At 34.1% G+C, this 72,089-nt stretch overlaps 1 protein-coding gene across 1 annotated transcript; it reads right to left on the reverse strand.

The window, feature by feature from the left end:
* Positions 1-44,870: 44,870 nt before the first annotated feature.
* LOC139860416 (uncharacterized) lies at positions 44,871-45,314 on the reverse strand. The gene has a single exon (XM_071849176.1). It carries the CDS (start codon positions 45,312-45,314, stop codon positions 44,871-44,873), a length of 444 nt encoding a protein of 147 aa, XP_071705277.1.
* Between the last annotated feature and the right edge of the window lie 26,775 nt (positions 45,315-72,089).

A 72,089-nucleotide genomic window follows, 5' to 3' on the forward strand; every position in this document is an offset into this window, starting at 1 on the left:
TATGACTAATCAATTTTAACTTCTACCATGAGCTAGTCAACTAACTAGAACTCCTTTTAACCCCACTCACCACTCACCAATTACCACTCATCATTCACTCCATTTCACTTACAATTCTCTTTCTAATTCTCTCTCAACACACACACACACACACACACACTATTATGAACGTATTTTTCCAGTAGTTAATCATCATCTTCATCAAAAATCACTTCAAGAATCAAGCTATAATCATCATAGGAAGAACACTTCAAGAACACTTCAAAAATCCCTTCAAGTTTACTAATTTACTTCCAAGCTTTCTAATCCATTCCAAGTAATCATCAAAGATCAAGAAACCTTTGTTATATACAGTAGGTTATCTTTCTTATTCAAGGTAATATTCATATTCAAACTTTGATTCAATTTCTATAACTATAAACTATCTTAATTCGAGTAAAAATCTTACTTGAACTTGTTTTTGTGTCATGATCCTACTTCAAGAACTTTCAAGTCATCCAAGATCCTTTGAAGCTAGATCATTTCTTGTCACTTCCAGTAGGTTTACCTACTAAACTTGAGGTAGTAATGATGTTCATAACATCATTCAATTCATATATATAAAACTATCTTATTCGAAGGTTTAAACTCGTAATCACTAGAACATAGTTTAGTTAATTCTAAACTTGTTCGCAAACAAAAGTTAATCCTTCTAACTTGACTTTTAAAATTAACTACACACATGTTCTATATCTATATGAGATGCTAACTTAATGATTTAAAACCTGGAAACATGAAAAACACCGTAAAACCGGATTTACGCCGTCGTAGTAACACCGCGGGCTGTTTTGGGTTAGTTAATTAAAAACTATGATAAACTTTGATTTAAAAGTTGTTATTCTGAGAAAATGATTTTTATTATGAACATGAAACTATATCCAAAAATTATGGTTAAACTCAAAGTGAAAGTATGTTTTCTAAAATGGTCATCTAGACGTCGTTCTTTCGACTGAAATGACTACCTTTACAAAAACGACTTGTAACTTATTTTTCCAACTATAAACCTATACTTTTTCTATTTAGATTCATAAAATAGAGTTTAATATGAAACCATAGCAATTTGATTCACTCCAAACGGATTTAAAATGAAGAAGTTATGGGTAAAACAAGATTGGATAATTTTTCTCATTTTAGCTACGTGAAAATTGGTAACAAATCTATTCCAACCATAACTTAATCAACTTGTATTGTATATTATGTAATCTTGAGATACCATAGACACGTATACAATGATTCGACCTATCATGTCGACACATCTATATATATTTCGGAACAACCATAGACACTCTATATGTGAATGTTGGAGTTAGCTATACAGGGTTGAGGTTGATTCCAAAATATATATAGTTTGAGTTGTGATCAATACTGAAATACGTATACACTAGGTCGTGGATTGATTCAAGATAATATTTATCGATTTATTTCTGTACATCTAACTGTGGACAACTAGTTATAGGTTACTAACGAGGACAACTGACTTAATAAACTTAAAACATCAAAATATATTAAAAGTGTTGTAAATATATTTTAAACATACTTTGATATATATGTATATATTGTTATAGGTTCGTGAATCAACCAGTGGCCAAGTCTTACTTCCCGATGAAGTAAAAATCTGTGAAAGTGAGTTATAGTCCCACTTTTAAAATCTAATATTTTTGGGATGAGAATACATGCAGGTTTTATAAATGATTTACAAAATAGACACAAGTACGTGAAACTACATTCTATGGTTGAATTATCAAAATCGAATATGCCCCTTTTTATTAAGTCTGGTAATCTAAGAATTAGGGAACAGACACCCTAATTGACGCGAATCCTAAAGATAGATCTATTGGGCCTAACAAACCCCATCCAAAGTACCGGATGCTTTAGTACTTCGAAATTTATATCATATCCGAAGGGTGTCCCGGAATGATGGGGATATTCTTATATATGCATCTTGTTAATGTCGGTTACCAGGTGTTCACCATATGAATGATTTTTATCTCTATGTATGGTATGTGTATTGAAATATGAAATCTTGTGGTCTATTGTTACGATTTGATATATATAGGTTAAACCTATAACTCACCAACATTTTTGTTGACGTTTAAAGCATGTTTATTCTCAGGTGAATACTAAGAGCTTCCGCTGTTGCATACTAAAATAAGGACAAGATTTGGAGTCCATGTTTGTATGATATTGTGTAAAAACTGCATTCAAGAAACTGATTTCGATGTAACATATTTGTATTGTAAACCATTATGTAATGGTCGTGTGTAAACAGGATATTTTAGATTATCATTATTTGATAATCTACGTAAAGCTTTTTAAACCTTTATTTATGAAATAAAGGTTATGGTTTGTTTTAAAATGAATGCAGTCTTTGAAAAACGTCTCATATAGAGGTCAAAACCTCGCAACGAAATCAATTAATATGGAACGTTTTTAATCAATAAGAACGGGACATTTCAGTTTGTCCCAAATATTTTTCAAAACGAGTCCTCGAAAGCCTTCAATTTTACCTTTTTCGATTTTGACAGTTTTGAATTTCATTCATATTATTCCTTTTGTGTATGCATGACTTAACATGGTACATATTTTTTTAAGGCCTATTATTTCACTCGCAATATAATTATGTATAATGCATATAATTTGAATCTAATGTCACTTCATTAAACACGCTTTTTTAAATCATTAATATGCGCTGCCAGATGGAGTACCATTTGGCGGCGCATAACCTTCAGTTTCAGATTGTGCTGAAATTCTAGAGATCACCCTAAAACGACTCTAACATCAAGACTCCCGGATAGTGTCTTGACATTCGAGGTCGTCAGGATGACGAAAAAGACATTTTACTCATTTTTAATGTTCTCTTTGAACATTTTCAATTTATATCTTATAATTAGTTTTGTGTATGCATGACCTAGTATGCTATATATCGTTTTAAGGCTTGTTATTTCACTCGCAATGTAATTATGTATAACGGGTATAAATATGAATCTAATGTCACTTCATTAAACACATTTTTTTAAACCATTAGTATGCGCTGCCAGATGGAGTATCATTTGGCGGCGCATAACCTCCGGTTTCAGATTGTGCTGAAATTCTCAAGATTACCCTAAAACTGCCGAACGAGCAAGTCTCTCTGAACATGCGTGCTATTCGAGGTCGTCTAGATTCTAAAAAAGACATCTTTCCTCGCAAAATCGCACCATGCATCAAACATCACCGATGGTTCGTGGCGCTTGGTGTTTTGTGTCTTTGGCCAAAATGTTTGATCTATCGTATCTTTTGACTCGTAGCTTCGATTTAGTCACCATTTGTTTTTTTCAAATCGTGTATTTTTCGGGATCTATCCGTTGGAAAACTGTCATAGGCGGTTTGTCCCAAATATTTTTCAAAACGAGTCCTCGAAAGCCTTCAATTTTGCCTTTTTCAATTTTGACCGTTTTGAATTTCATTCATATTATTCCTTTTGTGTATGCATGACTTAGCATGGTACATATTGTTTTAAGGCCTATTATTTCACTTGCAATGTAATTATGTATAACACATATAACTTTGAATCTAATGTCACTTCAATAAACACGTTTTTTTAAATCATTAATATGCACCGCCAGATGGAGTACCATTTGGCGGCACATAACCTTCGGTTTCAGATTGTGCTGAAATTCTCGAGATCACCCTATAACGACTCTAACATCAAGACTCCAGGATAGTGTCTTGACATTCAAAAAAAGATATTTTACTCATTTTTAATGTTTTCTTTGAACGTTTTCAATTTATATCTTATTATTAGTTTTGTGTATGCATGACTTAGCATGGTATGTATCGTTTTGAGGCCTATTATTTGAATCGTAATGTAATTATGTATAACGGGTATAAATGTGAATCCAATGTCACTTCATTAAACACGTTTTTTTTAAATCATTAGTACGCGCCGCCAGATGGAGTACCATGTGGCAGCGCATAACCTTTGGTTTCAGATTGTGCTGAAATTCTCAAGATCACACTATAACGGCCGAACGAGCAAGACTCTCTGAACGTGATTGCCATTCGAGGTCATCTAGATTCCAAAAAAGACATCTTTCCTCGCAAAATTGCACAACACATTAAACACCACCGTTGGTTCATGGCGCTTGGTGTTATGTGTCTTTGGCCAAAATGTTCGATCTATCGTATCTTTTGACTCGTAGCTCTGATTTAGTCACCGTTTTTTATCAGATCGTGTATTTTTTTCAGATCGTGTATTTTGACTAGTAATAGATTGGAGAGCCAACTGAGGGCTGCCAAGGAGGAGCTTGTCCGGGTGACGACGGAGAAGGACAAGGAGGTTTCTTCTACTGTTTCTGCCAAGGAGGCGGCCCTGGCAGAGTGTAAGCGGTTTCAGGGTGGTTTGCCTTCGCTATTGCAGAGGGCTCTCAACTCTGGCACCGCGAAGATGCCTATTGAGAATTATTTGAATAGCTTTGGGGCGACCAACTTTGCTCACGTTGTGAGGTTGATGCAAAACCATCACACTGGTGGGGCCGTTCCCTTGCACCCGGACATCGCCGAGAAGGTGAACATAGGTGCCGTGCAGGAGCTTCAGGCCGCGCAGCAGGCATTGAAACATATACGTTTTTGTAGCTTTGAGGATCTCTGCTCTGATGGGGTGACAACCGTGTAGAGCTGTTAGATTTTGAATTTTAGTTTGTTGTTGTGCACATTGTTTGCATATTTTTTGAAGTAACTTGTAATGAAATCATATGTAATTAATCAAATTTTAATTTCAAGTATTTTGTGTCGAATTTTCTGTAGTGACCCGAACTTTTCCATGTTTATATATATTAATTGAGATTGATATTTACATGATTAAATGTTTCCAACATGTTAAGCAATCAAACTTGTTAAGACTTGATTAATTGAAATATGTTTCATATAGACAATTGACCACCCAAGTTGACCGGTGATTCACGAACGTTAAAACTTGTAAAAACTATATGATGACATATATATGGATATATATATAGTTAACATGATACTATGATAAGTAAACATATCATTAAGTATATTAACAATGAACTACATATGTAAAAACAAGACTACTAACTTAATGATTTTTAAACGAGACATATATGTAACGATTATCGTTGTAAAGACATTTAATGTATATATATCATATTAAGAGATATTCATACATGATAATATCATGATAATATAATAATTTAAAATCTCATTTGATATTATAAACATTGGGTTAACAACATTTAACAAGATCGTTAACCTAAAGGTTTCAAAACAACACTTACATGTAACGACTAACGATGACTTAACGACTCAGTTAAAATGTATATACATGTAGTGTTTTAATATGTATTTATACATTTTTGAAAGACTTCAATACAATTATCAAAATACTTCTACTTAACAAAAATGCTTACAATTACATCCTCGTTCAGTTTCATCAATAATTCTACTCGTATGCACCCGTATTCGTACTCGTACAATACACAGCTTTTAGATGTATGTACTATTGGTATATACACTCCAATGATCAGCTCTTAGCAGCCTATGTGAGTCACCTAACACATGTGGGAACCATCATTTGGCAACTAGCATGAAATATCTCATAAAATTACAAAAATATGAGTAATCATTCATGACTTATTTACATGAAAACAAAATTACATATCCTTTATATCTAATCCATAAACCAACGACCAAAAACACCTACAAACACTTTCATTCTTCAATTTTCTTCATCTAATTGATCTCTCTCAAGTTCTATCTTCAAGTTCTAAGTGTTCTTCATATATTCTCCAAGTTCTAGTTACATATAATCAAGAATACTTTCAAGTTTGCTAGCTCACTTACAATCTTGTAAGGTGATCATCCAACCTCAAGAAATCTTTGTTTCTTACAGTAGGTTATCATTCTAATACAAGGTAATAATCATATTCAAACTTTGGTTCAATTTCTATAACTATAACAATCTTATTTCAAGTGATGATCTTACTTGAACTTGTTTTCGTGTCATGATTCTGCTTCAAGAACTTCGAGCCATCCAAGGATCCGTTGAAGCTAGATCCATTTTTCTCTTTTCCAGTAGGTTTATCCAAGGAACTTAAGGTAGTAATGATGTTCATAACATCATTCGATTCATACATATAAAGCTATCTTATTCGAAGGTTTAAACTTGTAATCACTAGAACATAGTTTAGTTAATTCTAAACTTGTTGGCAAACAAAAGTTAATCCTTCTAACTTGACTTTTAAAATCAACTAAACACATGTTCTATATCTATATGATATGCTAACTTAATGATTTAAAACCTGGAAACACGAAAAACACCGTAAAACCGGATTTACGCCGTCGTAGTAACACCGCGGGCTGTTTTGGGTTAGTTAATTAAAAACTATGATAAACTTTGATTTAAAAGTTGTTATTCTGAGAAAATGATTTTTATTATGAACATGAAACTATATCCAAAAATTATGGTTAAACTCAAAGTGGAAGTATGTTTTCTAAAATGGTCATCTAGACGTCGTTCTTTCGACTGAAATGACTACCTTTACAAAAACGACTTGTAACTTATTTTTCCGACTATAAACCTATACTTTTTTCTGTTTAGATTCATAAAATAGAGTTCAATATGAAACCATAGCAATTTGATTCACTCAAAACGGATTTAAAATGAAGAAGTTATGGGTAAAACAAGATTGGATAATTTTTCTCATTTTAGCTACGTGAAAATTGGTAACAAATCTATTCCAACCATAACTTAATCAACTTGTATTGTATATTATGTAATCTTGAGATACCATAGACACGTATACAATGTTTCGACCTATCATGTCGACACATCTATATATATTTCGGAACAACCATAGACACTCTATATGTGAATGTTGGAGTTAGCTATACAGGGTTGAGGTTGATTCCAAAATATATATAGTTTGAGTTGTGATCAATACTGAGATATGTATACACTGGGTCGTGGATTGATTCAAGATAATATTTATCGATTTATTTCTGTACATCTAACTGTGGACAACTAGTTGTAGGTTACTAACGAGGACAGCTGACTTAATAAACTTAAGACATCAAAATATATTAAAAGTGTTGTAAATATATTTTGAACATACTTTGATATATATGTATATATTGTTATAGGTTCGTGAATCAACCAGTGGCCAAGTCTTACTTCCCGACGAAGTAAAAATCTGTGAAAGTGAGTTATAGTCCCACTTTTAAAATCTAATATTTTTTGGATGAGAATACATGCAGGTTTTATAAATGATTTACAAAATAGACACAAGTACGTGAAACTACATTCTATGGTTGAATTATCGAAATCGAATATGCCCCTTTTTATTAAGTCTGGTAATCTAAGAATTAGGGAACAGACACCCTAATTGACGCGAATCCTAAAGATAGATCTATTGGGCCTAACAAACCCCATCCAAAGTACCGGATGCTTTAGTACTTCGAAATTTATATCATATCCGAAGGGTGTCCCGGAATGATGGGGATATTCTTATATATGCATCTTGTTAATGTCGGTTACCAGGTGTTCACCATATGAATGATTTTTATCTCTATGTATGGGATGTGTATTGAAATATGAAATCTTGTGGTCTATTATTATGATTTGATATATATATAGGTTAAACCTATAACTCACCAACATTTTTGTTGACGTTTTAAGCATGTTTATTCTCAGGTGATTATTAAGAGCTTTCGCTGTCGCATACTTAAATAAGGACGAGATTTGGAGTCCATGCTTGTATGATATTGTGTAAAAACTGCATTCAAGAAACTTATTTTGTTGTAACATATTTGTATTGTAAACCATTATGTAATGGTCGTGTGTAAACATAATATTTTAGATTATCATTATTTGATAATCTACGTAAAGCTTTTTAAAACCTTTATCTATGAAATAAAGGTTATGGTTTGTTTTAAAAATGAATGCAGTCTTTGAAAAACGTCTCATATAGAGGTCAAAACCTCGCAACGAAATCAATTAATATGGAACGTTTTTAATCAATAAGAACGGGACATTTCAGTTGGTATCCGAGCGTTGGTCTTAGAGAACCAGAAAATTTGCATTAGTGTGTCTTATCGAGTTTGTTAGGATGCATTAGTGAGTCTGGACTTCGACCGTATTTTCTTTAAAAATGATTGCTTAACATTTTTGTTGGAAACTATATATTTTTAACATATGAATATTATGTGATATATTAATCTCTTAACGTGTTTGATATTATGTGATAGATGTCTACCTCTAGAACAAGTCCCATTGACTCACCTAATAATAATGAAGAGTCAAATGTAAATTGGAATGATTCGTGGACTGATTCACAAGTTTCCGAAGAGGAACCGGAAGAAGAGTCGGAACCGGAAGAAGAATCGGAACCGGAAAAAGAATCGGAACCGGAAGAAGAAATAGAACCGGTGGGGGAAATAATAAAACGGTTAAGTAAAAGAGAATCCTCAACCAACCGACCAAGGTTAATTATGGTCAATGGTGTTTCCGCCAAGGAAGCAAAATATTGGGAGGATTACCAATTCTCCGATGAATCGGATTCCGACGAGAATTCCGATCATGTTATAGAAATTACCCCAACTGAATTTAAAAAGGCAAAAGAAAATAATAAGGGAAAGGGCATAAAAATAGAGAAATCTAATTCCAACCCCGATGAACTTTATATGTATCGTCAACCCCCGAAGTCCTTAAGTTGTAACAATGACCCGGGAACCTCTAAACCACCAGGTTTTTCTAAACCAATGTGGACAACGACGGCTCGTATTAGGGGAACATCATATATCCCTAGAAACTTGGCAAAACGAACTAAAACCGAACAAGAAGAAATGAGCGAGTCGGAATAAGATAGTTATATTCGTGTGGTGTAATATATGTAATATAGTGTGCTTATGCTTTATGATATATGTAAAAATTGCTTGTATTAATAAGTATTTTTTTATGAATCTAACTCTTGTCTATTTTACAGTATAAAAACACAAAATGGATAGACAACCCAATATTTTAAGAGACCTACCCGGAGACATGATTGATGAAATCTTGTCTAGAGTCGGTCAGAATTCCTCGGCACAACTATTTAAGGCGAGATCAGTTTGTAAGACATTCGAAGAACGTTCCAAGAATGATTTGGTTTATAAAAGGCTTTCGTTCGGAAGATGGGGGATATCACATTGGGAAATCCATAAGTTACGATGTGTTTACTTTGACGCATATATTGCGGGGAACCCAAATGCTATTTTACGCAACGGGTTAAGAAATTATTTTGACTCAGTATATCCGAATATAGGACTTCGTGATTTAGAAAAAGCAGCTAACATGCAACATAAAGAAGCATGTTATGCTTACGGGTTAGTAATGTTCGCTTCTCACCAAAGTGAGAACAAGAACATCGGGCTACAACTATTAAACAAAACGTTCTCACAAGTGACGGAGTCGGTAATTGGGGTAAGAAATGAGGTTTTTAGGTTATTACGAGACTGTTGGTCATTACGTAACCCTCGTCCCTTTGACGATGTTACAACACGCTGTCTTATCAACGGCCATAACGGTTATGTTCCACAAGACCAAGGATGGGAAGTAGTCCTAGTAAAACCAGAATGCATGACTTGTTTCTGGACGTATGAATTACGTGTCTTTATTGCCTTTGCTGAACGACTTGTGTACTAGCTAGAATTATCTTCACAACTATCTTGTATCAAAGTTATTGTGTGCTATATTTCATGCTTTATGTAAAATAAGCGGTATTGTAAGTTTGTAAAATATTGTATAAAAGTTTGAACGCGAAATATTATTATAATCAGTTTTTCATATAGAATTGTAGTAGTTGAATTGTATAATAGCTACTAAGTATGAACTTAACGGGTAGGTACTACCCGAATTTAAACTTATAAAACGCTAATATGAAGAAAAAGCTTTTATAAATGAGTTCATATTATGCTACGAAATACTATTAACTACTCTTAATATTCTGTATGATTAACTTGTTCCATTTGACTATTTTGAAGGAAATGGCACCGACTACTCGACACACCGTGAATATGAATGAAGAGGAATTCCGTACTTTTCTAGCTTCAAACATAGCCGCAGTACAGGCTGCGCTACATACCAACAATAACCTTGGATCTAGCAGTACAGGAAATCGTGTAGGATGCACCTACAAAGAATTCACTGCCTGCAAACCTTTGGAATTTGATGGAACCGAAGGACCGATCGGATTGAAACGGTGGACCGAGAAGGTCGAATCGGTGTTTGCCATAAGTAAGTGTACTGAAGAGGACAAAGTGAAGTACGCTACGCATACCTTCACAGGTTCTGCGTTAACATGGTGGAATACCTATCTAGAGCAAGTGGGACAAGACGATGCGTACGCACTACCGTGGTCAGCATTCAAGCACTTGATGAACGAGAAGTACCGTCCCAGAACCGAGGTCAATAAGCTCAAGACAGAACTTAGAGGGTTACGAATCCAAGGATTTGATATTACCACGTACGAAAGACGATTCACAGAATTGTGCCTATTGTGTCCGGGAGCATTCGAAGATGAGGAAGAGAAGATCGACGCGTTTGTGAAAGGATTACCGGAAAGAATCCAAGAAGATATAAGTTCACACGAGCCCGCCTCTATACAACAGGCATGTAGAATGGCTCACAAACTAGTGAACCAGATTGAAGAAAGAATTAAAGAACAGACTGCTGAAGAGGCCAATGTGAAGCAAGTCAAAAGAAAGTGGGAGGAAAACGGTGATAAGAATCACCAATACAACAACAACAGCAATTACAACAATAATCGCAACAATTATCCCAACAATCGCAACATCAATCGCAACTACAACAAACGGCCCAACAACAACAACAACAACAACAACAACAACAACAACAGCAACTACAACAATCATCCCAACAACAATAATAACCGCAACAACAACAACAATCAGAAGCAGCTATGCCAAAGGTGTGAAAAGTATCACTCGGGGTTCTGCACCAAATTTTGCAACAAGTGTAAAAGAAATGGTCATAGCGCGGCAAAGTGTGAGGTCTACGGACCAGGGGTTAATAGAACGAAAGGAACAAATGGTGTCGGAACGAGTAATGGCGGAGCAAGTAGTGTCGGAGCAAGTTATGCCAATGTAGTTTGTTATAAATGTGGAAAACCGGGCCACATTATTAGAAATTGCCTGAACCAGGAGAACACGAATGGACAAGGCCGCGGAAGAGTTTTCAATATTAATGCGGCAGAGGCACAGGAAGACCCAGAGCTTGTTACGGGTACGTTTCTTATTGACAATAAATCTGCTTACGTTTTATTTGATTCGGGTGCGGATAGAAGCTATATGAGTAGAGATTTTTGTGCTAAATTAAATTGTCCATTGACGCCTTTGGATAGTAAATTTTTACTCGAATTAGCAAATGGTAAATTAATTTCAGCAGATAATATATGTCGGAATCGAGAAATTAAACTGGTTAGCGAAACATTTAAGATTGATTTGATACCAGTAGAGTTAGGGAGTTTTGATGTGATAATCGGTATGGACTGGTTGAAAGAAGTGAAAGCAGAGATCGTTTGTTACAAAAATGCAATTCGCATTATACGAGAAAAAGGAAAACCCTTAATGGTGTACGGAGAAAAGGGCAACACGAAGCTACATCTTATTAGTAATTTGAAGGCACAAAAACTAATAAGAAAAGGTTGCTATGCTGTTCTAGCACACGTCGAGAAAGTACAAACTAAAGAAAAGAGCATCAATGATGTTCCCGTCGCAAAAGAATTTCCCGATGTATTTCCGAAAGAATTACCGGGATTACCCCCACATCGATCCGTTGAATTTCAAATAGATCTTGTACCAGGAGCTGCACCAATAGCTCGTGCTCCTTACAGACTCGCACCCAGCGAGATGAAAGAACTGCAAAGCCAATTACAAGAACTTTTAGAGTGTGGTTTCATTCGACCAAGCACATCACCGTGGGGAGCTCCTGTTTTGTTTGTCAAGAAGAAAGATGGTACATTCAGGTTGTGTATCGACTACCGAGAGTTGAACAAACTTACCATCAAGAACCGCTACCCACTACCGAGAATCGACGACTTATTTGATCAACTACAAGGCTCGTCTGTTTATTCAAAGATTGACTTACGTTCTGGGTATCATCAAATGCGGGTGAAAGAAGATGATATTCCAAAGACTGCTTTTAGAACACGTTACGGTCATTACGAGTTTATGGTCATGCCGTTTGGTTTAACTAATGCACCAGCTATGTTCATGGACCTTATGAACCGAGTGTGTGGACCATACCTTGACAAGTTTGTCATTGTTTTCATTGATGACATACTTATTTACTCAAAGAATGACCAAGAACACGGTGAACATTTGAGAAAGGTGTTAGAAGTATTGAGGAAGGAAGAATTGTACGCTAAGTTTTCAAAGTGTGCATTTTGGTTGGAAGAAGTTCAATTCCTCGGTCACATAGTGAACAAAGAAGGTATTAAGGTGGATCCGGCAAAGATAGAAACTGTTGAAAAGTGGGAAACCCCGAAAACTCCGAAACACATACGCCAGTTTTTAGGACTAGCTGGTTACTACAGAAGGTTCATCCAAGACTTTTCCAGAATAGCAAAACCCTTGACTGTATTAACGCATAAAGGGAAGAAATTTGAATGGAATGATGAACAAGAGAAAGCGTTTCAGTTATTGAAGAAAAAGCTAACTACGGCACCTATATTGTCATTGCCTGAAGGGAATGATGATTTTGTGATTTATTGTGACGCATCAAAGCAAGGTCTCGGTTGTGTATTAATGCAACGAACGAAGGTGATTGCTTATGCGTCTAGACAATTAAAGATTCACGAACAAAATTATACGACGCATGATTTGGAATTAGGCGCGGTTGTTTTTGCATTAAAGACTTGGAGGCACTACTTATATGGGGTCAAAAGTATTATATATACCGACCACAAAAGTCTTCAACACATATTTAATCAGAAACAACTGAATATGAGGCAGCGTAGGTGGATTGAATTATTGAATGATTACGACTTTGAGATTCGTTACCACCCGGGGAAGGCAAATGTGGTAGCCGATGCCTTGAGCAGGAAGGACAGAGAACCCATTCGAGTAAAATCTATGAATATAATGATTCATAATAACCTTACTACTCAAATAAAGGAGGCGCAACAAGGAGTTTTAAAAGAGGGAAATTTAAAGGATGAAATACCCAAAGGATCGGAGAAACATCTTAATATTCGGGAAGACGGAACCCGGTATAGGGCTGAAAGGATTTGGGTACCAAAATTTGGAGATATGAGAGAAATGGTACTTAGAGAAGCTCATAAAACCAGATACTCAATGCATCCTGGAACGGGGAAGATGTACAAGGATCTCAGGAAATATTTTTGGTGGCCGGGTATGAAAGCCGATGTTGCTAAATACGTAGGAGAATGTTTGACGTGTTCTAAGGTCAAAGCTGAGCATCAGAAACCATCAGGTCTACTTCAACAACTCGAAATCTCGGAATGGAAATGGGAAAACATTACCATGGATTTCATCACTAAATTGCCAAGGACTGCAAGTGGTTTTGATACTATTTGGGTAATAGTTGATCGTCTCACCAAATCAGCACACTTCCTGCCAATAAGAGAAGATGACAAGATGGAGAAGTTAGCACGACTGTATTTGAAGAAAGTCATCTCCAGACATGGAATACCAATCTCTATTATCTCTGATAGGGATGGCAGATTTATTTCAAGATTCTGGCAGACATTACAGCAAGCATTAGGAACTCGTCTAGACATGAGTACTGCCTATCATCCACAAACTGATGGGCAGAGCGAAAGGACGATACAAATGCTTGAAGACATGCTACGAGCATGTGTTATTGATTTCGGAAACAGTTGGGATCGACATCTACCGTTAGCAGAATTTTCCTACAACAACAGCTACCATTCAAGCATTGAGATGGCGCCGTTTGAAGCACTTTATGGTAGAAAGTGCAGGTCTCCGATTTGTTGGAGTGAAGTGGGGGATAGTGTAACGACCCGCACTTTTTCGATCGTTCTATACTTATAAGATTAATATTTACATAAATTAAACCTTACCAACTTGATAAGCAATCCAAATTGTCGAGATTTATATTTCCGAAAAGAGTTTTACACAACGTTTGACCGTCTAGTTTGACCGATGATATCACGAACTATACAATATATGATAATTATACGTTTGTGTATATATATGTATATATACATATTTAACATGATTAATGAATGTTTTAATATCTTATTTTGTATCTATAACAATAAGTTATAAGTATATTTTGAAACTACTAACTTAAGTTTTCAAAATGATAACAGTACGTAACGTTATTTGACTTAAATACTTATAACCTATAATGTTTATACATATATCGTATAGGTAATGTATTTAATCACTTTTAAAGACTTAAATACATAAAACCATATAAGTGTATTCACAAAAGATAGCTATATTTGAATCCTCATTCCATTTTTCACAAAATTTCTATACGTATATCTAGGGTATTTGTACTCGTATCATACCTAACTTCTATACGTATTTACTATTGGTATATACACATCAAATCACCACCTAACCAGCCCTTATTCATGCCTTATGTATAAGGTAATTACTTTTGAATCATTGCAAGACTAATTACAAAAATACAAACTAAAATTTTGTCCATATACCCTTAAGAATCACGTTTTTAGGAGTATATATGTATCATCATTTTTGATTCATTTACTACTTCAATCTCCTAGCTAAAACACACACTCTTATAACCCTTAAACACCTTCAACAATCCAGCAAAGTTCCATAAAGATCTAGCTTCAAAAACCTTACTTAAACACCATAAGAAAACCATACAAAAACACTTCAAGAATCCTTTCCAAGAACACAAACTTACTTCCAATCTTTCATCCACTTCCATCACCCTTTTGGTTCTAGCTTTTTACTTCTCTTTTACAGCAACCTAGTCCAAGGAACTTGAGGTAGAATCTATGTTCATAACCTTATTCGATTCATATATATATAGCTATCTTATTTTGTGGTATAAAATTTTAACAACAAGAACATAGTTTGAATGTTTTCAAACTTGTTTGCAAACTAAATAGATCCTTCTAACTTAACTTTTAAAATACTTCAAGACCTGTAATATAACTTATGTATATGCTAATTTAACAAGGTATAACTTGGTTTTTCAAAGAATATCTTAAAAACTGTTTTTACGACGTCGGAGTGCAAGCGGGGACTGTTTTGGGTTGGATAATTAAAAACCATCTTAAACTTTGAATTGAAGGTTTATGTTCTGGAAAAATGATTTTTACTATGAATATGATAACACATAAAAATTTCATGATTTAATTCAAAGTATAAGTATTTTTAGAAAAATGGTCATTAAATGATATTTTTGTAACAAAAATGTTTAACTTCATAAGTTTCACTAAAGTTTCACCTATGCCGTGTGATTTTGAATACAAACAAAGGTATTTTCAGTTCATAGTCTTAAAGAGGGACTCGATCCAAGGAGATGGCAAGTTGAATCAACGAAAACGGATTTGTAACGAAGAAACTATGACCGAAACAAAATTGGTTATCCAAGACTTGTTTAACTTCGGGATTAATTGGGAAAAATTAAATAAAATCACATCTTTCTAAGATAACATGATATTTTATATATATGTACTTATAATTCAATTTTATATGGTTCAGGATCACCCGTAAACAACACGAGAAGGTTAATCATAAGATCCCATGTTTGTACGCAACACGTCATTTGACAACACCGGTACCGTGGGTCAAGATTAATCTCGAACAATACATATACGATGGGGTTTTATTTATTTCGTTGGGGGTTTTATTTATTTCATTGCGGGTATATTAAACATCTAAAAATGAACCATTAAAATTGAATTACTAACAACGAACTGCTAACTATGGACTAAGGAATTATTCAAAGTATTAAAAGTATAACAAGTATATATATATGAGACGTTTGTTTAAAAAGAAAAGGTATTGATATATTATATATGGATAGGTTCGTGATATCAACCGGAAGACCGAGTCAAAATATATATATCTTCAAGACGAAAGTGAGTATATAGTCCCACTTTTAAACTCTAAATATTTCGGGATGAGAATACATGTATTTTATGTTTTACATTATGGACACAAGTAACTGAAAAATATATTCTACGTTGAGTTGTACCACTGGCATACTTCCCTGTAGCTTGGTAACTAATATTTACAGCGGTATTGTAAACGCGAATCCTGTTGATAGATCTATCGGGCCTGACAACCCCAACCGGACTGGACGACCAGTATTCAACGGTTGCACAGTACTTCGTTTTGTGACTACACTTGGTACGGTGTAGTAAGATTTCATATTAAAGGGAATATGCGACGTGATTGAATGTTAAGTATGGTTACCAAGTGCTCAACCACTTAGAATATTTTTATTAAACTGTTTATATACGAAATCTTGTGGTCTATATATATATATTGCTGCCGGCATTAAACCTATATCTCACCAACTTTATGTTGACCTTTTAAAACATGTCTATTCTCAGGTGATTACTAAAGCTTCCGCTGCATTATGTTGAATTTGAGCAAGATCTTGCGTACGCATATATGTGTTAAAAACAAAACTGCATATCCAAGAACTTGTGTTGTAAAATATGCTAGAAATCGGGTTGTTATTATCATTTGTAAAGTTTGTAAGTCGAAGATTATCGCTAAACGATAATCATCTTTATTTTGTCCAAAGCTTGTATCAAAAATAAGGATCATGGTTTGTAATGTATAATATATGCAGTTTTCTTTTAAAAATGTCGCATATAGAGGTCAATACCTCGCAATGAAATCATACGTTATCTAACACGTTCTTATGATTAAGGACGGGTTATGACATGTGGTATCAGAGCGGTGGTCTTAGCGAACCAGGTTTGCATTAGTGTGTCTAACTGATAAGTCGTTAGGATACATTAGTAAGTCTGGACTTTGACCGGGTCTGATTTAAAAACCATTGCTTATCATTGTTGGTTAAAATTTATATGTAAATATTATGTAGTACTAATGGGTTAGTTGTTGTGTGATATATGTCGGGCTCAAAACTTGTTATCACATTCAGCGACTCCGAACCAGAATCTTCAGATGGTGTTCCAGTCATTAACCTATCCGATGACGAAAATAATATCTTTGGGGAAGACTCACAAATTCCGGATGAACCGACTATAGAGAACCCGGAAAGTGAACCCGAGGAGGAAAGTGAACCCGAGGAGGAAAGTGAACCCGAGGAGGAAAGTGAACCCGAGGAGGAAAGTGAACCCGAGGAAGAAATACAGGAAATTACAAAAGAAGAGTTCGAACTAGGAAAGAAACGAAAGGCTAATGAATTAGAAAATTCAAATCCTGAGTTTAATAAGGATGATGTGGCACCAACTCCACTAGACACTACCACCCCTATTTCCGCTATTCCTATTCGTTCTATCCCGGCATCCAGTTCTTCAGTTCCACAGCCAAAATATAGGCAGACAGCCAGGATAACCGTTAAGCGATTCTTTGAACCTAAACGTCCTAGAAAATAGACCAAACGATGCGCTGACGTATTAAACCATGGGATCATATAATGTTTTGTATAATATTATTAGTGTGGTTTGCTTAATGTTCGATGTAAGATATGCATATGTAAAATAGTGAAGTGTGAAATGCAATAATTTTCCATGGTTAAGTATTATTTAGATGGTAGTAATTGATTCTGTACTAAGCTATTAAGTATGGACATTAACGGGTAGGTACTACCCTAGATATAATTATAAAACGCTAATAAGAAGAAAAGGCTTTTATAATAATACCTGGTTCATATTATTAATAAGCTATAATGTACTGTAAATATACACTACATCTATAATATTCCATGTGAATAATTATTTTCTTTTCATTCTTATAGAAGAATATGGCGCGATTGAACCGAATGACGGAACAAGAAATCCAGGAACTCATCAATCAGCGAGTGAACGACAGAATGTTATGGGTCGAGGCTGCAAGAGGTGCTGCAGTTAACCCAAATCCTCGTGTGGGGTGCACTTACAAAACTTTTCAAGCTTGCAAGCCCTCATCATTCAGTGGAACAGAAGGACCGATCGGTTTAACCCGGTGGATAGAAAAGATGGAGACTGTGTTTAAAATCAGTGGTTGTGTTGAAAAGGACATGACCAAGTATGCATCGTGCACTTTACAAGATAGTGCACTCACGTGGTGGAAAAATTATGTGAAGGCTGTAGGAGGAGATGTAGCTTATGATACTCCATGGGAAGAATTCAAAATAATGTTAATCAACGAGTATTGTCCAAGGAACGAGGTTAGAAAGTTGGAAGATGAATTACGAAGCCTGAAGGTTGTTGGTACTGAAATCACCAACTACAATCAGCGATTCATGGAATTAGTTTTGCTATGTCCTGAATTGGTTCCAACCGAAGAATGGAAGATTGAAATGTACAAAGATGGTTTGCCCAAAAAGGTCAAGGCAAATGTTACAGCATCGAAACCTAAGACAATTCATGAAGCTATAACCATGGCAAACGAGCTAATGGATCAGGTCATCATGGATAAGAAAGCATCCAATACTGATGTGAAGGTATCAGGTAACAAAAGAAAGTGGAATGGAAATTATGATCGAGGTAACCAACAACAATCTTTTAAGAAACAAGAAACCACGCAAGGTGCAGGTAGTGGTTCAAGCTTTGGTTACAAAGGACAAAATCCTTTATGCAACCGTTGTCACAAACATCACTTTGGTTACTGTAGTGTGTTATGCACCAAGTGTAATCGACAGGGTCATCTTGCTGAAGATTGTAGGGCTCTCGTTACAAATACAAATGGTACCAAGACTCCTGCCACCAATGCAAATAGAACTGCTTTGGCTACCGTTACTTGTTTTGGGTGTGGAAAACAAGGTCACTATAAGAGTCAGTGCCCGAATTCAGAGAAGAATGTCAGACCTGCACGTGGGAGAGCATTTGTTATTAATGCTAGAGAGGCACGCGAAGATCCGGAGCTTGTTACGGGTACGTTTACCATTAATAACTTATCCGCATCTATTATATTTGATACTGGTGCTGATAGAAGTTACGTGTGTAGAGACTTTCACGCTAAATTGAATTGTTCATCATTACCTCTAGATGCTAAGTACATGATTGAGTTAGCTAATGGTAAACTAATTAAAGCCGATAAAATTTGCCGTGATTGTAAAATAAATTTAGCCGGAGAAACATTTAAGATTGATTTGATACCCGTAGAATTAGGAAGTTTTGATGTAATAATCGGCATGGACTGGATGTCCAAAATAGGAGCTGAAGTTGTGTGCGCCAAGAAGGCAATTCGCATTCCTCGTAAGGATAAAACGCCAGTAATGATTTATGGAGAGAAGGGTAACTCAAAGCTAAAACTCATTAGTTATTTGAAAGCTCAAAAGTACTTGAAGAAAGGGTGCTATGCTATCTTAGCACATGTTAATAAAGTCGAAAAGAAAGAAAAAGAGAAGTGCATCAATGACGTGCCTGTGGCAAGAGATTTTCCTGAAGTATTTCCGGAAGAGTTGCCGGGATTACCTCCATTTAGATCTGTAGAATTTCAAATAGATCTTGTACCAGGAGCTGCACCGGTTGCCCGTGCTCCATATAGACTTGCACCGTCCGAGTTAAAAGAACTTCAGAGTCAGTTAAAAGAATTACTGGATCGTGGATTCATACGACCAAGTACTTCACCGTGGGGAGCTCCAATTTTATTCGTCAAGAAGAAAGACGGATCTTTCCGAATGTGTATAGATTATCGTGAATTAAATAAGTTAACTATCAAGAATCGGTATCCACTACCGAGAATTGACGACTTATTTGATCAACTCCAAGGATCATGTGTTTATTCGAAAATCGACCTAAGATCGGGTTATCATCAATTACGTGTCAAAGAAGAAGATATACCGAAAACTGCTTTTCGGACACGTTACGGTCATTACGAATTTTTGGTCATGCCGTTTGGATTGACGAATGCGCCAGCTGTATTCATGGACCTCATGAATCGAGTTTGTAGTCCATATTTAGATAAGTTTGTTATTGTTTTCATTGATGACATTCTTATCTATTTCAAGAGTGAGCAAGAGCATGAGCAGCATTTAAGTTTAATATTAGAGTTGTTAAGAAAAGAACAGCTATATGCTAAATTTTCTAAATGTGCTTTCTGGTTGAAAGAAGTGCAATTTCTTGGCCACGTTGTTAGTAGCAAAGGAATTCAGGTTGATCCAGCAAAAATTGAAGCCATTGAAAAATGGGAGACTCCTAAGACAGCAATGCAGATACGCCAATTTTTGGGTTTAGCCGGTTATTATAGAAGGTTTATTCAAGATTTTTCCCGAATAGCTAAGCCGTTGACAGCGTTAACACAAAAAGGGAAGAAATATGAATGGACTTCTGAGCAGGAGAGTGCATTTCAATTACTAAAGAAGAAGTTAACTACGGCGCCTATTTTATCGTTACCAGAAGGGAACGATGATTTTGAAATATATTGTGACGCTTCGCGACAAGGTTTTGGTTGCGTTCTTATGCAACAAAAGAAAGTTATTGCATACGCATCCCGACAATTAAAGATTCACGAGCGGAATTATACGACGCATGATCTAGAACTGGGAGCAGTCGTGTTTGCATTGAAGATATGGAGACACTACTTGTATGGGGTTAAATGCACTGTGTTTACTGATCATAAAAGCCTTCAACATATTTTTGATCAGAAACAGTTGAACATGAGGCAACGTAGGTGGGTCGAGTTAATAAATGACTATGATTGTGAAATTCGTTATCATCCCGGGAAAGCGAACGTAGTGGCCGATGCTCTAAGCAGAAAGGAACGAGAACCAATCCGAGTTCGAGCAATGAACATAAAAATTTGCATGAATCTCAACTCACAAATCAAAGAAGTTCAACAAGAAGCACTCAATAAAGAAAACATAAGAAATGAAATAATGAAGAAGTATGAGAAGCAACTCGTTATACGGGAAGACGGAATTCGATATTTTGCAAATCGTATTTGGGTACCGAAGTTGGGTGGATTAAGGAAGTTGATATTGAATGAGGCACATAAGACAAGATACTCGATACATCCTGGAGTTGGAAAGATGTATCAAGATCTTAAGACACGTTATTGGTGGCCTAATTTAAAGACAGACGTAGCAACATATGTTGGGGAGTGTTTAACTTGTTCCAAGGTCAAAGCAGAACACCAAAAGCCGTCAGGGTTACTTCAACAACCAGAAATCCCAGAATGGAAATGGGATGGTATTACCATGGATTTCATCACGAAGTTACCAAAGACTGCCTGGGGTTACGACACCATTTGGGTGATTGTTGATCGTCTCACCAAGTCTGCACATTTCTTGCCTATAAAGGAAACGGATAGAATGGAGAAACTATTACGATTTTATATAAAGGAAGTTGTTTCAAGGCATGGAATACCTATTTCCATTATATCTGATCGTGATAGTAGATTTACCTCAAAGTTCTGGCAAGCACTACAGGAGGCACTAGGAACTCGTTTAGATATGAGTACCGCATATCTTCCGCAAACGGACGGGCAGAGTGAAAGAACAATTCAGACTCTTGAAGATATGCTCAGGGCATGTGTGATCGATTTTGGAAACGGATGGGATAAGTATTTACCGTTAGCAGAATTCTCGTATAATAATAGTTATCATGCGAGCATTGGAGCTGCGCCATTCGAAGCATTGTATGGAAGGAAGTGTAGATATCCTATCTGTTGGAATGAAGTAGGAGATCAACAATTAACTGGTCCCGAGATCATACACGAAACGACTGAGAAGATAGTACAAATCAAGGAGAGATTGAAAACAGCCCGTAGTCGCCAAAAGAGCTACGCCGATGTCTGAAGGAAACCATTAGAGTTTCAGGTCGGGGACATGGTTATGTTAAAGGTGTCACCTTGGAAAGGTGTAATACGTTTCGGCAAAAGGGGTAAGCTGAACCCAAGATATGTAGGCCCGTTCAAGATTATTGAACGCATTGGACCGGTAGCTTATCGACTTGAGTTACCGCAACAACTCGCCGGGGTACATAATACCTTTCACGTCTCAAACCTTAAGAAGTGTCTTGCAAAGGAAGACCTCACTATTCCTCTTGAAGAAATCCATATCGACGAGAAACTACAATTCGTCGAAGAACCAATCGAAATCATGGACCGTGAAGTTAAACAGCTCAAACAGAGCAACATACCGATTGTTAAGGTTCGTTGGAATGCTAGAAGAGGTCCCGAGTTTACTTGGGAACGAGAGGAACAGATGAAGCAAAAGTATCCGCACTTATTTCTCGATGACGCAAAATAGGTACAATTTTAAAATTTCGGGACGAAATTTATTTAACGGGGAGGTAATGTAACGACCCGCACTTTTTCGATCGTTCTATACTTATAAGATTAATATTTACATAAATTAAACCTTACCAACTTGATAAGCAATCCAAATTGTCGAGATTTATATTTCCGAAAAGAGTTTTACACAACGTTTGACCGTCTAGTTTGACCGATGATATCACGAACTATACAATATATGATAATTATACGTTTGTGTATATATATGTATATATACATATTTAACATGATTAATGAATGTTTTAATATCTTATTTTGTATCTATAACAATAAGTTATAAGTATATTTTGAAACTACTAACTTAAGTTTTCAAAATGATAACAGTACGTAACGTTATTTGACTTAAATACTTATAACCTATAATGTTTATACATATATCGTATAGGTAATGTATTTAATCACTTTTAAAGACTTAAATACATAAAACCATATAAGTGTATTCACAAAAGATAGCTATATTTGAATCCTCATTCCATTTTTCACAAAATTTCTATACGTATATCTAGGGTATTTGTACTCGTATCATACCTAACTTCTATACGTATTTACTATTGGTATATACACATCAAATCACCACCTAACCAGCCCTTATTCATGCCTTATGTATAAGGTAATTACTTTTGAATCATTGCAAGACTAATTACAAAAATACAAACTAAAATTTTGTCCATATACCCTTAAGAATCACGTTTTTAGGAGTATATATGTATCATCATTTTTGATTCATTTACTACTTCAATCTCCTAGCTAAAACACACACTCTTATAACCCTTAAACACCTTCAACAATCCAGCAAAGTTCCATAAAGATCTAGCTTCAAAAACCTTACTTAAACACCATAAGAAAACCATACAAAAACACTTCAAGAATCCTTTCCAAGAACACAAACTTACTTCCAATCTTTCATCCACTTCCATCACCCTTTTGGTTCTAGCTTTTTACTTCTCTTTTACAGCAACCTAGTCCAAGGAACTTGAGGTAGAATCTATGTTCATAACCTTATTCGATTCATATATATATAGCTATCTTATTTTGTGGTATAAAATTTTAACAACAAGAACATAGTTTGAATGTTTTCAAACTTGTTTGCAAACTAAATAGATCCTTCTAACTTAACTTTTAAAATACTTCAAGACCTGTAATATAACTTATGTATATGCTAATTTAACAAGGTATAACTTGGTTTTTCAAAGAATATCTTAAAAACTGTTTTTACGACGTCGGAGTGCAAGCGGGGACTGTTTTGGGTTGGATAATTAAAAACCATCTTAAACTTTGAATTGAAGGTTTATGTTCTGGAAAAATGATTTTTACTATGAATATGATAACACATAAAAATTTCATGATTTAATTCAAAGTATAAGTATTTTTAGAAAAATGGTCATTAAATGATATTTTTGTAACAAAAATGTTTAACTTCATAAGTTTCACTAAAGTTTCACCTATGCCGTGTGATTTTGAATACAAACAAAGGTATTTTCAGTTCATAGTCTTAAAGAGGGACTCGATCCAAGGAGATGGCAAGTTGAATCAACGAAAACGGATTTGTAACGAAGAAACTATGACCGAAACAAAATTGGTTATCCAAGACTTGTTTAACTTCGGGATTAATTGGGAAAAATTAAATAAAATCACATCTTTCTAAGATAACATGATATTTTATATATATGTACTTATAATTCAATTTTATATGGTTCAGGATCACCCGTAAACAACACGAGAAGGTTAATCATAAGATCCCATGTTTGTACGCAACACGTCATTTGACAACACCGGTACCGTGGGTCAAGATTAATCTCGAACAATACATATACGATGGGGTTTTATTTATTTCGTTGGGGGTTTTATTTATTTCATTGCGGGTATATTAAACATCTAAAAATGAACCATTAAAATTGAATTACTAACAACGAACTGCTAACTATGGACTAAGGAATTATTCAAAGTATTAAAAGTATAACAAGTATATATATATGAGACGTTTGTTTAAAAAGAAAAGGTATTGATATATTATATATGGATAGGTTCGTGATATCAACCGGAAGACCGAGTCAAAATATATATATCTTCAAGACGAAAGTGAGTATATAGTCCCACTTTTAAACTCTAAATATTTCGGGATGAGAATACATGTATTTTATGTTTTACATTATGGACACAAGTAACTGAAAAATATATTCTACGTTGAGTTGTACCACTGGCATACTTCCCTGTAGCTTGGTAACTAATATTTACAGCGGTATTGTAAACGCGAATCCTGTTGATAGATCTATCGGGCCTGACAACCCCAACCGGACTGGACGACCAGTATTCAACGGTTGCACAGTACTTCGTTTTGTGACTACACTTGGTACGGTGTAGTAAGATTTCATATTAAAGGGAATATGCGACGTGATTGAATGTTAAGTATGGTTACCAAGTGCTCAACCACTTAGAATATTTTTATTAAACTGTTTATATACGAAATCTTGTGGTCTATATATATATATTGCTGCCGGCATTAAACCTATATCTCACCAACTTTATGTTGACCTTTTAAAACATGTCTATTCTCAGGTGATTACTAAAGCTTCCGCTGCATTATGTTGAATTTGAGCAAGATCTTGCGTACGCATATATGTGTTAAAAACAAAACTGCATATCCAAGAACTTGTGTTGTAAAATATGCTAGAAATCGGGTTGTTATTATCATTTGTAAAGTTTGTAAGTCGAAGATTATCGCTAAACGATAATCATCTTTATTTTGTCCAAAGCTTGTATCAAAAATAAGGATCATGGTTTGTAATGTATAATATATGCAGTTTTCTTTTAAAAATGTCGCATATAGAGGTCAATACCTCGCAATGAAATCATACGTTATCTAACACGTTCTTATGATTAAGGACGGGTTATGACATGTGGTATCAGAGCGGTGGTCTTAGCGAACCAGGTTTGCATTAGTGTGTCTAACTGATAAGTCGTTAGGATACATTAGTAAGTCTGGACTTTGACCGGGTCTGATTTAAAAACCATTGCTTATCATTGTTGGTTAAAATTTATATGTAAATATTATGTAGTACTAATGGGTTAGTTGTTGTGTGATATATGTCGGGCTCAAAACTTGTTATCACATTCAGCGACTCCGAACCAGAATCTTCAGATGGTGTTCCAGTCATTAACCTATCCGATGACGAAAATAATATCTTTGGGGAAGACTCACAAATTCCGGATGAACCGACTATAGAGAACCCGGAAAGTGAACCCGAGGAGGAAAGTGAACCCGAGGAGGAAAGTGAACCCGAGGAGGAAAGTGAACCCGAGGAAGAAATACAGGAAATTACAAAAGAAGAGTTCGAACTAGGAAAGAAACGAAAGGCTAATGAATTAGAAAATTCAAATCCTGAGTTTAATAAGGATGATGTGGCACCAACTCCACTAGACACTACCACCCCTATTTCCGCTATTCCTATTCGTTCTATCCCGGCATCCAGTTCTTCAGTTCCACAGCCAAAATATAGGCAGACAGCCAGGATAACCGTTAAGCGATTCTTTGAACCTAAACGTCCTAGAAAATAGACCAAACGATGCGCTGACGTATTAAACCATGGGATCATATAATGTTTTGTATAATATTATTAGTGTGGTTTGCTTAATGTTCGATGTAAGATATGCATATGTAAAATAGTGAAGTGTGAAATGCAATAATTTTCCATGGTTAAGTATTATTTAGATGGTAGTAATTGATTCTGTACTAAGCTATTAAGTATGGACATTAACGGGTAGGTACTACCCTAGATATAATTATAAAACGCTAATAAGAAGAAAAGGCTTTTATAATAATACCTGGTTCATATTATTAATAAGCTATAATGTACTGTAAATATACACTACATCTATAATATTCCATGTGAATAATTATTTTCTTTTCATTCTTATAGAAGAATATGGCGCGATTGAACCGAATGACGGAACAAGAAATCCAGGAACTCATCAATCAGCGAGTGAACGACAGAATGTTATGGGTCGAGGCTGCAAGAGGTGCTGCAGTTAACCCAAATCCTCGTGTGGGGTGCACTTACAAAACTTTTCAAGCTTGCAAGCCCTCATCATTCAGTGGAACAGAAGGACCGATCGGTTTAACCCGGTGGATAGAAAAGATGGAGACTGTGTTTAAAATCAGTGGTTGTGTTGAAAAGGACATGACCAAGTATGCATCGTGCACTTTACAAGATAGTGCACTCACGTGGTGGAAAAATTATGTGAAGGCTGTAGGAGGAGATGTAGCTTATGATACTCCATGGGAAGAATTCAAAATAATGTTAATCAACGAGTATTGTCCAAGGAACGAGGTTAGAAAGTTGGAAGATGAATTACGAAGCCTGAAGGTTGTTGGTACTGAAATCACCAACTACAATCAGCGATTCATGGAATTAGTTTTGCTATGTCCTGAATTGGTTCCAACCGAAGAATGGAAGATTGAAATGTACAAAGATGGTTTGCCCAAAAAGGTCAAGGCAAATGTTACAGCATCGAAACCTAAGACAATTCATGAAGCTATAACCATGGCAAACGAGCTAATGGATCAGGTCATCATGGATAAGAAAGCATCCAATACTGATGTGAAGGTATCAGGTAACAAAAGAAAGTGGAATGGAAATTATGATCGAGGTAACCAACAACAATCTTTTAAGAAACAAGAAACCACGCAAGGTGCAGGTAGTGGTTCAAGCTTTGGTTACAAAGGACAAAATCCTTTATGCAACCGTTGTCACAAACATCACTTTGGTTACTGTAGTGTGTTATGCACCAAGTGTAATCGACAGGGTCATCTTGCTGAAGATTGTAGGGCTCTCGTTACAAATACAAATGGTACCAAGACTCCTGCCACCAATGCAAATAGAACTGCTTTGGCTACCGTTACTTGTTTTGGGTGTGGAAAACAAGGTCACTATAAGAGTCAGTGCCCGAATTCAGAGAAGAATGTCAGACCTGCACGTGGGAGAGCATTTGTTATTAATGCTAGAGAGGCACGCGAAGATCCGGAGCTTGTTACGGGTACGTTTACCATTAATAACTTATCCGCATCTATTATATTTGATACTGGTGCTGATAGAAGTTACGTGTGTAGAGACTTTCACGCTAAATTGAATTGTTCATCATTACCTCTAGATGCTAAGTACATGATTGAGTTAGCTAATGGTAAACTAATTAAAGCCGATAAAATTTGCCGTGATTGTAAAATAAATTTAGCCGGAGAAACATTTAAGATTGATTTGATACCCGTAGAATTAGGAAGTTTTGATGTAATAATCGGCATGGACTGGATGTCCAAAATAGGAGCTGAAGTTGTGTGCGCCAAGAAGGCAATTCGCATTCCTCGTAAGGATAAAACGCCAGTAATGATTTATGGAGAGAAGGGTAACTCAAAGCTAAAACTCATTAGTTATTTGAAAGCTCAAAAGTACTTGAAGAAAGGGTGCTATGCTATCTTAGCACATGTTAATAAAGTCGAAAAGAAAGAAAAAGAGAAGTGCATCAATGACGTGCCTGTGGCAAGAGATTTTCCTGAAGTATTTCCGGAAGAGTTGCCGGGATTACCTCCATTTAGATCTGTAGAATTTCAAATAGATCTTGTACCAGGAGCTGCACCGGTTGCCCGTGCTCCATATAGACTTGCACCGTCCGAGTTAAAAGAACTTCAGAGTCAGTTAAAAGAATTACTGGATCGTGGATTCATACGACCAAGTACTTCACCGTGGGGAGCTCCAATTTTATTCGTCAAGAAGAAAGACGGATCTTTCTGAATGTGTATAGATTATCGTGAATTAAATAAGTTAACTATCAAGAATCGGTATCCACTACCGAGAATTGACGACTTATTTGATCAACTCCAAGGATCATGTGTTTATTCGAAAATCGACCTAAGATCGGGTTATCATCAATTACGTGTCAAAGAAGAAGATATACCGAAAACTGCTTTTCGGACACGTTACGGTCATTACGAATTTTTGGTCATGCCGTTTGGATTGACGAATGCGCCAGCTGTATTCATGGACCTCATGAATCGAGTTTGTAGTCCATATTTAGATAAGTTTGTTATTGTTTTCATTGATGACATTCTTATCTATTTCAAGAGTGAGCAAGAGCATGAGCAGCATTTAAGTTTAATATTAGAGTTGTTAAGAAAAGAACAGCTATATGCTAAATTTTCTAAATGTGCTTTCTGGTTGAAAGAAGTGCAATTTCTTGGCCACGTTGTTAGTAGCAAAGGAATTCAGGTTGATCCAGCAAAAATTGAAGCCATTGAAAAATGGGAGACTCCTAAGACAGCAATGCAGATACGCCAATTTTTGGGTTTAGCCGGTTATTATAGAAGGTTTATTCAAGATTTTTCCCGAATAGCTAAGCCGTTGACAGCGTTAACACAAAAAGGGAAGAAATATGAATGGACTTCTGAGCAGGAGAGTGCATTTCAATTACTAAAGAAGAAGTTAACTACGGCGCCTATTTTATCGTTACCAGAAGGGAACGATGATTTTGAAATATATTGTGACGCTTCGCGACAAGGTTTTGGTTGCGTTCTTATGCAACAAAAGAAAGTTATTGCATACGCATCCCGACAATTAAAGATTCACGAGCGGAATTATACGACGCATGATCTAGAACTGGGAGCAGTCGTGTTTGCATTGAAGATATGGAGACACTACTTGTATGGGGTTAAATGCACTGTGTTTACTGATCATAAAAGCCTTCAACATATTTTTGATCAGAAACAGTTGAACATGAGGCAACGTAGGTGGGTCGAGTTAATAAATGACTATGATTGTGAAATTCGTTATCATCCCGGGAAAGCGAACGTAGTGGCCGATGCTCTAAGCAGAAAGGAACGAGAACCAATCCGAGTTCGAGCAATGAACATAAAAATTTGCATGAATCTCAACTCACAAATCAAAGAAGTTCAACAAGAAGCACTCAATAAAGAAAACATAAGAAATGAAATAATGAAGAAGTATGAGAAGCAACTCGTTATACGGGAAGACGGAATTCGATATTTTGCAAATCGTATTTGGGTACCGAAGTTGGGTGGATTAAGGAAGTTGATATTGAATGAGGCACATAAGACAAGATACTCGATACATCCTGGAGTTGGAAAGATGTATCAAGATCTTAAGACACGTTATTGGTGGCCTAATTTAAAGACAGACGTAGCAACATATGTTGGGGAGTGTTTAACTTGTTCCAAGGTCAAAGCAGAACACCAAAAGCCGTCAGGGTTACTTCAACAACCAGAAATCCCAGAATGGAAATGGGATGGTATTACCATGGATTTCATCACGAAGTTACCAAAGACTGCCTGGGGTTACGACACCATTTGGGTGATTGTTGATCGTCTCACCAAGTCTGCACATTTCTTGCCTATAAAGGAAACGGATAGAATGGAGAAACTATTACGATTTTATATAAAGGAAGTTGTTTCAAGGCATGGAATACCTATTTCCATTATATCTGATCGTGATAGTAGATTTACCTCAAAGTTCTGGCAAGCACTACAGGAGGCACTAGGAACTCGTTTAGATATGAGTACCGCATATCTTCCGCAAACGGACGGGCAGAGTGAAAGAACAATTCAGACTCTTGAAGATATGCTCAGGGCATGTGTGATCGATTTTGGAAACGGATGGGATAAGTATTTACCGTTAGCAGAATTCTCGTATAATAATAGTTATCATGCGAGCATTGGAGCTGCGCCATTCGAAGTATTGTATGGAAGGAAGTGTAGATATCCTATCTGTTGGAATGAAGTAGGAGATCAACAATTAACTGGTCCCGAGATCATACACGAAACGACTGAGAAGATAGTACAAATCAAGGAGAGATTGAAAACAGCCCGTAGTCGCCAAAAGAGCTACGCCGATGTCTGAAGGAAACCATTAGAGTTTCAGGTCGGGGACATGGTTATGTTAAAGGTGTCACCTTGGAAAGGTCTAATACGTTTCGGCAAAAGGGGTAAGCTGAACCCAAGATATGTAGGCCCGTTCAAGATTATTGAACGCATTGGACCGGTAGCTTATCGACTTGAGTTACCGCAACAACTCGCCGGGGTACATAATACCTTTCACGTCTCAAACCTTAAGAAGTGTCTTGCAAAGGAAGACCTCACTATTCCTCTTGAAGAAATCCATATCGACGAGAAACTACAATTCGTCGAAGAACCAATCGAAATCATGGACCGTGAAGTTAAACAGCTCAAACAGAGCAACATACCGATTGTTAAGGTTCGTTGGAATGCTAGAAGAGGTCCCGAGTTTACTTGGGAACGAGAGGAACAGATGAAGCAAAAGTATCCGCACTTATTTCTCGATGACGCAAAATAGGTACAATTTTAAAATTTCGGGACGAAATTTATTTAACGGGGAGGTAATGTAACGACCCGCACTTTTTCGATCGTTCTATACTTATAAGATTAATATTTACATAAATTAAACCTTACCAACTTGATAAGCAATCCAAATTGTCGAGATTTATATTTCCGAAAAGAGTTTTACACAACGTTTGACCGTCTAGTTTGACCGATGATATCACGAACTATACAATATATGATAATTATACGTTTGTGTATATATATGTATATATACATATTTAACATGATTAATGAATGTTTTAATATCTTATTTTGTATCTATAGCAATAAGTTATAAGTATATTTTGAAACTACTAACTTAAGTTTTCAAAATGATAACAGTACGTAACGTTATTTGACTTAAATACTTATAACCTATAATGTTTATACATATATCGTATAGGTAATGTATTTAATCACTTTTAAAGACTTAAATACATAAAACCATATAAGTGTATTCACAAAAGATAGCTATATTTGAATCCTCATTCCATTTTTCACAAAATTTCTATACGTATATCTAGGGTATTTGTACTCGTATCATACCTAACTTCTATACGTATTTACTATTGGTATATACACATCAAATCACCACCTAACCAGCCCTTATTCATGCCTTATGTATAAGGTAATTACTTTTGAATCATTGCAAGACTAATTACAAAAATACAAACTAAAATTTTGTCCATATACCCTTAAGAATCACGTTTTTAGGAGTATATATGTATCATCATTTTTGATTCATTTACTACTTCAATCTCCTAGCTAAAACACACACTCTTATAACCCTTAAACACCTTCAACAATCCAGCAAAGTTCCATAAAGATCTAGCTTCAAAAACCTTACTTAAACACCATAAGAAAACCATACAAAAACACTTCAAGAATCCTTTCCAAGAACACAAACTTACTTCCAATCTTTCATCCACTTCCATCACCCTTTTGGTTCTAGATTTTTACTTCTCTTTTACAGCAACCTAGTCCAAGGAACTTGAGGTAGAATCTATGTTCATAACCTTATTCGATTCATATATATATATAGCTATCTTATTTTGTGGTATAAAATTTTAACAACAAGAACGTAGTTTGAATGTTTTCAAACTTGTTTGCAAACTAAATAGATCCTTCTAACTTAACTTTTAAAATACTTCAAGACCTGTAATATAACTTATGTATATGCTAATTTAACAAGGTATAACTTGGTTTTTCAAAGAATATCTTAAAAACTGTTTTTACGACGTCGGAGTGCAACCGGGGACTGTTTTGGGTTGGATAATTAAAAACCATCTTAAACTTTGAATTGAAGGTTTATGTTCTGGAAAAATGATTTTTACTATGAATATGATAACACATAAAAATTTCATGATTTAATTCAAAGTATAAGTATTTTTAGAAAAATGGTCATTAAATGATATTTTTGTAACAAAAATGTTTAACTTCATAAGTTTCACTAAAGTTTCACCTATGCCGTGTGATTTTGAATACAAACCAAGGTATTTTCAGTTCATAGTCTTAAAGAGGGACTCGATCCAAGGAGATGGCAAGTTGAATCAACGAAAACGGATTTGTAACGAAGAAACTATGACCGAAACAAAATTGGTTATCCAAGACTTGTTTAACTTCGGGATTAATTGGGAAAAATTAAATAAAATCACATCTTTCTAAGATAACATGATATTTTATATATATGTACTTATAATTCAATTTTATATGGTTCAGGATCACCCGTAAACAACACGAGAAGGTTAATCATAAGATCCCATGTTTGTACGCAACACGTCATTTGACAACACCGGTACTTTATGTACGCAACACGTCATTTGACAACACCGGTACCGTGGGTCAAGATTAATCTCGACCAATACATATACGATGGGGTTTTATTTATTTCGTTGGGGGTTTTATTTATTTCATTGCGGGTATATTAAACATCTAAAAATGAACCATTAAAATTGAATTACTAACAACGAACTGCTAACTATGGACTAAGGAATTATTCAAAGTATTAAAAGTATAACAAGTATATATATATGAGACGTTTGTTTAAAAAGAAAAGGTATTGATATATTATATATGGATAGGTTCGTGATATCAACCGGAAGACCGAGTCAAAATATATATATCTTCAAGACGAAAGTGAGTATATAGTCCCACTTTTAAACTCTAAATATTTCGGGATGAGAATACATGTATTTTATGTTTTACATTATGGACACAAGTAACTGAAAAATATATTCTACGTTGAGTTGTACCACTGGCATACTTCCCTGTAGCTTGGTAACTAATATTTACAGCGGTATTGTAAATGCGAATCCTGTTGATAGATCTATCGGGCCTGACAACCCCAACCGGACTGGACGACCAGTATTCAACGGTTGCACAGTACTTCGTTTTGTGACTACACTTGGTACGGTGTAGTAAGATTTCATATTAAAGGGAATATGCGACGTGATTGAATGTTAAGTATGGTTACCAAGTGCTCAACCACTTAGAATATTTTTATTAAACTGTTTATATACGAAATCTTGTGGTCTATATATATATATTGCTGCCGGCATTAAACCTATATCTCACCAACTTTATGTTGACCTTTTAAAACATGTCTATTCTCAGGTGATTACTAAAGCTTCCGCTGCATTATGTTGAATTTGAGCAAGATCTTGCGTACGCATATATGTGTCAAAAACAAAACTGCATATCCAAGAACTTGTGTTGTAAAATATGCTAGAAATCGGGTTGTTATTATCATTTGTAAAGTTTGTAAGTCGAAGATTATCGCTAAACGATAATCATCTTTATTTTGTCCAAAGCTTGTATCAAAAATAAGGATCATGGTTTGTAATGTATAATATATGCAGTTTTCTTTTAAAAATGTCGCATATAGAGGTCAATACCTCGCAATGAAATCATACGTTATCTAACACGTTCTTATGATTAAGGACGGGTTATGACAGATAGACAGATTACGGGTCCGGAGATTATACAAGAAACTACCGAGAAGATCATCCAAATCCAACAACGGTTGAAAACCGCCCAAAGTCGACAAAAGAGCTACGCTGACATTAAAAGAAAAGATATAGAATTTGAAATTGGAGAGATGGTCATGCTTAAAGTTGCACCTTGGAAAGGCGTTGTTCGATTTGGTAAATGAGGGAAATTAAATCCAAGGTATATTGGACCATTCAAGATTATTGATCGTGTCGGACCAGTAGTTTACCGACTTGAGTTACCTCAACAACTCGCAGCTGTACATAACACTTTCCACGTCTCAAATTTGAAGAAATGTATTGCTAAAGAAGATCTCACTATTCCGTTAGATGAAATCCAAATCAACAAAAAACTCCAATTCATCGAAGAACCCGTCGAAATAATGGATCGTGAGGTTAAAAGACTTAAGCAAAACAAGATACCAAATGTTAAGGTTCGATGGAATGCTTGTAGAGGACCCGAGTTCACCTGGGAGCGTGAAGATCAGATGAAGAAGAAATACCCGCATCTATTTCCAGAAGATTCGTCAACACCTTCAACAGCTTAAAATTTCGGGACGAAATTTATTTAACGGGTAGGTACTGTAGTGACCCGAACTTTTCCATGTTTATATATATTAATTGAGATTTATATTTACATGATTAAATGTTTCCAACATGTTAAGCAATCAAACTTGTTAAGACTTGATTAATTGAAATATGTTTCATATAGACAATTGACCACCCAAGTTGACCGGTGATTCACGAACGTTAAAACTTGTAAAAACTATATGATGACATATATATGGATATATATATAGTTAACATGATCCTATGATAAGTAAACATATCAATAAGTATATTAACAATGAACTACATATGTAAAAACAAGACTACTAACTTAATGATTTTTAAACGAGACATATATGTAACGATTATCGTTGTAAAGACATTTAATGTATATATATTATATTAAGAGATATTCATACATGATAATATCATGATAATATAATAATTTAAAATCTCATTTGATATTATAAACATTGGGTTAACAACATTTAACAAGATCGTTAACCTAAAGGTTTCAAAACAACACTTACATGTAACGACTAACGATGACTTAACGACTCAGTTAAAATGTATATACATGTAGTGTTTTGATATGTATTTATACACTTTTGAAAGACTTCAATACACTTATCAAAATACTTCTACTTAACAAAAATGCTTACAATTACATCCTCGTTCAGTTTCATCAACAATTCTACTCGTATGCACCCGTATTCGTACTCGTACAATACACAGCTTTTAGATGTATGTACTATTGGTATATACACTCCAATAATCAGCTCTTAGCAGCCTATGTGAGTCACCTAACACATGTGGGAACCATCATTTGGCAACTAGCATGAAATATCTCATAAAATTACAAAAATATGAGTAATCATTCATGACTTATTTACATGAAAACAAAATTACATATCCTTTATATCTAATCCATACACCAACGACCAAAAACACCTACAAACACTTTCATTCTTCAATTTTCTTCATCTAATTGATCTCTCTCAAGTTCTATCTTCAAGTTCTAAGTGTTCTTCATATATTCTCCAAGTTCTAGTTACATATAATCAAGAATACTTTCAAGTTTGCTAGCTCACTTACAATCTTGTAAGGTGATCATCCAACCTCAAGAAATCTTTGTTTCTTACAGTAGGTTATCATTCTAATACAAGGTAATAATCATATTCAAACTTTGGTTCAATTTCTATAACTATAACAATCTTATTTCAAGTGATGATCTTACTTGAACTTGTTTTCGTGTCATGATTCTGCTTCAAGAACTTCGAGCCATCCAAGGATCCGTTGAAGCTAGATCCATTTTTCTCTTTTCCAGTAGGTTTATCCAAGGAACTTAAGGTAGTAATGATGTTCATAACATCATTCGATTCATACATATAAAGCTATCTTATTCGAAGGTTTAAACTTGTAATCACTAGAACATAGTTTAGTTAATTCTAAACTTGTTCGCAAACAAAAGTTAATCCTTCTAACTTGACTTTTAAAATCAACTAAACACATGTTCTATATCTATATGATATGCTAACTTAATGATTTAAAACCTGGAAACACGAAAAACTCCGTAAAACCGGATTTACGCCGTCGTAGTAACACCGCGGGCTGTTTTGGGTTAGTTAATTAAAAACTATGATAAACTTTGATTTAAAAGTTGTTATTCTGAGAAAATGATTTTTATTATGAACATGAAACTATATCCAAAAATTATGGTTAAACTCAAAGTGGAAGTATGTTTTCTAAAATGGTCATCTAGACGTCGTTCTTTCGACTGAAATGACTACCTTTACAAAAACGACTTGTAACTTATTTTTCCGACTATAAACCTATACTTTTTCTGTTTAGATTCATAAAATAGAGTTCAATATGAAACCATAGCAATTTGATTCACTCAAAACGGATTTAAAATGAAGAAGTTATGGGTAAAACAAGATTGGATAATTTTTCTCATTTTAGCTACGTGAAAATTGGTAACAAATCTATTCCAACCATAACTTAATCAACTTGTATTGTATATTATGTAATCTTGAGATACCATAGACACGTATACAATGTTTCGACCTATCATGTCGACACATCTATATATATTTCGGAACAACCATAGACACTCTATATGTGAATGTTGGAGTTAGCTATACAGGGTTGAGGTTGATTCCAAAATATATATAGTTTGAGTTGTGATCAATACTGAGATACGTATACACTGGGTCGTGGATTGATTCAAGATAATATTTATCGATTTATTTCTGTACATCTAACTGTGGACAACTAGTTGTAGGTTACTAACGAGGACAGCTGACTTAATAAACTTAAAACATCAAAATATATTAAAAGTGTTGTAAATATATTTTGAACATACTTTGATATATATGTATATATTGTTATAGGTTCGTGAATCAACCAGTGGCCAAGTCTTACTTCCCGACGAAGTAAAAATCTGTGAAAGTGAGTTATAGTCCCACTTTTAAAATCTAATATTTTTGGGATGAGAATACATGCAGGTTTTATAAATGATTTACAAAATAGACACAAGTACGTGAAACTACATTCTATGGTTGAATTATCGAAATCGAATATGCCCCTTTTTATTAAGTCTGGTAATCTAAGAATTAGGGAACAGACACCCTAATTGACGCGAATCCTAAAGATAGATCTATTGGGCCTAACAAACCCCATCCAAAGTACCGGATGCTTTAGTACTTCGAAATTTATATCATATCCGAAGGGTGTCCCGGAATGATGGGGATATTCTTATATATGCATCTTGTTAATGTCGGTTACCAGGTGTTCACCATATGAATGATTTTTATCTCTATGTATGGGATGTGTATTGAAATATGAAATCTTGTGGTCTATTATTATGATTTGATATATATATAGGTTAAACCTATAACTCACCAACATTTTTGTAGACGTTTTAAGCATGTTTATTCTCAGGTGATTATTAAGAGCTTCCGCTGTCGCATACTTAAATAAGGACGAGATTTGGAGTCCATGCTTGTATGATATTGTGTAAAAACTGCATTCAAGAAACTTATTTTGTTGTAACATATTTGTATTGTAAACCATTATGTAATGGTCGTGTGTAAACAGAATATTTTAGATTATCATTATTTGATAATCTACGTAAAGCTTTTTAAAACCTTTATCTATGAAATAAAGGTTATGGTTTGTTTTAAAAATGAATGCAGTCTTTGAAAAACGTCTCATATAGAGGTCAAAACCTCGCAACGAAATCAATTAATATGGAACGTTTTTAATCAATAAGAACGGGACATTTCATTTTCTTCAGTTGAACTAGTTCATATCTTCATATGTAGGTCTAGACTACACTTGTACTAGTTCATATCTTCATGTGCAGTCACGCTTGTTTATGCCATCTACTCATTGGCCTTTTTATTAGTATAAACTTGTACCGACGAGGGCTAGAGAATCACCTCTTAAGGGGGTACAGAATAACTAGCGTGTGACTTACGTGAATGCCAGAATCCGTCTGCCGCTAACCGGTTATTAACACATGAACATCGTTTGTAAATAGCATAATGAACAAGTTATTGTAAACGGTAAAATGCTTTTATTCATTCCTGAAAATGAAACACATACATAGATTCTTTATTAAAAAAGAAAGGAATAAACATCAAGATAGCCGTGAGTTGAAGTGATTAGTTTCAATCATGGTATCCATCTAAATTTTAGTAGCATCTAGCCACTTTTGTTTCCCTTAGCTAGTGTTCCATCTCGGTTGGAGCTTTCACAACTTTCTAGCCTGGAACGTTTAATTGCTGGATTAAGGTGTTCAGTTGTTCCATGGTTAATGATAAATTGTTCTTCCCATCCCGATTGATAGCGCCAGCCAGCACTCCCGTTTTCAGTCTTGTAAGAGTTAGTTGGGCTCTTTTTGTTGGAGTATGATGCTGGAGGGAAGTAACTTAGCCATTTAAGCACTGACACATGTTTTTTTTCCAAGTTGTGTGGTGTCTTCCTTGTTGTGGTGCTTCGTGTGACTTGAGTATTGCCTTTTACCGGGAAAGGCGGTCGGGTGGATTCGACTGTAGCTACACCTTTCCGGGTTGGAAATTTAAGCAAGCCGTGAGCGGTGGAGGTTATGGAATTAAACTTTCTGAAGAAGTTTCTTCCCTATATCACATTTGTGGCAGTCACAGATTTGACCACATAAGAGTCAATGACTTCACTACGGAGGTAGAGCCTACCGTCACCGTTTCCTTGAGTTTTCCTATGGGTTCTTCAGTAGAGCCCATAAATCCAGAGAAGATGGCATTGAAGTGTCTCATTTTTCTACCGACACATTTTGGGAGTTGGGAAAGGCAATGGGCATACAAGACATCAACCTCACTCCAGGTGTCAGTGTACATTTCTTGGACACGAAAGCCGTATATCAAGCCGTCAATCACCACAGGTTCTTCCCGAGCGTATCGTGCCGGTAGCCTCGAGAACGTGATTGCGGCATCTCTCCAGGGGTCGAGCTCATCTTTTTCAATACTGATCATGTTAATTACAATTTTATCTTTTGCCTTCTCACGCTTCTTGCCGTCTTCCTTTTGCCAACTGAATGTTTTGTTGGGATCAGCCTTTTTGAACTTCTGACCTGACAACAAGTGATTAAGCTCGCCTGCCTTGATTTTGATGATGATTTCGCGTATTAGAACTTTGCATTCATCAGTTTCGTGGCCGTTGTCTTCATGAAATTCACATAATTTGTACAACTTTTGACCATCCCGCTTTTCTAACGGTGCTGGAGGGGTAAACTTTGCCTTTACGAGTTCTGTTAACAGTATTTCCCTTGGAGTTTTGGATAGGCTGTTGATTAGGGATCCCTTATCATATGATCTTCGGCTGCTCTTATCATGCCTATGGCTGTCATGGCTTTTGCTGTGACTGTTGTGGACTTTGTGATGGCTTTCACTGCGCCTGCTGCTGTCATGACGGTGCCTGCTGTCACCTCTCCTTTCCTCTTCTCTTTTCTTTTCGTCCCGGTAGGCCTGTATTTCCCTTTCAGTGTGTTGGTACTGCATTGCTACCGTCACTGCATCTGTAAATGTACTCGGGATGTTCCACCGGAGTTCAGAGACGAGCGACGGGTGTGCATCTTTATCCAGGCATGTTATGAATCCGGAAATCTGCTATGTTTTCGGGAGCCCTAAGATTTTTTGACACTCCAACATATACCTTGTGATGAAGCTTTCAATTTTCTCTCCCTGGTACATTGGTATTTTGTGAGCATACAGGTGTGTATACGTGTATCGGCGGAGGTTCTGATATTGCATGAGAAACTTTTCCCGCAAGTCTGCAAAGCATGTGATTCCATTTGGTGGTAATTTGGCGAACCATTCCCTGGCAGCCGACTGTAGGACGGTCAGAAAGAGATGGCATGCTACCTCATCGCTCCAATGTTGGGTTTTTATGGTGCCCTCAAAGATTTACAGGAAATCATCCGGGTCAGTAGTGCCATTGTACACTCCCAAAGTGACCGGTATGACGATGTTAGCAGGGAGTGTACAACCAGCGATCCATTCGTAGAGCTTTTGGCTAGTTGCTGACATCTCAACCGGTCACTTTGCTTTGTTACCAGCGATTAGGGTGAACAGATTCTCAAGTGCAGTTCCCTGGACGGCGGGTTGTGACAGGGAGTGTATATATGCCGGCGGTGCAGCCTGCACAAGGAGCTGTGTCAGCCATGCATTTACGACAGCCTTAGTGACACCCTCGCTCCTTGCACCGATGTTTTGCATTGGGTTGGTCTTCAGAATGTCTAGAGTTTGTGATTGCTGCCTCTCTGCTAGACTGTTATCGTTCAGCATGGCTTTTAGTTTTTTGATTACTTGTTTTTTGACGTCGGCTGAGATCATTTTAGTGATCATGTCGGTGTCGTTGTGGGACGATTCGATGTCGCTTGAACCACCAGTTTTGAGACCAAGGATGTCGAGTTTCAACCTATCTCCACCGGGTGGTGATCCCTCGTGTGTGTCTTCATCGTCGTCGGAGACATTCATCTCATCTCCTGACGCGTCACCGGAGTAGATGTAAGCGATTGATTGTTTTGAGGTTGAGGTGGCTCCACCGTTGGTGAGCTTCCTTTGTTCAAAGGTGGTTGAACGTCATTGCTCGTACCTTTCTTACTTGCCGTTTCGCTACTTGGTTTCACTGTGCTGTTCGTACCTTTAGGTGGTACCATTTTATCAAAACAAAATCCACTAGCGTGGATAGATTTCGGGTTTGAGTGCTTGATTTGGGAAAAATAGTGAGTCGAATGTTTTAACTCCAATAATTGTGCAAACCTCGATTTGGAATCTGGATTCCAAGGGCATAAAACAATCGATCAGATTAACCTTATTCGAATGGAATCGAATAAGTTAATATCTAAGAGTGAGAATCAATTCCAACGATGGTCGGAGCACCGATCGAAATTGAGTTAACGACTGGAGTAATGCTATCGTAATCAATTTGGGCAGAGTAACATTAATGCATCCAGTGTTTTTTTTAATAAATGATCTCGTTAGCATATTTATAGATGTTGTGTGGGGAATGATGATGTGGCACATGTCCCTTTCATGGTTGTAACTAACTTTGCCAATCCCGAGGGGTGAGGTGGCACCTATCCTTTCTATGGGAATAATCGAGCAGATCCTAACAAACTTTCCTAGATTCGTGGGCTGACGTGGCATGCAACTTTCTTGCATGCTCATTCCGGGATGAAGTGTCTGTTCCAGGACAGTGCACTTCATTCAGGATGGCATGTTTGACCCGAAAAGGTGTCCTTATGTCGGATTGAAATACCGAACCGCGAAGTGGTGACGGTGCCGGTGGCATGTTGGTCCCGGCTAAGGCATCACGGTGCTTTCAGTCTAGCCGGGAAGATTTTGCTTTCTATTTATTCCAAGTGTTTCTTCACGGTTACAATCATCATGACTGGCTACATGATGCCGGTTACGTGTATTATATAACGTTCCCGACTACCCGTTCGCCCGGCGTGGTAAAATTCCTGAGATGATGATGGATGACTGTTGGGAAGGGATCCTTCTTCCGGGATGGACCGTGTCGGGTAAGATCTTAGCCGGTTGCTGCTTGTTAGTGTCGTTTTGAGACGGATCATTATGCGTATCTTTAAGTCCCCCCAGTTTGATGGTGGTAGACGGAACGGTTATCTTCGTCAAACTTTGTAAAATGAAGCCGTGCTTCCGATTGGATGTGCATTTAATGTTTGTCAGCGTGAAAAGACAGTTTATACAAATACGCCTGGATAGACGTGCATTAAATGCGTATGTCTCCTGAAAAGACGCTTTTTTGCAACTGCCTTTTTTAATGATTATATTCCGTTTTTCGATATCTTGAAACATTTTCCAACAGACAACTGTATGCCACTTTCATCATTGCTTGTGGCTATAAATAGCTGCGATTATCATCTGAGTTTTTCACTTTTCTTTCTTCTAACTATGCTACACTTCGCGTCTTTGACACCGCTTCATTTTATAAATTCGCAGCCTTCAAAAATTGCCTTTCATTGTATGAGTAACCCCTTTGCTTGGTTAATCATTGATGTTGTTGTTGTTGTTGTTGTTGATGCCCAAAAGATGGCGCTACCATTGTTCGCTGAGGCATATTACTCACGATATTGGTAAGTGTTTGTGTGTTTTTCCTTTTCTGTTCTCTTCTTGTGCAGCCTTCTTACTGCTATTTTATTCTGTTTCAGGCTTCGGTGTGGATCTGAAGATTTGTTTCAAATCTTTGAATTTTTTCGAATGTACTCTGCCTTCAATTGCGGATAGACTGGGGACTACTGAACACCGATGGTCATTTGATGTGTCTCTTGTCATCCCATTGGTCGCCGCATTGTTGGAACTTCCAGATTCGTGCTATGCGCATCTCCTGCGAACGAACGTTGGTATTTGTGCTTCCGGTTGATTTTGAACATGAAATTACTTCCTGTGGGGCTAACGGGCGTGTCTCTGTCTTGCAATCATCCTGATAACAGCTAGGCCATGTTGGCGATTGCTCGTTGAGATCTTTTGATTTCTTTCAACATATGTGCCCATTTTCACTTCCTTTGTGGGTGAGCCTAACAGATCATATACAAGGGTTTCCTTTTGTTTATGTTGGAGTTGATGTTATTTCTGTGCTAAAACCATATGTTGTTAGGGTTTTCAGCTTTTATACGTGTAGCTTCTGCACTTAGTAATGAAATACTTTGATATCTTTGTGTTTGTCCTCTATCTTGAAAATAAACTTCTACACGGGATATAGATGACAAATTTGCTTGACAAACTGCTTTTCTTTCTGTCATTGCCTTTGTACTGATGTACCTTGTTTTGATATTTTGTAACTGTAACCGTGGAGTCATCCATGAATCCCCTTGACTTTCATCAGGAGGGACGAGTTTGTCCAATCGCTCTCCAAGTTTAATGTTAACTATGATGTCAACAAAGATATCATCTCTAAAGAGTCTTCCCCAGATATCTTGTGGCCTGTACTACTGTTCTCCAGGTCGGTCTTAACCGGGAGAAGCAGCCTGTATTGCTCGGGATCTGTAAGTGAAGTTGAAGGCTGCCTTTGGGGAGCTTGACCAGTTGAGCTCTGAGCTTCCGTCTTCCCTGAAAAGGTATATGGCCTCACCGTCTGTGATGGGGCCATCTGGTTCTTATTTGAAGTGCTTTGGCGCTACCAGTGCACTTGATATATTCCAGCTTGTACGGAAGCATCATCTCGGATCCGACCTTGCTCTTAATCCAGAAATGGACGATAAGGTCAAGATGAATGCCTTTCAGGAGGTTCGTTCGACGCAGGCAGTGGTGAATAACATCCGATGTAATTAATTTGAGAGTTTGGTGCCGGAGAGGGTATGGCGGTCAATCAATTGTTAGAATATAAGTTCTAGGTTGTTTTGTTGGGCATTTGTATTGTATCCGAGGTATGTATCTTGGATACCAATTTTTGTAATGGTTACTCTATTTTGGCCGTGTAACCATGTGGATATTTATGTGATTATCATACTTTATGTGATCTTGTCTGTGCCTTCTCTCAGCTGGATATTGATTACCCTGCCTGTATGAGTGCCCTGGAGAAGGGGTCCTCTTCAGTTCTCGGCCAAGCATTCTCCACCCTTCCTATGGGTGACGACAAGGTTGTTCTTTCCCGGACAATCGTGGCGCTGAACACTTCCTGCATGATAGCTTTAACCGTGATGAGCAGGTGATGATGGACCTGGAGCGTCAGTTAAAAGCTGTCCAGGATGAGTTGTCCCGGACGTCCATGGCCCGGGAGGCTAGTAACAGCTTGGAGAGCCAACTGAGGGCTGCCAAGGAGGAGCTTGTCTGGGTGACGGCGAAGAAGGATAAGGAGGTTTCTTCTGCTGTTTCTGCCAAGGAGTCGGCCCTAGTGGAGTGTAAGCGGTTACAGGGTGGTTTACCTTCACTATAGAAGAGGGCTATCAACTCTGGCATCGTGAAGGCGCCTTTTGAGAATTATTTGAATAGCTTTGGGGCGGCCAACTTTGCTCATGCTGTAAGGTTGATGCAAAACCATCACACTGGTGGGGCCGTCCCCTTGCACCCGACATCGCCGAGAAGGTGAACATGGGTGCCGTGGAGGAGCTTCAGGCCGCGCAGCAGGAATTGAAAGAGATGCGTTTTTTGTAGCTTTGAGGATCTCTGCTCTGATGGGCGACAACCGTGCAACAGCTATTAGATTTTGAATTTTAGTTTGTTGTTCTGCACATTGTTTGCACATTTTTTGAAGTAACTTGTAACGAAATCATATTTAATTAATGCAATTTTAATTTCAAGTATTTTGTGTCAAATTTTCTTTAGTTGAACTAGTTCATATCTTTATATGTAGGTCTAGACTAGACTTGTATTAGTTTTGGCATGTACACCGTGCAGTCACGCGTGTTTATGCCATCTACTCGTTGGCCGTTTATCAGTATAAACTTGTACCGACGAGGGCTAGACAATCACCTCTTAAGGGGGTACAGAATAACTAACGTGGGACTTACGTGGATGCCGGCATCCTTCTGCCGCTAACCGGTTATTAACACATGAACATCGTTTGTAAATAACATAATGAACAAGTTATTGTAAACGGTAAAATGCTTTTATTCATTCCTGAAAATGAAAAACATACATAGATTATTTATTGAAAAAAGCCATAAACATCAAGATAGCCGTGAGTTGAAGTGATCAGTTTCAATCACGGTATCCATCTAAATTTTAGTGTAGCATCTAGCCACTTTTGTTTCCCTTAGCGGTTTTCCATCTCGTTTGGAGCTTTCACAACTTTCTGGCCTGGAATGTTTAGGTGCCGGATTATGGTGTTCAGTTGTTCCATGGTTATTGATAAATTGTTCTTCCTGTCCCGGCTGATAGCGCCAGCGAGCACTCCTGTTTTTAGTCTTGTAAGAGTTAGTTGGGCTCTTTTTGTTGGAGTATGATGTTGGAGGGAAGTAACTTAGCCGTTTAAGCACTGACACACGTTTTTTCTTCCAAGATGTGTGGTGTCTTCCTTGCTGTGGTGCTTCGTGTGACTTGAGTATTGCCTTTTATCGGGAAAGGCTGTCGGGTGGATTTGACTGTAGCCACACCTTTCCGGGTTGGAAATTTAAGCAAGCCATGAGCGGTGGAGGTTATGGCATTGAATTTTCTGAAGAAGTTTCTTCCCAAGATCACATTTGTGGCGGTCACAGATTTGACCACATAAAAGTTAATGACTTCACTACGGAGGTAGGGCTGTGTGCCTACCGTCACCGTTTCCTTTAGTTTTCCTACGGGTTCTTCAGTAGAGCCCGTAAATCTAGAGATGATGGCGTTGAAGTGTCTCATTTTTCTACTGACACATTTTGGGAATTGGGAAAGGAAATGGACATACAAGACATCAACCTCACTCCCGGTGTCAGTGTACATTTCTTGGACACGAAAGCCGTCTATCAAGCCATCAATCACCACAGGTTCTTCCCGAGCGTATCGTGCTGGTAGCCTCGGGAACGTGATTGCGGTGTTTCTCCAGGGGTCGAGCTAATCTTTTTCAATACTGATCATGTTAATTACAACTTTATCTTTTTCCTTCTCACGCTTCTTGCCGTCTTCCTTTTGCCAACTGAATGTTTTGTTGGGGTCAGCCTTTTTGAACTTCCGACCTGACAACAAGTGATTAAGCTCGCCTTCCTTGATTTTGGCGATGATTTCGCGTATTAGTGCTTTGCATTCATCAGTGTCGTGGCCGTTGTCTTCGTGGAATTCACAGTATTTGTCCGACTTTTGACCATCCCGCTTTTCTAATGGTGTCGGAGGGGTAAACTTTGCCTTTATGGGTTCTGTTAATAGTTTTTCCCTTGGAGTTTTAGAGAGGCTGTTGATTAGGGACCCCTTATCATATGGTCTTCGGCTGCTCTTATCATACCTATGGCTGTCATGGCTTTTGCCGTGACTGTTGTGGCCTTTGTGATGGCTTTCACTGCGCCTGCTGCTTTCATGACGGTGCCTGCTGTCGCCTCTCCTTTCCTCTTCTCTTTTCTTTTCATCCCGGTGATACCCGGCCTGTCTTTCCCTTACAGAGTGTTTGTACTGCCTTGCTACCGTCACTGCATCTGCAAATGTACTCGGGATGTTCCACCGGAGTTCAGAGACGAGCGACGGGTGTACATCTTTGTCCAGACACGTTATGAATCCTGAAATCTGCTGTGTTTCCGGGAGCCCTTGGATTTTTTGACACTCCAGCATATACCTTGTAATGAAGCTTTCAATTTTCTCTCCCCGGTACATTGGTATTTCATGAGCATACAGGCGTGTATACGTGTGTCTGCGAAGGTTCTGATATTGCATGAGAAAATTTTCTCGCAAGTCTGCGAAGCATGTGATTCCATTTGGTGGTAATTTGGCGAACCATTCCCTGGCAGCCGACTGTAGGACAGTCGGAAAAAGATGGCACGCTACCTCATCGCTCCAATGTTGGGTTTTTATGGCGGCCTCAAAGATTTACAGGAAATCGTCCGGGTCAGTAGTGCCATTGTACACTCCCAAATTGACCGGTATGACGATGTTAGCAGGGAGTGTACAGCCGGCGATCCGTTCGCAGAGCTTTTGGCTAGTTGCCGACATCTCAACCGGTCGCTTTGCTTTGTTACCGGTGATTAGGGCGAACAGATTCTCAAGTGCAGTTCCCTGGACGGCGGGTGGTGACAGGGAGTGTTTATATGCCGACGGTGCAGCCTGCACAAGGAGCTCGGTCAGCCATGCATTTGCGGCAGCCTTAGTGACACCCTCGCTCCCCGCACCGATGTTTAGCATTGGGTTGGTCTTCAGAAAGTCTAGAGTTTTCGATTGCTGCCTCCCTGCTAGACTGTTGTCGTTCAGCATGGCTTTTAGCTTTTTGATTACTTGTTTTTCGACGTCGGCTGAGATCATTTTGGCGATCATGTCGCTGTCGTTGTGGGACGATCTGATGCCGCTTGAACCACCGGTTTTGAGACCAAGGGTGCCAAGTTTCAACCTATCTCCACCGGGTGGTGACCCCTCGTGTGTGTCTTCATCGTCGTTGGAGACATTCATCACGTCTCCTGACGCATCACCGGAGTGGATGTGAGCGATTGATTGTTTTTGAGGTTGAGGTGGCTCCACCGTTGGTGAGCTTCCTTTGTTCAAAGGTGGTTGAACGTCATCGCTTGTGCCTTTCTTACTTGCCGTTTCGCTACTTGGTTTCACTGTGCTGTTCGTACCTTTAGGTTGCGCAATTTGATCAAACCAAAATCCACTAGCGTGGATAGATTTCGGGTTTGAGTGCTTGATTTAGGAAAAATAGTGAGTCGAATGTTTTAACTCCAATAATTGTGCAAACCCTGATTTGGAATCTGGATTCCAAGGGCATAAAACAATCGATCAGATTAACCTTATTCGATTGGAATCGAATAAGTTAATATCTAAGAGTGAGAATCAATTCCAACGATGGTCGGAGCATCGATCAGAATTGAGTTAACGACTGGAGTAATGCTATCTTAATCAATTTGGGCAGAGTAACATTAATGCATCCAGTGTTTTATTAATAAATGATTTCGTTAGCGTATTTATAGATGTTGTGAGGGAATGATCACGTGGCACATGTCCCTTTCATGGTTGTAACTAAATTTTCCAATCCTGAGGGGTGACGTGGCACCTGTACTTTTCATGGGAATAATCGAACAGATCCTAACAAAGTTTCCTAGATTCATGGGCCTACGTGGCATGCAACTTGCTTGCATGCTCGTTCCGGGATGAAGTGTCTGTTCCGGGACAGTGCACTTCATCCGAGATGGCATGTTTGACCCGGGAAGGTGTCCTTATGTTGGATTGGAATACCGAACCGGGAAGTGGTGACAGTGCCGGTGGCATGTTGGTCCCGGCTAAGGCATCACAGTGCTTTCAGTCTAGCCGGGAAGATTTTGCTTTCTATTTATTCCAAGTGTTTCTTCACGGTTACAATCATCATGACTCGCTACGTAATGCCCGTTACGTGTATGTCATCCGGGCTGGGTTTTTATATAACGTTCCCTCCTAGCCATTCGCCCGGCGTGGTAAAGTTGCTGAGATGATGCCGGATGACTGTTGGGAAGGGATCCTTCTTCCGGGATGGACCGTGTCGGGTAAGATCCTAGCCGGTTGCTACTTGTTAGTGTCGTTTTAAGAAGGATCGTTATGCATATCATCAAATCTAATGTCACTTCATTAAACACGCTTTTTTAATTCATTAAAATGCATCGCCAGATGGAGTAACATTTGGCAGCGCATAACCTTCGGTTTCAAATTGTGCTGAAATTCTCGAGATCACCCTAAAACGACTCTAACATCAAGACTCCCGGATAGTGTCTTGACATTCGAGGTCGTCAGGATACCAAAAAAGTCATTTTACTCATATTTAATGTTCTCTTTGAACGTTTTCAATTTATATCTTATTATTAGTTTTGTGTATGCATGACCTAGCATGCTATATATCGTTTTAAGGTCTGTTATTTCACTAGCAATGTAATTATGTATAACAGGTATAAATTTGAATCTAATGTCACTTCATTAAACACGTTTCTTTAAACCATTAGTATGCACTGCTAGATGGAGTACCATTTGGCGGCGCATAACCCCCGGTTTCAGATTGTGCTGAAATTCTCAAGATTACTCTAAAACGACCGAACGAACAAGTCTCTCTAAATGTGCTTGGCATTCGAGGTCGTCTAGATTTCAAAAAAAGACATCTTTCCTCGCAAAATCGCACCACGCATCACACACTACCGATGGTACGTTGCGCTTGGTGTTTTGTCTCTTTGACCAAAATGTTCGATCTATCGTATCTTTTGATTTTTTTTTTCAAATCGTGTATTTTTTCGGGATCTATCCGTTGGCAAACTGCTGTAGGCGGTTTGTCCCAAATATTTTTCGAAACGAGTCCTCGAATGCCTTCAATTTTACCTTTTTTCGATTTTGACCGTTTTGAATTTCATTCATATTATTCCTTTTATGTATGCATGACTTAGCATGGTGCACATTTTTTTAAGGCTGATATCGGCTAAAAAGTCACGTTTTCACCTCGGTATTGAGGCCCAAAAAAAATAAAGTTCCAAACTTGATCGCCAAAATACCCGCTTCGTCAGCTAAAATTGAAGAACAAGTGATTACGAAGACGGTGAAAAAAGAATCAAGAGAATCGGAGCTAAAACGAAGATTCTAGAGCGAAAACGGTGAAAGACAAGAAATCAAGTTACGATCTAGTGAATTCAGCAAACCAGGCAGGCCAAACGGCTTGCCAAACGGCCTGCCACATGGGTCAAGCAAACGGGCACAACAAACAAGCAAAGCTGGCAAATGGGCACTGTAAACGGCTTGCCAAACGGCTTGTCAAACGGCCTGCAAGCCGTTTGCAGGAAAATTTCAAGTCTATTTAAAGGGTCTTTGTCATCCATTTTTACACACACTTCAATTCACTTCTTTCTCTCTCTTTCTACAATATTAGTCATACTTTCAAGGTCTTCAACTCTGTGCGGGAAACCTAGTACCCAGAGAAGAACGCCGAAGATTGTATTAGGAGCGGTCTGGAGTGTGAAGTTGTCACTTTTGTATTCAGAACTCGTTTACTCTACTGGTACTTCTATCCTTTGTCCTTATATAATGTTTTCCATTATCATGCTTTGTGATATTGGTGCCATGATTAGCGAGTAGTTATCTTTAGTGTATGTTATGATATAGTCAGTTATAATGCCGAATTAATATTATGGCTTGTGTATGTTGTCGAGATGCTTTCCAATTATGCTTTAAACTCAACCGCTTTTCCAACTAATAGTGAAGCGACCCATCCTAATCTATAAGGACTAATACAATAACATATGATTATATCGCGAGGTACTTGACCTGTATATGATACATTTTACAAACATTGCATTTGTTTTTAAAAGACAAACTTTCATTACATCGAAAGTTGACGGCATGCATACCATTTCATAATATATCCAACTATAATTGACTTAATAATAATCTTGATGAACTCAACGACTCGAATGCAATGTCTTTTGAAATATGTCATGAATGACTCCAAGTAATATCTCTAAAATGAGGAAATGCATAGCGGAAGGTTTCTTTAATACCTGAGAATAAACATGCTTTCAAGTGTCAACCAAAAGGTTGGTGAGTTCATTAGTTTATCGTAAACATTCATTTCCAACATTTTAATAGACCACAAGATTTCCTTTATTCAATAATCATACACTCGCAAGTGTTTAAAAGTCATTCATATGGATTGAACACCTGGTAGCCGATATTAACATAATGCATATAGAATATAACCAAAACAGAAATCCATCTGTATTAATAACTCGAAGTACTAAAGCATACCATTTTCCAGTATGGGGGGTGTTAGTGCCCGTAGATCTACCTTTAGGATTCGAGTCAATTAGGGTGTCTGTTCCTTAATTCTTAGGCTACCAAGCTAAAAGGGTGATATTCAATTTCGATAATCCAACCATAGAATGTAGTTTCAATTACTTATGTCTATTCTGTAAAACATTTATAAAAGCAGCGCATGTATTCTCTGTCCCAAAAATATATATTGTAAAAGCATTTAAAAATGGAGCAAATGAAACTCACAATACGATATTTTGTAGTAAAAATATGCATATGACGGATCTGAACAATGCAGGGTTGGCCTCGGATTCACGAATCTATATCATTTGTATATTTATTAATATACATAATTGTAATTGAACAAATATATATATTACTATTAGTGATATAGTTTTTATATTAATAACCTATATATTTCATTATTTAATTAAATATATTCTTTTTATATGTTTTAATAAATAAGATATTAATATAGTTTAATTATGTGTATTAAGTATATTTTTATATAAATATCAATTGTTTGTTAAATTATTGATAATACTAAGATAATGGTAATATTACTTTTAGATTTAATAATAATAATAATAATAATAATAATAATAATAATAATAATAATAATAATAATAATAATAATAATAATACAAGAAATGATAATTTTTATGTAAAATGATAATTTTAATAATACTTATGATGTTAATAATAATGATACTACTAATAATATTCTTAATAAAAATATTAATTTTTAATAAAATGATAGATTTAAAATAATGATACTTGTAGTATTAATGATACAATAGTAATACTAATATATTAATAACAACTATAAAAATAACCATTTTTACTACTAATAATAATAATTTTAGTAATAGTTCATTAATAATGATTCTTATAATAATAATGATTTTGTTAATAATAATACTTATATAAATATTAATAATAATACTTACTTTAATATTACTACTAATACTTATAATCATAAAATGATATTAATACTAATATTAATGAAAATAATAATAAATTTTATTATTTTCATAATAATAATAATGCTAATAATCATAATCATAATAATAATAATACTTATAATTATAATTGTTATAATACTTATAACTATGATAATAATAATAATTATTATAATTCTTGTAGTAACAATAATAATAACAACATTAATAATAATAATAATAATAATAATAATAATAATAATAATAATAATAATAATAATAATAATAATAATAATAATAATAATAATAATAATAATAATAATAAAAATGATAATAGACTACCTTAGAAGCTTTCTTAAAAAAAAATGCCCCGACCCGGGCTCGAACCCAAGACCTTTCGAAAACCCACAAACACTCCTAACCAATGATCCGTTTATGTTTTATCTGATTTTCTTCCCTACTTAAATCACTTAACTAGTAAATCTACTTCTCCTTCTTCTTCGAAAATTGGATCGACCAGAGGAAAAAAATCAAATTAACAGCTAAAAAAAATATATTTTGATTTTAAGATTTAATATTGAAATATATACAACTTGTAATTATGATTTTTAATTAACAGATATGGAAAGAAAGAAAAAAAATTGAAGAATGCCTCTATTGCTGCTGTCGCGGCATTAAGGAAAAAAAATAATAAAGACTTTGATTTTTAGAACGTTTTAGTTACTGATTATAAAATGATTTTTGTTTCAAATGACCATTTGAAACTTTTGAGATTGCTAATTATTACAGAAACATCACCTAAATCTTCAATTTGATCTTAGAACAAACTTTGACTTTTTAGAACCAAAACTTTGACTTAGAAATTGGAATTCGTTTTGAGAAATTGGATCTTGAAATTTTGCAGAAAGTTTACGTGGATGATTTCTAACAACACTACATTATTACTTTTTGCAATTGAGTTCGAATTCTAGTTTTTGAGTCTTGAACCAAGAACACTATAAACTCAAATCTTGATTATGAAATTAAGATTGTTTTAGCTAATAATTCTTACATGAAATATGTTTTAAATCGATTCTAGAAACTTTCTGGATCTTCAATTGATCCTAAAACATAAAAACAAACTCGAATTTTATCATGAACCAATCTGTTGACTTTTTGAACTTAATGTTTGACTTCAAAATTTGAAAATAGATAGAAAGAATTGGAAGTTGGAAACTTACAGATTGTTTAAACGAAGGATTTCTAGCAACTATGCATTATTAGATTTTGCAATTTCATTTGAATTCGTGTTGTTGGAAGTTTAAACTCAAGAACAGAGAACGAACTCATTTTTTTTTATAAATTGGGTCTTTTAATCTGTAATTTGTAAAGAGTACCTTATATAGCGTGTGTAGAGACCTGTCCTAATCCATCCGGACGAAGTCCATATCGATTATAAATGATTCACCACAGTTGATTACATTGCGAGGTACTTGACCTCTATATGATACATTTTACAAACATTGCATTCGTTTTTGAAAAGACAATCTTTCATTACATCGAAAGTTGACGGCATGCATACCATTTCATAATATATCTATCTATAACTGACTTAATAATAATCTTGATAAACTCAACGACTTGAATTCAACGTCTTTTGAAATATGTCATGAATAACTCCAAGTAATATCTCTAAAATGAGCAAATGAACAGCGAAAGATTTCTTTCGTACCTGAGAATAAACATGCTTTCAAGTGTCAACCAAAAGGTTGGTGACTTCATTAGTTTATCATAAATAATCATTTCATAACTTTTAATAGACCACAAGATTTCATATTTCCATTTCTCATAAACATACGTCCCATACATAGAGACAAAATAATCATTCATATGGATTGAACACCTGGTAACCGACATTCACAATATGTATATAAGAATATCCCCATCATTTCGGGATCCTCCTTCGGATATGATATAAATTTCGAAGTACTAAAGCATCCGGTACTTTGGATGGGGCTTGTTGGGCCCGATAGATCTATCTTTAGAGTTCACGTCAATTAGGGTGTCTGTTCCCTAATTCTTAGATTACCAGACTAAAAAGGGGCATATTCGGTTTAATAATCCAGCCATAGAATGTAGTTTTAAGTAATTGTGTCTATTTTATAAAACAGTGATAAAAGTTGCGCATGTATTCTCAGCCCAAAAATATAAAGGGTAAAAAGGCAAATGAAACTCACCTAATGTATTTTGTAGTAAAAATACATAGAATGACATTGAACAAGTATAGGGTTGGCCTCGAATTCACGAACCTATATTATTCATATTCATATATATATATATATATATATTAAAACATTGTAATATTGATCAACTAAGTATATATATATATATATATATATATATATATATATATATATATATATATATATATATATATATATATATATATATATTTCATAATAGATATATATAGATTAATATCCTTATTTTTAATTATATTAATCTTTATTATTTGTCATAATACTTATATGATATATATACTTTAATAAATGGGATATTAATGTAGATAATATTAGTTAATATATTAAAAATCTGATATTAGTATACTTATGTTATATATAACAAATATGTATTTTTATTTAGATATCCTTTGTTTGTAAAAAAATAATAATACTAAAGTAATGATACTAATAATAATAATTAGATTTAAAAATAATAATAATAATAATAATAATAATAATAATAATAATAATCTTATAATAACAACAATTATTAATAACAATAATAATAATAAGAAACTACCTCAAGGTTTTTCTAAAAATAAACGTCTTAGACAGGACTCGAACCCACGACCTCCCGCTAACAGGACACCATGCCATACCAGCTGATCCAATCCATTTTTCCTATTAAGTTACGGACCTAATACCATTTAACCCGTATTACTTCGGCCCAATAGAAAAGAGCAGCCCAACAGTTTCTTTTGTAAAAAAAATATACTTTGGTTGCCTGGGTTCGAACCCAGGACCTTCTGTTAAAGAACCATGCACTCGAACCACTCCTCTACTGCTTGCTTCTCTGATTTTATATACTTTTTAATATTTATAACCATTAATTTCCTGTTCTTACTTCTTCTTCATCATAATACATCATCACTAAGTATCATCTAACATCACAATCATAATCATCATAGCAGTAGCATCACTTTAACCATCACCAATCGATATCATCACCATCTTCATTAATGTATTATCTTAAATAAAAAAATCTCGATCCACCTAATATTCTCTCATATGCGTGGCTAACCACAATCATTCCAATCTTCTTTTACTTTAAATAAATTGAACCATGTCTGCCACTCAATTTGACTACATCTATAGATAAATTTGAAAGTAAAGACCACTTGAGCTCCTAATCCCACTTGTATATAAGTAATAAATCATGGGTTACTTTTGAATGGCAAGTTAAAGTTGTTGAGCAAATTCACGATGGGAAAACAGGAAAAAGAAGTACTAACGTAGCAGCATAAAAGTAGCAGTCAATCGGAGAAAGAAATAAGAGAAGAAAAAAATATATCAAGTTTGCCGGTGATGTTTAATGGTTGATGATTGGTTTGGGGGTTGTTTACGGCTGAATAGAAACGAGTATTGCAGTTGCAATCATCATCATTATCTTTATCAATTAAATACAGAAAAATAAAGCAACAATAGCAGTGTGTTTTCGTTGATTCGAGTTGGTGTTTGTTGTAGTGGTTTCGACAGAAAACAGATACATACAGGTATCGAGTGACAGCTGCAAGAATTTGTTTATCAGAAAGCTGTAGCAGCATGAGTACGTTCGATGATGGTTGTTCATCAAATCGAAAACAGAAAAAAATTACTGCAGTCGTCGTTGGTGATCAGGTGGTGGCTGTTGTGGAGGTTTCTTGGTGAACTTCGTATGAAACAAATACAGACAGGAACGGGTATCAAGCGTGTTATGTTTGATGGTACAATTCAATCAAATCACAGAAAAACAAGAAGGGAGCAATGGTAAGTACTAATGGTTCAATGAATATCGAATCAAGGAGACGTTGTGGGTTTATTCTTAACAGGAAATAGAAGTGGAAGTTTGCATTTGATTATGGTGATGGTGATTGTCACAGAATCAGCGAAGTTAGAGAGAGGAATGGGGAGACAAGGAAAGTGGTATGATAGTGTTTTTGCATTGACAAAAGAGATCGACGTTAATTATTTGAGCAGACAAGAAGTACAAGAAAAATAAATTCAATCAGATAACAAATAAAAAGGGATATCGACATCTAACAGATTTTGGATTTTTGTTGATGTTTGATTCTTAATTCGTACGAAGTTTGATAAATTAATCACTCTGGAAGAAAAACAAATAAATAATTATTTACATAAAAGGTGAAAGGGATTTGAAACTGAAATTGATAGTATCTGTATATTCAATTACGACTTGTAATGCATTTGAAGACAAAGTTAAAAATCTAACACAGTATACTGCTAACAAGATGGTACAATTTGTTTTGATATTTATAGTTTATATAATAAATAAATAATTAATAATTTAATAAATGTATTATTAATAATAATAGTTATATTAATACTAATAATAACTTATAATGATTCTAATAAAAAAAATGATGATAATAATAAAATGTATTATTTTTCTAATAACTATTGATAATTTTATAATAATAATAATGTTTCTTAATAATAGGTAATAAAAATAATATCTAATAAGATACTAATAATACTAATAACAATAGTAATTATATGACAAATCAATTGTATAAAATTTCATATATATGTATTATATATATTGATAATAGTGATACACATGTATTAAAATTCCTACATATATATTTTATATTGAAAGTAATAATATTACTACTACTGATATTAATATTAATGTCAGTATTGATAATAATAATAATGAAAGTACTCATAATAATAATATAACCATTATGTTTTAATTTATTATTTATTGTTTAACTACGTAATATTTAATGATCATATTATATAACCTTTATTGAAAGTTTAATATTTATACCTTTCATATATATATATATATATATATATATATATATATATATATATATATATATATTTGTGTAAATATGATATATATATATAACAAATCATATTTACACAAATATATATATATATATATATATATATATATATGTTCATTTTAATAGCAGTTTGATTATTCTATATATTACTTTGACATTCTCAGTTCAAATAATTATATTGTATTTTATTAATTCAAACTATTATATATATTTTTGTTTATATTTATATATATATATATATATATATATATATATATATATATATATATATATATATATATATATATATATATATATATATATATATACTTGTATATATATACACACTTATTTCTGTATCTATAAATATTTATTTGTAACTTAATTGTTCGTGAATCGTCGGTAATGGTCGAATGGTAATATGTATACTTGAACACCGTTCAAAGTTTTTGAGATTCAGTTTAACAGACTTTGCTTATTGTGTCGGAAACATATAAAGATTAAAGTTTAAATTTGGTTAGAAATTCCCGGGTCATCACAGTACCCACCCGTTAAAGAAATTTCGTCTCGAAATTTGAGTGAGGTGGTCATGGCTAACAATAAAAATGTTTTCATGACGAATATGAGTTGATAAATTGAGTTTTATCATCATTGAGTAATATGGATAAAAATAATTCGATTATTCGGAGAGTACGAATGAAGCTATCGCCAAAGAGTGAAATAGAAAAGTAAAAATTCATCTTAACTTTTGACAGAGTCAGGGTTGAATTTAGAAAAATAAGGTGCGTCCTAACCTTTAACGTGGTCACGTTTGAATTCCGGAATTCAAGAGATTTAAAGGAAATCTTCGAAATCTAAAAGATTTGATTCTTCGGCGAATAAGGAAATTAAGATCTCTAAAATTCAATACGGTGATCCGCCTCGATTACTCTGTCTGATATTTCCCTTATAAATTAAGCTCTTCCGTTCCCTTATTCTCACCATTTCTATACAATCCACAAATTCAAAAGATTATAACAATGCTTAATCCAATTCTGATCCTTGTTCTTATCCTCACTATCGTAACAATCATTCTCCTTTTCCAATTACCATCGGAGGAATCTGTTTTCTTCTACTTCGCCCTCGGGTTATAATGTTTTTAATTCTCCCGTGTCTTTATGTTGCGATAAACATTGATATACACGGTTTGTAATTCCTGTGTTTGTGATCGGCTTTATATTTTCCTTTATTTTTCAGAGCTCCATGTTCTTGTTTTCTCTTCCCGACTCCAAGTCAAGCGAACAATGATCCAGAATTCGTAGATATAGAGTTTCAAATGATTAAAATGTTCTAAGCATGGTGGAACGTGATAGCACGATTTGATTTTCAAATTTATCAAAATTACAGAAGATAGAACTATCAAGAATATATTCTTCTTGATATGTTCGGAGGTTATGTAGAATGAAAGAGTTATGTAACATGATACATGATGACGTTATGGTCTGTGAATCATCACGTTTCATTAGAAACTCAGTATGACTTACTGTAATATAATCACGTTGATCAAGTGTCATTATATTATACTAACTCATGCTTTAGTTCCCAACATTACTTCAATAACATTCATATTTTAAGCTCGAAAGTTTACAGAATATAGAAACTAACAGTTTCTATATGATGTAACACTGATAGCACGAAGAGATTAATGATTTCAGATAAGAATAGTTATAAAAATATCTTCAGAAATATGGAGGATATTTATAATGAAAGATACGATGATATCTTGGAATTTTTTTTTTTAATCAAGTTGTGATGAAGAAATTCATTCATAATTTAAGCTCGAATTTTAAAGAAATTTAGAAACTAAAGTAGTTTCCTTTATGATGTAATATAGATAGCAGAAAGAAATAAATAATTTTGGACAAGAATCTTTATGAAAATATCCTCAGAAATATCGAAGATATTTATGATGATATTTTGGAATTTCTAAGTTTGAAGGTTGGTGAAGAAAATTTGTCCGCAAGAATTTTAGAGTCAGGAGTAAGGTATTCGCTAAAGATTTCATCAGAAACAGAATCATCAGGATTCTTAATGTACAAGTTTAGTCCTTCTGATTTGTTTCGAGACTCCTTCGTAGTTTGCTCAATTAGTTTTTTAGTTTCAAACTTTTTCTGAGCTTTGCCAACATACAATTCTTTATCATCAACTTTCGGCTGTTGAGGTCGTTTACGGTTGTCTACGGTTTCTGCTGCTTCATTCAGCTTTTTCAACATTCAGATTATTGATTTGTAGATTGAGTGCTTTTCAGAATTTCATAATGAAAGATCATAATTCAAAAAGATGGATGTTATACATATAACTGTTGATGTAGATATGCTGTGAGTTTTCAAAGTACTGATTGCTGATTCCCGGTAATTGGTATGTCAGTTCCCGTTACAAGATGCGAATGAGTATATGATAGGGTTTCAATGAATAAATATAATGATTTATCATAGAGATTTAAGTCAAGAAGTAAAGATGTTGCTGGTAAGTTTACTGCTAATGTGGTGGAATATAGACGGTTTCCCGGTAACGATGACGAAAGGCAAACTTATATATCAAGGTTATAATAAGACCAATCCGGATGAAAAGTCGAAGTTGACTTGCTGAAGTTGTGACAAAACTGGCTATTTTGAAAAGGAATTGCAATGTTATTTTCGATAATAACAATGCCAAAGGATCTAGCACAGATACGTGTTAAAGGTTTACTCAGGTTCCGAGTGTTTTCAGGTGCATAATTATATGCATCTATCTTTTCTTCCGTAGATGAAGTGTGGTTGGTTCATCCTCTCGATTGGGGTGTTTTCAAGAATTATGAAATGTTTGAACGCAGATTGGAATCGTCAAGATACGAATGAGGTTTAAGATGAAATCAAGTGGCAAACTTGAAGAACTGTTTAGTTTCATATGTTATAATTAATATTTTAATTCATTTTAATTGTCCAATGTTGGTAGTCCAGAGTTGATAGTCCATAATTAACAATTCAATAATTCATATATAGTTTAATATATAATATTCGAATTAATTAATACGTATCGTGACCCGTATTTGTCTCAGACTCGATCACAACTCAAAGTATATATATTATTGTAGAATCAACCTCAACCCTGTATAGAGAACTCGATCATTACTGCATATAGAGTGTCTATGGTGATTCTAAATAATATATATAGATGCGTCGATATGAAATGTCAAAACCTTGTATACGTATCCCGATATTTAAAGTGCGAAAAATAAATACAGAAATTAAATGACAATAAATAAAATGCGTAAAGTAAATAACAAAAATTAAATGACGATAAATAAAATTGCGAGAATGTAAATTGCGATAATTAAATTGCGATAAATAAAGTGTAATCAGTTAGCTGGGAACAATTAGCTAGGAACAGTTAGCGTGGATTCTTAACAAAATTTCTCATAGTTAATTTGTTTGTTTCTAACATATTTTATTTTGTCAAATGTTTTCTTCATTATGCCACCTGTTGGATTCTGATAAGTCAAAATCCAGATATGAAATTGGATGAAAATGGTTATTCTGCGGTAAACGGATACGTATATCGGTAGTTGTAAGTAGGATAGTAAATGACTGTTGAATCAGCTTCGTCGAATGTACAGTGTAACTTATTAAAGTGAAATTTAAATATTCTTCGGGTATTATCTACCCGTTAAAATATTTTCACCATTAACAGTTTGTACGAAAGAATTTTTAATTACAATCTTTGTGAAAATATACTTGTATATATATTTTCTTCAGATGCAATCATGGATTTAATGAGTTAATATGATATTAAACTCATTTGATTTACGTTAGAACAAGAATATATAATCTCTAAAACATTAGAGATTACATATTCGCCATGTTGAATGAAGATAAATGATGCAGAACGTTATGTAGAACGATGATTATGCTCGGGGTACCGATTGTGAGGTTGAGGTGTGCGTTGTTGTGGTTTGTGTTGTTGCTGGTGGTACAGTTGATGTCGTTTATGTTGTTGAAGCTGGTACATTTTGCACCATATTTTCCAAGGCTACAACTCGGGCCCGAAACTCATTTGCTTTATTAGTCCAGAATGATTGTCGGTATGAACGAGCAAATGAATAAGGTTTAGAATTTTAGATAAAATACAATCGTGGTGAGATATTCGGGAAATGAGGGTGAAAATGGTGTTTCGAACAGGTTCGCTGGTAAGTACTTCAGATTCTTCGCCAAGAGGTGAATTCAGTTGGTGAAAAGGATCGACTTATTCTCATCTTCATTGATTAAGTCGACTACGAACTCATCAGATGTATTGGGGATGGATGATTGGCTGATTCATTCTGGTGACACTTCTTCCGGAGCTTAGGTGATCATCCATGTCGGAATAGTTGTCGGAATAACTATCGAAATAGCTATCGGGATCTGAGGGACTCGAAGTGGTTGAGGGATTCATCTCGTATGATCAGATGAAGGATTTTCGATAAGAAATAGATTATAGGATGTAGATTAGTACCCTACAATACATAATTTACATATGCATATATAATACTAAAATCCCATAAGTTACGGAAGAATCTACGAAAGTTTCCAGGTAAAGTCTACAGTAACAGATATGCTAAGATATGAATTTTGTCTATGCACTATTCATGCAATCATTGCAGTAAGATGTGTCTAGACTAAGAATGATAAGTAGGTAATTTCTAAGGATGATAAGTAGGTAATTTTCGACACAAAATGATAAGCAAAACTTTTGACATGCAGACACGGTCGAAGTCCAGACTCACTAATGCATCCTAACGACTTATCAGTTAGACACACTAATGCAGACTTGGTTTGCTAAGACCACCGCTCTGATACCAATGGTAGAGACCCGTCCTAATCCATCCGGACGAAGTCCATATCGATTATAAACGATTCACCACAGTTGATTACATTGCGAGGTACTTGACCTCTATATGATACATTTTACAAACATTGCATTCGTTTTTGAAAAGACAATCTTTCATTACATCGAAAGTTGACAGCATGCATACCATTTCATAATATATCTATCTATAACTGACTTAATAATAATCTTGATGAACTCAACGACTTGAATGCAACGTCTTTTGAAATATGTCATGAATGACTCCAAGTAATATCTCTAAAATGAGCAAATGCACAGCGGAAGATTTCTTTCGTACCTGAGAATAAACATGCTTTCAAGTGTCAGCCAAAAGGTTGGTGAGTTCATTAGTTTATCATAAATAATCATTTTATAACTTTTAATAGACCACAAGATTTCATATTTCCATTTCTCATAAACATACGTCCCATACATAGAGACAAAATAATCATTCATATGGATTGAACACCTGGTAACCGACATTCACAATATGTAAATAAGAATATCCCCATCATTCACAATATGTAATATACATTAATATATATATATTAAAACATTGTAATATTGATCACCTAATTATATATATATATATATATATATATATATATATATATATATATATATATATATATATATATATATATATATATATTTTCATTATATATATATAGATTAATATCCTTATTTTTAATTATATTAATCTTTATTATTTGTCATAATACTTATATGATATATATACTTTAATAAATGGGATATTAATGTAGATAATATTAGTTAATATATTAAAAATATGATATTATTATACTTATGTTATATATAACAAATATGTATTTTTATTTAGATATCCTTTGTTTGTAAAAAAATAATAATACTAAAGTAATGATACTAATAATAATAATTAGATTTAAAAAAAAAATTAATAATAATAATAATCTTATAATAACAACAATTATTAATAACAATAATAATAATTAGAAACTACCTCAAGGTTTTTCTAAAAATAAACGTCTTAGACATGACTCGAACCCACGACCTCCCGCTAACAGGACACCACGCCATACCAGCTGATCCAATCCGTTTTTCTTATTAAGTTACGGACCTAATACCATTTAACCCGTATTACTTACCACTTACAGTTTCAGCCCAACAGTAAACCCCATACTTCGGCCCAATAGAAAAGGGCAGCCCAACAGTTTCTTTTGTAAAAAAAAATATACTGTGGTTGCATGGGTTCGAACCCAGGACCTTCTGTTAAAGAACCATGCACTAGAAACCACTCCTCTACTGCTTGCTTCTCTGATTTTATATACTTTTTAATATTTATAACCATTAATTTCCCGTTCTTACTTCTTCTTCATCATAATACATCATCACTAAGTATCATCTAACATCACAATCATAATCATCATAGCAGTAGCATCACTTTAACCATCACCAATCGATATCATCACCATCTTCATTAATGTATTATCTTAAATAAAAAAATCTCGAGCCACCTAATATTCTCTCATATGCGTGGCTAACCACAATCATTCCAATCTTCTTTTACTTTAAATAAATTGAACCATGTCTGCCACTCAATTTGACTACATCTATATATAAATTTGAAAGTAAAGACCACTTGAGCTCCTAATCCCACTTGTATATAAGTAATAAATCATGGGTTGCTTTTGAATGGCAAGTTAAAGTTGTTGAGCAAATTCACGATGGGAAAACAGGAAAAAGAAGTACTAGCATAGCAGCATAAAAGTAGCAGTCAATCGGAGAAAGAAAGAAGAGAAGAAAAAAATATATCAAGTTTGCCGGTGATGTTTAATGGTTGATGATTGGTTTGGGGGCTATTTACGGCTGAATAGAAACGAGTATTGCAGTTGCAATCATCATCATTATCTTTATCAATTAAATACAGAAAAATAAAGCAACAATAGCAGTGTGTTTTCGTTGATTCGAGTTGGTGTTTGTTGTAGTGGTTTCGGCAGAAAACAGATACATACAAGTAGCGAGTGACAGCTGTAAGAATTTGTTTATCAGAAAGCTGTAGCAGCATGAGTACGTTCGATGATGGTTGTTCATCAAATCGAAAACAGAAAAAAAATTACTGCAGTCGTCGTTGGTGATCAGGTGGTGGCTGTTGTGGAGGTTTCTTGGTGAACTTCGTATGAAACAAAAACAGACAGGAACGGGTATCAAGCGTGTTATGTTTGATGGTACAATTCAATCAAATCACAGAAAAACAATAAGGGAGCAATGGTAAGTACTAATGGTTCAATGAATATCGAATCAAGGAGACGTTGTGGGTTTGTTCTTGACAGGAAATAGAAGTGGAAGTTGGCGTTTGATTATGGTGATGGTGATTGTCACAGAATCAGTGAAGTTAGAGAGAGGAATGGGGAGACAAGGAAAGTGGTATGATAGTGTTTTTGCATTGACAAAAGAGATCGACATTAATTATTTGAGCAGACAAGAAGTACAAGATAAATAAATTCAATCAGATAACAAATAAAAAGGGATATCGACATCTAAATGATTTTGGATTTTTGTTGATGTTTGATTCTTAATTCGTACGAAGTTTGATAAATTAATCACTCTGGAAGAAAAACAAATAAATAATTATTTACATAAAAGTTGAAAGGGATTTGAAACAGAAATTGATAGTATCTGTATGTTTAATTACGACTTGTAATGCATTTGAAGACAAAGTTAAAAATCTAACACAGTATACTTCTAACAAGATGGTACAATTTGTTTTGATATTTATAGTTTATATAATAAATAAATAATTAATAATTTAATAAATGTATAATTAATAATAATAATTATATTAATACTAATAATAACTTATAATGATTCTAATAAAAAAATGATGATAATAATAAAATGTATTATTTTTCTAATAACTATTGATAATTTTATAGTAATAATAATGTTTCTTAATAATAGGTAATAAAAATAATATCTAATAAGATACTAATAATACTAATAACAATAGTAATTATATGACAAATCAATTGTATAAAATTTCATATGTATGTATTATATATATTGATAATAGTGATACACATGTATTAAAATTCCTACATATATATTTTATATTGAAAGTAATAATATTACTACTACTGATATTAATATTAATGTCAGCATTGATAATAATAATAATAATGAAAGTACTCATAATAATAATATAACCATTATGTTTTAATTTATTATTTATTGTTTAACTACGTAATATTTAATGATCATATTATATAACCTTTATTGGAAGTTTAATATTTATACCTTTCATATATATATATATATATATATATATATATATATATATATATATATATATATATATATATATATATGATCATCAATTTTTCATAACAAATCATATTTACACAAATATATATATATATATATATATATATATATATATATATATATATATATATATATATGTTCATTTTAATAGCAGTTTGATTATTCTGTATATTACTTTGACATTGTCAGTTCAAATAATTATATTGTATTTTATTAATTCAAACTATTATATATATTTTTGTTTATATTTATATATATATATATAGATGTATATACTTGTATTTATATACACACTTATTTCTGTATCTATAAATATTTATTTGTAACTTAATTGTTTGTGAATCATCGGTAATGGTCGAATGGTAATATGTATACTTGAACACCGTTCAAAGTTTTTGAGATTCAGTTTAACAGACTTTGCTTATCGTGTCGGAAACATATAAAGATTAAAGTTTAAATTTGGTCGGAAATTCCCGGGTCATCACAGCATGATAGTACGTGATTTAATAGTTTAATCAGATTCTAATTGATTTGTGATATGGACATGAAACGAATTTACAGACATATGGTATCCAGTTTCAAACAAACGAATAGAAACAAAAATCAAACAGATATATAAAAATCGATTTCTGTTACCTGTCATTATTTTACTATAATATATAATTAATATTTTTAATTAATAAGTATATTTATAATAATAATAATACTAATAATAAATAAATTTTAATAATAATGTTAATAATGATATTAATAATAATATTAATGATAATAATAATAATAATTTGTATTGTTCTAAAATAATAATAATGATAACCATTAATAATGATAATGGTAATAATAGAATAAAAATCTTAAAATCATAAACTTTACTATTATATATAATAATACTGATATTAATAATGATAACGATAATATTAGTATTTAAATGTATCTGATTTCATATATACATATACATAATAATATTAATCATATTAATAACAAAAATCCTAATCTTGCTAATGTTAATATTATTAATGATGATAATAATATCAGTAATAATATATATATATATATATATATATATATATCAAATTTTATATCTATATTATATATAATGATGATATTAATACTGATATTACTATTAATATTAAAAGTAATAATAATGTAACAATTATATTTTTATTTGCAAGTAAGTTTGATATTATTTCTTATTAACTATATAATTATATTATATGTCCTATGCTGACAATTATTGGATATTGAATATTTATATTATATATATATATATATATATATATATATATATATATATATATATATATATATATATATATATATATATATATATATATATATATATTACAATACAATAATAATTATTAATATAAATCATATATATACATATAGATTCATGATAATATCATGTATATATTTAGACATATTCTTTTAACTTGTACATAATTATTCTTTTTATTATTTTACATTTTTAATTCTAATTAATTGAAGTGTATCTTATTTATTCAAAATATTATATATAGTCTTATATTTATATTTATATAAAAATATTTACATTTATACTTATATACAATTGTTCGTTAATCGTCGAAACTGGTCGAAGGTCAAATGAGTTCATAAAATAGTTCAAAAATTTTGAAATTCAATTTAATAGACTTTGCTTATCATGTCAGAAAAATATAAAGATTAAGTTTAAATTTGATCGGAAATTTCCGGGTCGTCACAGTACCTACCCGTTAAAGAAATTTCGTCCCGAAATTTGATTGGGATGGTCATGGCTGACAATAAGTATGTTTTCATGACGCATACGAGCTAAAAATTTGAGTTTTATCATCTTCGAGTAATATAGATAAATCAATTTGATCTCGTGAAGAGTACGAGTGAAGTTATCACAAAAAATTGAGATAGAGATTTAACTTTTGACGTAGTCACGGTTGATTTCCGGATTTCAAGGGATTTAGAGAAAATCTTCGTAATAAGATTTGGTTCTTCGATAATTAAGGAAATAGGATATTCTTTAGTTAAATACGATAATCTGTTTTGATTGCTCTGTCGGATATTTCCACTATAAATGAACCTATTTTGTTCCATTATTTCCACAACTCTCATCTTTTATACTTTAATTCATATTTCCAAAACATTTGCCAAATTATCAGAAGTTACTGAAAAGATAGAATTATCAAGAAAATATGTTCTTGATTTGTTTAGAGATTTTAGTAGAATGTAAGAGTCGTGTAACATGGCACATGATGACGTTATGGTCTGTGAATCATTATGTTCCATTTAGAAACTCAGCATGACTTACTGTAATATAATCACGTTGATCAAGTGTCATTATATTATACTAACTCATGCATCAATTTCCAACACTACTTCAAAAACATTCATATTTTAAATTTGAATTTTTCAGAATTTAGAAACTAAACAGTTTCCTTTATGATGTAACACAGCTAGCATGAAAAGATAATTGATTTCAGATAAGAATAGTTATGAAAATATCTTCAGAAATATCGAGGATATTTATAATGAAAGATACGGTAATATCTTAGAATATCCAAGATCAGAGGATGATGAAGAATATTGTTCGCAAGGGTTTTGAGTAAGGAGCAAGGTATTCGCTAAAGACTTTAGCAGATGTTGAATCATTTGGATTCTTTGAAGACAGGTTTAGTCTTTGTGATTTGTCCACAGCCTCCTTCATGGTTTGCTCAATTCGTTATTATCAAACTTTTGAGTGTTAAGGCAGTCTCTAGTTTTCACTGCTTCATCAGCTTTTTCAAAACTCAGAAAACTTATTCATAGACTAAAGCGCTTTTCAGAAATTCAGAATTGAACATCATAATTCTAAGAGATAAATGTTATACACATTCATATAACCGTTGATGTAGAAACGCTGCAAGATTCGAAATACCGATTGCTGATTATCGGTAATTGGTATGGCAATTTTCGTTACAAGGTACAGATGAATATATGTTAGGGTTTTAATGAACAACTATAATGGTTTTTCGGTGGCACTTAAGCCAATGAGTGATGAAGTTGCTGGTAAGTTTACTGCTAATGTGGTGGGATATAAACGGTTCCCCAGTAACAATGATGGAAGGCAACTTATATATCAAGATTATAATATAGTTTATTCGAATAAAAAGTCAAAATTGATTTGCTGAAGCTGTGACAAATTTGGCTACTTTGGAAAGGGATTGCATAGTTATTTTCGGTAATAACAATGCCAAAGGAGCTAGCACAGATATGTGTTAAACGTTTACTCAGGTTCCGAGTGTTTTTCAGGTGCATAACTATATGCATAAATATTTCCTTCCATAGATAAAGTGCGGTTGGTTCATCCTCTCAATTGAGGTGTTTTCAAGAATCATGAAAGGTTTGAACACAGATTGTAATCGTCAACATATAAATGAGGTTTAAGATGAAATCAAGTGGCAAACTTGAAAAAATGTTTAGTTTCATATGTTATAATCAATATTTTAATTCATTTTAATTGTCCAATGTTGGTAGTCCACAGTTAGTAATTCAATAATTCATATATATAATATTCGAATTAATTAATACGTATCGTGACCTATTGTATACATGTCTCAGACTCGATCACAACTCAAAGTATATATATTATTTGAGAATCAACCTCAACCCTGTATAGCTAACTCGAACATTACCGCATATAGAGTGTCTATGATTATTCCAAATAATATATATTGATGACGTCGACATGAAATGTCAAAACATTGTATATGTGTCCTGATTTACCTGACGATATTTAAAGTGCGTAAAGTAAATAATAAAAATTAAATGACGATAAATAAATTTGCAAGAATTAAAATTATGATAAATAAATTGCAATAAATAAATGTAATAAGGAATAAACAATTAGCTAGGAACAGTTAGCTAGGATTTTGTTAGCGTGAATTCTTAACAAAATTTCTCATAGTTAATTTGTTTGTTTCTAACAAATTTTATTTTTGTCCAATGTTTTCTTCATTATACCACTTGTAGGATTCTGATAAGTCAAAATCCAAATATGAAATTGAATGAAAATGGTTATTCTGTGGTGAACGGATTCGTATATCTGTGGATGTAAGTAGGATAGTAAATAACCGTTGAAATAGATTCGAAGAATGTACAGTGTAACTTATTAATGTGAAATTTAAATATTCCTCGGGTATTACCTACCCGTTAAAATATTTTCATCATTAGCAGTTTGTACAAAAAAATTTTAATTACAACCTTTATGAAAACATATATACATATATATTTTCTTCAGATGTAATCATGGATTTAATGAGTTAATATGATATTAATCTCATTTGCTTTTCAATTTGAGCTATAATAAATAATCTCTGAGGCTTTGGAGATTACTTAATCGCCACAAAATGTTTCTCCAATGATGTTATAGATTAGTACTTCATCGGTTGTTGTTGTTGGTACTCCTTAGTATCTATGGTGTGTACGACGTTGATGCTCGAGGTACAGATTGTGATATCGAGGTGTGGGATGCGGATGTTTCTGTTGGTGGTAATGGTACTGTTGGTGTTGATGATGGTGGTACTATTGATACCGGTGATGCTGCTGGTGCTCGTAACCTTTGCACCATATTCTCCAAAGTCACTACCCGAGCGCGAAGCTCGTTGACTTCTTCTATTACACCGAGGTGATTGTTGGTTTTGACGAGCGGTTGAATAAGATTTAGAATTTGAGATAGTATATAATCGTGATGAGATACTCTGGAAATGAGAGAGAAAATGGTATTTCGAACAGGTTTGCCGGTAAGTGCTTCAGGTTCTTCGCCAACAGGGAAATCTGGTGAATGGAAGGGATCACCTTCTTCTTATCTCCAATGATTAAGTAGACTACGAACCTATCCCCAATTCATCCAGAATAGATGATGGCTAATTGGTTGGTCCATTCTGGTCACACTGCTTTCGGAGCTAGAGTGAAACTCCATATCGGAATTCGAGGAAAGTTGAACTAGTAGCGAGTTCCATTTCACGATTGAATAAATGATTTTTTATTTTTTTATGAAATGATTTCCAGCTATCGGATGGTATTCTAATTGCATAGAATATCTATATATATAGAACAAAAGATTTCGTAAATTTCAGAGGAATTTACGGAATATGTCAGACAAAGTTTACAGTAACAGATACGCTAAGATATAAATTAGCAGATACGCTAAGATATGATTTTTGTCTTTACACTATTCATGCAATCAATGCAGTAAGATGTGTCTAGACTAAGATGATAAGCAGGTAATTTTTCGACAAAAATGATAAGCAAAACTTTTGACATGCGGACACGGTCGAAGTCCAAACTCATTAATGCATCTTAATATCTATCAGTTAGACACACTAATGCAAGACCTGGTTCGCTAAGACCACCGCTCTGATACCACATGAAACGACCCGTCCTAATCCATAAGGATGAATATAATAACATATGATTACATCGCAAGGTACTTGACCTCTATATGATACATTTTACAAACATTGCATTTGTTTTTAAAAGACAAACATTCATTACATCGAAAGTTGACGGCATGCATACCATTTCATAATATATCCAACTTTAATTGACTTAATAATAATATTGATGAACTCAACGACTAGAATGCAACGTCTTTTAAAATATGTCATGAATGACTCCAAGTAATATCTCTAAAATGAGCAAATGCATAGCGAAAGGTTTCTTTAATACATGAGAATAAACATGCTTTCAAGTGTCAACCAAAAGGTTGGTGAGTTCATTAGTTTATCGTAAACATTCATTTCCAACATTTTAATAGACCACAAGATTTCCTTTATTCAATAATCATACACTCGTAAGTGTTTAAAAGTCATTCATATGGATTGAACACCTGGTAACCGACATTAACATAATGCGTATAGAAAATCTCCAAAACAGAAATCCATCTGTATTAATAACTCGAAGTACTAAAGCATACCATTTTCCAGTATGGAGGGTGTTAGTGCCCGTAGATCTACCTTTAGGATTCGCGTCAATTAGGGTGTCTGTTCCCTAATTCTTAGGCTACCAAGCTAAAAGGGTGATATTCGATTTCGATAATCCAACCATAGAATGTAGTTTCGATTACTTGTGTCTATTCTGTAAAACATTTATAAAAGCAACACATGTATTCTCAGTCCCAAAAATATATATTGCAAAAGAATTTAAAAAGGGAGCAAATGAAACTCACAATACGATATTTTGTAGTAAAAATATGCATACGACGGATCCGAACAATGCAGGGTTGGCCTCGGATTCACGAACCTATATCATTTGTATATTTATTAATATACATAATTGTAATTGAACAAATATATATATATATATATATATATATATATATATATATATATATTATATATATATATATATATATATATATATATATATATATATATATATATATATATATATATATATATATATATATATTAGTGATATAGTTTTTATATTAATAACCTATATATTTCATTATTTAATTAAATATATTCTTTTTATATGTTTTAATAAATAAGATATTAATATAGTTTAATTATGTATATTAAGTATATTTTTATATAAATATCAATTGTTTGTTAAATTATTGATAATACTAAGATAATGATAATATTACTATTAGATTTAATAATAATAATAATAATAATAATACAAGAAATGATAATTTTTATGTAAAATGATAATTTTAATAATACTTATGATGTTAATAATAATGATACTACTAATAGTATTCTTAATAAAAATATTAATTTTTAATAAAATGATAGATTTAAAATAATGATACTTGTAGTATTAATGATACAATAGTAATAATAATATATTAATAACAACTATAAAAATAACCATTTTTACTACTAATGATAATAATTTTAGTAATAGTTCATTAATAATGATTCTCATAATAATATGGTAATGTTAATAATAATACTTATATAAATATTAATAATAATACTTACTTTAATATTATTACTAATACTTATAATCATGAAATGATATTAATACTAATATTAATGAAAATAATAATAAATTTTATTATTTTCAAAATAATAAAAATGCTAATAATCATAATCATAATAATAATAATACTTATAATAATAATTGTTATAATACTTATAACTATGATAATAATAATAATAATAATTATAATTCTTATAGTAAAAATAATAATAACAACATTAATAATAAAAATAATATTAATAATAATAATAATAATAATAAAAATAATAATAATAATAATAATAATAATAATAATAATAATAATAATAATAATAATAATAATAATAATAATAATAATAATAATAATAATAATAATAATAAAAATGATAATAGACTACCTTAGAAGCTTTCTTAGAAAAAAAAATGCCCCGATCCGGGCTCGAACCCAAGACCTTTCGAAAACCCACAAACACTCCTAACCAATGATTCGTTTCTGCTTTATCTGATTTTCTTCCCTACTTAAATCACTTAACTAGTAAATCTGTTTCTCTTTCTTCTTCGAAAACTGGATCGACCAGAGAAAAACAAAATTAAATTAACAGCTAAAAAATATATATTTTGATTTTAAGATTTAATATTGAAATATATACAACTTGTAATTATGATTTTAATTAACAGATATGGAAAGAAAGAAAAAAAAAAATTGAAGAATGCCTCTATTGCTGCTGT

The sequence above is a fragment of the Rutidosis leptorrhynchoides genome, chromosome 7 (assembly GCF_046630445.1).
Source record: "Rutidosis leptorrhynchoides isolate AG116_Rl617_1_P2 chromosome 7, CSIRO_AGI_Rlap_v1, whole genome shotgun sequence".
Taxonomy (NCBI): Eukaryota; Viridiplantae; Streptophyta; class Magnoliopsida; order Asterales; family Asteraceae; genus Rutidosis; species Rutidosis leptorrhynchoides.

What these genes read in the sequence shown, in the direction of transcription:
- LOC139860416 (XM_071849176.1), bottom strand. Translation starts at nt 45,314, where the DNA reads ATGTACACTGACACCGGGAGTGAGGTTGATGTCTTGTATGTCCATTTC.